At 46.3% G+C, this 70,480-nt stretch overlaps 2 protein-coding genes across 2 annotated transcripts in view; both read left to right on the top strand.

Moving 5' to 3' along the window:
• The window catches only part of LOC104031177 (DEP domain-containing mTOR-interacting protein), a 17,811-nt gene extending 8,585 nt beyond the window's left edge, over positions 1–9,226 (top strand). The window contains exons 3-9 of the mRNA XM_009483088.2: positions 2,921–3,044; positions 4,305–4,483; positions 5,109–5,294; positions 5,677–5,817; positions 6,148–6,218; positions 7,704–7,808; positions 8,975–9,226. Of these exons, the coding sequence (XP_009481363.2) occupies positions 2,921–3,044; positions 4,305–4,483; positions 5,109–5,294; positions 5,677–5,817; positions 6,148–6,218; positions 7,704–7,808; positions 8,975–9,100 (932 nt within the window). The 3' untranslated portion in view covers positions 9,101–9,226. The remainder of the gene's footprint in view (positions 1–2,920; positions 3,045–4,304; positions 4,484–5,108; positions 5,295–5,676; positions 5,818–6,147; positions 6,219–7,703; positions 7,809–8,974) is intronic.
• A 6,418-nt stretch (positions 9,227–15,644) lies between these two features.
• On the top strand, positions 15,645–66,143 carry COL20A1 (collagen type XX alpha 1 chain). The gene is made up of 39 exons (XM_075721352.1): positions 15,645–15,717; positions 18,217–18,327; positions 20,067–20,210; positions 20,437–20,595; positions 21,562–21,762; positions 23,031–23,186; positions 24,013–24,132; positions 24,308–24,472; positions 26,040–26,204; positions 27,567–27,739; positions 28,393–28,522; positions 29,027–29,172; positions 30,492–30,615; positions 31,090–31,229; positions 31,445–31,574; positions 32,102–32,244; positions 33,362–33,494; positions 37,915–38,057; positions 38,705–38,834; positions 39,137–39,193; positions 41,996–42,034; positions 43,991–44,129; positions 46,286–46,428; positions 46,821–46,930; positions 47,701–47,859; positions 49,859–49,936; positions 50,584–50,670; positions 52,862–52,915; positions 53,889–53,984; positions 54,457–54,510; positions 54,864–54,917; positions 55,258–55,311; positions 56,801–56,872; positions 57,534–57,569; positions 58,799–58,865; positions 59,446–59,634; positions 61,258–61,335; positions 62,145–62,300; positions 66,106–66,143. Exons 1-39 carry the CDS (start codon positions 15,645–15,647, stop codon positions 66,141–66,143), a joined length of 4,446 nt encoding a protein of 1,481 aa, XP_075577467.1.
• Positions 66,144–70,480: the final 4,337 nt, after the last annotated feature.

Below are 70,480 nucleotides of genomic sequence, written 5' to 3'. Positions count from 1 at the left end.
CTCTTGTTTGAAAGCAAGTTCAGTAATGCCTGACCTCTACTGCCCTTCAGCAATTGCATCGGCAGCCGGTGGTGGATATTTTTACAGAAGCTGGTCTAGCTCACGTTTGCATCATGCAGAAGTGGAAGCTGAATGATAACGCATGCTTCGCATCTGCAGAAAGTTCATTTTTTACTCTAAGAGCCCAGTGTTCCTCAGTTTCCCCACTGATGCTGGGGTGGGAGAAGCAGGGGTGCGGAGTCAACACCACTCAAAGCAAAAGGTCATCTGGTACCTGTAACCCCGGGGCTGGAGCTGTCCTGTAGGAACGCCTCCCTTGGGAATTAAGTGTGTGAGGCCTTTTCAAAGGCTTGTCTGTGGAAACTGTTAAAAGAAAGGGGGGTGGGGGGGAAAGAAGAAAAAAAAAAAAAAAGCAAGGAGGAAAAAAAAGCAGCTTGGTGCTCAAGCCCAGCTCTTAGTATTCAGGCTTTGTTCTTAGAAATTATTTGGAACTTTCAGCAGTTTTGGATTAACTCAGGTCATGTACTGTGGTCTGTGCCTGTCCCTGAGCTGCAGAGCAATCCCCAAGGTCCACCCTTGGTCCCGATACAACAACAGGAAACAAGTGCTTCATATTAACGATGTTTCTTGCCGCGTGATTTTTCAGGCCCAATCAGGAACAAAAGTCCTGGATTTTCAAACAGGCCTGGGAGACCCCTGCCCTTGGTGGGAAGGGCTGTGGCTGAGATCTCTTGCTTCCCAGGCTTTGGGACGCAAGCTATGGTAACCTGGAGTTGGGTGGTAGTTTGTCACACGAGGATGAAGCTGAGGAGACAGAAGCAGATGACAACCATGCCAAATTCAGCCCTCTCTTCCCCCTCTTCTCCAGGGTCCAGAAATAGCTGCCTTGGACCACTGCAATGCAAACACTCTCTCTTGCCATCTGCTACTTGCTGAGGTTAATGCCCTTTATTTTTATTCAAGGCAGCTTAATGTAAACCGCCGCTGTGCTTTATCACAGAAGCGTAAAGCTGAAGCAGTGAGTTCTCAGTAACCATGAATGCTTAAAAAGGATTATTTTTCCATCTCTCCAGCCGACAGTTTCATATAAATCCATTAGCTGATTAAACCCGCGCAGCACTGGGTACCAGTGCTGTTTTGATTGCTTATTGCGGATGTGTCCCTCCTGCTTCTGTGATAATTCCTGGCAGGACACCGAAGTCGACTTTCCAACTTGCCTTATGACCATTAATTTTTGTTAGTCCTACGGAAACAGGGCTGCCTGCTAACCGCAGCACTGTGCTAAGTGCTTTGCAATTAGCCGTCTAAACTGTTTGCCCTCTTCTCCGCTGGGATCCAGAAGACAATAATTATCTCATGAAGATCATTGTCTGTGCTGCCTCTTAACGGTCTGATGTGGTTTGAGCTGTGATTCTATTGCATGCGGGAAACACGTTGAAATTGGTCTTCAAATAGCAAAAATGCTTTGGTTTTCTATGGGCGCAGTCCTGTAAGGTTTTATGTCCAATTCCCGATTGCAATGACATCTGAATCGTTGCTCCTTGGAGTTGTTAAGATGCAAACTTTCACCTTTTAAAACAACCTTCTTGACTTGCCGTCTTGCTCGATGAGTCATGGGCTTTAGCGTCTTGATTTCGCACCAAGACAACTGCTCAGGAGGAATGATGAGCTCCAGATAATCTGGCAGTTTTTAGCATTGAGCTGCTCACCAAACGGGGACTGAAGTTTTGCCAGTCTGCTCAGAAGAATGAACAAGTGTTAAAATTTTTACAAGAAATATCTTATGTCTTGAATTTCACTCTAGTGGTTTACATTACTTTAGTGAGGAAACGGGGGGATTTTTTTTTCCTCCCTTTGACTAATTTTCTTTGTTTTCTGGGCATATTCTTTACTCTGTGGGTTTTGGGTTTGGTTTGTTGTTGTTTGGTGGTTTTTTTTTGGTTTTGTTTTTTTTTTACTGCTGAAGTTTCTCCTTCTTGCTTCAGATGGGTGGACCTGAAGAAAGGCAGGCTGACTGATTTAAGAGCTGGACTGGGATTTTGGGCCTCTTTTTTTTTTTTTTTTTTTTTTGACTTGTAGCCTAGGAATCTGTTGCAGGCAAGTTTATCTCAAAGCTGTATCCTGAATATTTACCTGCTAAATGTTGCATTCACTTAACAGCCATGCATTTACAGATTGTGTGCTCATCCCCAAGATGAAACTGAAGCTTTTCATATAGATTATTCCAGTTGTATGCACCTAGCTTCGAAGAAAAATTACACTCTTGAGATCAGTTTGCCATGGAAATGAATTGGGTGCAGTTGGCACAAAATGGTGTGGGCAAGTTGGTGTCATTATGCATTTTAGCTTACAGGTATTTTTGACAGGGACAGAGGTGATTTTATGGGGTTTTGGATGCAGTGTGGGGGATTTTTTTCCCTCCTGTCCTCCAAGTCTACTTACCTGTGGCAGTAGCTTTCTAAAAAAAAGCTGACTGAGACAATTCTGGTTGTTTTCTTTTAGTCTAAACCAAAACATCAACATTTAAATTATTTAAAAAAAAAAAAAGCCAACTACAACAAAAAAACCCGACAACAACAACAAAACCCCCCAAAAACTTCCCGGTTTGTTCTAATGAATGTTTTAGTATCTGGATCAAAAACGTAGCCTCAAACTCGAGCTTTCCCAAGGTCTGCTCGGTGGGACTGACCTCTCCCACCGGCGCGGGCTGCAGGCATTCGTCAGCACCTAATGTGGGGACTGAAGGCTCAGATGCTGGCTGCTGCATGCATGAGTGGCATAGAGGAGGACATGGCACGCAGCCCCCAGAGCTTTTAACCTGGAGATAACACCCTGCTGCGTCCGTGCTCTGTGCAGCTCTGTCCCTTACAGACCGACAGACGCCTGCAGCACTGACCTCCCCGCTCTGAACTCCTTTCAGTCTGCGATGAGCACTCGGACTACAAGGATGCCAAGCTGCTGTACCGCTTCCGCAAGGATGACGGGACCTTCCCTCTCAGCAAGGATGTGAAGGTGTTCATGAGAGGGCAGAGTCTTTATGAGAAGTACGTGAGTCCTTCCCCTGCAAAATAACTCTCGGCAAGGGGCATTGGGAGCGCGGTCTGCTGGCTGCGCTTGCTGTCGATGCTCTACAGCTGGGAGCCGCAGCTACAGCTGGCTTTTCCTTCCCTGCACCCTGTGCTGTAGCGTTGGGAAATGCTGTTTCCTGAGCCCTGTCGCAGCTGCAGGACAACCAGCCTCTTTGGGGCTGGGACAGGAGCTGTGCTCTGAACTTGTGGATGCTTTCAAGGGCTCCAACCCAAGTGCAGGTTCTGGGATCTGGTACAGGGAAGCGCTAGGGTCCAGTCTGAGCGCTCCCAGGATGGGCAGGTCCAGTGCCCGTTCCCAGCACTCCCCCAGCCTCCCTGGGTGAGCTGCTTCCACCAGCACTATTAGGACTTATGTCCCACCAGAATCAGCAGGGTATAGGATCTTCAGGGCTGTCATGGGCCTGGATCCCTGCAGCTTGCTTAACCCCTTTGCAAAATTTGTAATGGAAAAACTAATTCTCAGACAGTAAAGACAACTCCCTCTATCTCCAAGTGTTTAGTTTTCTTTGTGTTGATTGTTTCTGCTTCTAAATCCAAGCCATCTTCCCAGACACCTCATGAGCCATTTTGTTAGACTGGGTTTAACCACAGACCACCCTCTGGACCTGTTTCCTTTAACAGCCTTTTCACATCTTCTCCATCCTCAAACCCTGGCCATCAGATTCACAAACTGGCACTGAAGGGGAAGTCCTTCAGCCAAGTGGGCAGTGATTTCGGCTGTCTCTGTGACCCTCTGGCAGATGTGCATCCCTTGTACTTTGCTTTTGCTCTGCAGCGTGGCCATGGGACCAGGGAGAGCATCCAGTGCATCTCATGGCTGAACCTGTTGCACCCTCTCGTGGAGGCACTGGAGTTAGCTCTGTCATGCTGCAAACTGAATACGTGTTTACTGAAACGCACCTTCTGCATCAGTTTGGACTATGCCATTTGTTGTGTGCATTTGGTTGCTTGCTTGGCTTTCCCCTGCGGTCTTCAGCGGAGGTTGCAGCTGAACTGGTTCCGCTGAAGCTGCTTCCTCTGCTGTGATGAAGATTTACACAGCTGCCTGACTGCAGCTCTGCATTTCTCCCTCCCTTCCCACTGCTCCCAGACAGCAATGTTTTGGCTGCAATGCTTTGCCCGCTTCTCTTGGCCTTGCTTCGGCTGGCTGCAGCTCCCGTGTGGGATGGCAGGGCCATACAGCATCACGGGAGCCTTGTCCCACCTCTGTGCCAGGCTGGTGAGCGTGGAGGAGTCAATTCTGAAGGTGAGAGAGGAGAACTCTGTGAAGTACCAGAGGACTTTCCTGGGCTGCGAGATGATTGACTGGCTCGTTCAGGAGGGAGAAGCAGAGAACCGAAAGGAAGCGGTGGAGCTGGGACGGGCGCTGCTGGAGCACGGGATCATTCAGCATGGTGAGTGAGGGTCTGGCTGGAGCTGGGATGGGAAGAAAGAGATGAGCATAGTTTTCAAGGCTGTGCTAGGAACAAATCCCCATTCATGTCACGCAACAAGTGCTGGTCAAGTGCCCACTTGGAGATGGCAATGGGGCCTTTTAGTTCTATGTTTGGAGCTGGTGACCTTTGAAATTGGAGCAATCTTCCACAACCCATAAAGGCTTCGAGCTGAAATCTGAGCTATTGCCCTTCAGTTCTTCAAAGCCTCTGGCTGCAGGACTGGGATCCACCCCTGGGTTTGGAGGGCTGGGTTGTGAGGATGTAATGTTCAACTCTGCTTGGCTGGAGATCGTAACCATCTGCAGGAATTAAACTTTCAATTCAGAAGGGAGGGAGTCCTCTGAGTGTCTTGGGACGGAGCAGGTGGAGGGCTGTGACTCGGTGGTGCACCCCTGGGAGATGGCATCTCCTGGGGAGGTGGCCCTGCTGTTCCTCCTTCCCTGCAGGTAGCATTCTCAAACAGTCAGGAAAACTGCAGTAGAACACAGAGGCATTAAAAGCAATTCATCTGGGTCCCTCGGTATATTTGCTATGTATTTTTCACACCCCCTCAGCTTCTCCCTCCTCCCCTATTCTCTCCTAGTCTCCAATAGGCATCACTTCTTTGACAGTGACATCGTCTACCAATTCTGGATCAACTTTCGACGGAGGCGGCGTCTCACAGAGTTACTCAACGAGAATTCTTCTCGCACCCTTTCTGAGAGCCCAGATAGCCCCTTCTGTCTTCGCAAGCTCAACCCGGACCCAGGCAACACCAGCTTTCTCTCTGGTAACTGTGGATGTGTTTGTGGAGGGGTGTGAAAGCAAGGATTACGTTACCAGAGTATCCCAGAGCTGAGGGTGTTGCTCCAGGAGAGCGTAGGGTGTTCTTCAGGCATCCCATGAAGTGACTGCCCATCCCACTGGTTTGTGGTGGATGTCATGATGCAGTGGCAGTGCCTATCACAGCTCCCCATCCCAGGAAAATAACTCAGCTTACCATCAGCTCAGCTCTTGATAGTTCTTTGAAGCTAGTTTTATTCCTTCTAAGCTCAAATGCCATCTTCAGTGCATGCTTACCTTTCAGATGTGGGTCAGGCTGGTGGGGGAAGTTTGTTATTTTAAACTGGTCTGTTCTTTCCTTGGGTAATTGTTCTTTCTGTCTCTTTCAGTCCAGACCAACAAGGAGATCAAAATTGTCTCAGCAGTTCGAAGGAGCAGCATCACTTCCCTCGCTGGAAACTCCAGCCCCTACTTCAGCACTGCTCCTACGTTGGTATTCCCTCCTGTGGCTGAGTGCAACCCCAAATCAGGTCTGGGCTTCTGCATTGCCCTGTCATTGCACAGGAGATGTCTACTCCTTCGGGGCACGGGATAGCTCAAGCCTCAGGTCCAAACCCATCCACTGTCCGCTTGGTGACTTGCAAGAGGACAGAGGGTCAGCCTCACCTCTGAGTCTTGATTCGAAAAGCTGTGCAAGTGTTTTGAAAAACATTGAGATGAATGCAAATATTTCAGTGTGCAGTAGTTGTGCTGGTTCTAACATCTGTTCTCCAGCCCACAGTAATCCCCAGGCTGCCTTGTTATGTACTTCACTGTATGAATCCCTTGATTTTGATAGAATCTGTCGCCTTCTGCCCTAGTGTTAAAGAGACCCGTCACCAACGAAGAGCTCCTGTCCCCTGGGGCCCCTTACATCAAGAAAAGCCTGACTGTAAGTGACCATAGCGAACGGCATTGCTAACCCACCGGTACTGAGCTCTCTGACTGCTCTTCGATAGCTTTCTGTCTGCTGCTCTGACCTCTGTGTGTTGAAACTTTAATTGCGTGTCACATCATCATGGCTCTTTCCTGGTGAGTCTCAGTGGGCCAATGTCTGCAGACATTCTTGTGGGTGAAAATGCACACAGCCTCTGCTTTAGTTTAATTAAAGGGGTAGATCAGGAAAGAGAATGTTTCCTGGACGGAAAAACTCCCATTTATGTTTCATCCAGCTCCATGCAAACTATGGAATCAGTCAAGTCTTGTGACAGTTGAGACTGACACTCATCCTCTGTTACACAGACATCACCTTTATGCATGGCTTTATGCAACTTTCAGGTTCCTGCTGCAGATCCGATATGCTGATATCATCCACCAGCATCTGATGGAGCAGCACTGAACGGGGAGCATCCGAGGGCCACTCTTGCCTTTCTTATGATGGGCTTTTTTCATGCACAAAAAAACCACACTGCAGAATCTCCAGGATGCTGCAGACAACCTGAATTTTGGGCTTTTGCTTTTCTAATCATTTCTAAAGCAGTAGGACCAGTCAAGGCAGGGCTGGTGGGTGCTGGGTGTGAACATTGCAAGATAGTTCCTGCCCTGCAGATCCTATCGTGCTTGTTTATTTGTGTGTAAAACTTCAGCCCTTTCCTGCCCACCTTTCAAAGGGGGAATCTCACAGTGGCCAGTTTAGGAAGCGTGAGGGCTGTCTTGCCATACTGGTTTGACGCGAGTGGGGTTACAGAGGAGCTGTGGATCAGGTTCCCAAATTAACTGTGCTGTAGCAATTGGTGGGAAGGAGCAAGAAAACTACAGCTGGTGATTAGTGTGGCAAAACTAAAGCTGGTGATTAGTGTGGCATGTGTGAGGACATGCCGTTCGTTCTCCTTCTGAATGCTCTTGCCCTGCCCTTCAACTCTGCCAGCCTGGGCCTTTCATGGCTCATTTCTTTCTGCTTAGCTGTGCAGTTGCTGTTATTTATTTATATGGATAATGTGCAAAGTCCTTTGGAAATTCCTTTTCTCTTTTAGTCACATCAGATGGCCACAGTATTACAGCAAAATGCTCTGACAGACTGAGATCAGAGTGGGAAAAATTAAGAGTGGCTACTTCCACCCTGGAAACACTCTCCTGTGCCAAGGAAAAGGCACCGTGTGCGTGCTCTGGAAATGTTCTCAACATGCTCTTGGTGCATGCCTTGCACTTCAACTTCATGCTGCCTGTGCTTCACTCTTCCTCACTTCCTGGCAGGGAATACTGATCAGAAAGCAGCTTTGCAGAGAGCAATTAATCTGTAGTTTTGCATCTCACTTGGTGCATCCTACCCATGACAGATTAGGATCATGAACAGAGCTCTCCATCTTGCTAGGAACTGTTGCATCTCCTCTACCCAGCCCATTCCTTGGTTTTTAAAACCCTTTTCTTCTGCTTGTAGATTGTGGGGGATGCGGTGGGCTGGGGGTTTGTGGTTCGAGGAGGAAGACCTTGCCACATCCAGGCAGTGGACCCAGGAGGACCCGCTGCTGCTGCAGGGATGAAGGTACTTCTTACTCGTGGTGACTTAATAGGAGGCAGGACTCATGTCCTGTTTGAGCTTTTTGGGCTGAACACATCCTCTGTGATAATCCCACGTCCTGCAGTGGAGATCAGTCCGATCGAGTCAGCACGTGGAGCTCTGGCAGCGCTGAGAGGCGGAGGGAAGGATGCTCTCTGCAGGCAAATTGTGCTGTGCGTGGCTGCACGGCGGCGGGTTTGCCTTTTGCCAGGGCAGCACAGGGGCTGTGGGCAGCTAAAACTGAAAAAACTCTGTCAAAACTAAGCTGCCCCTGTAGTAGACTTTGGAGCTGTCAGAACTGTTTGAGCTGCTAAAAAAAAAGCAGAGAATTCCCACTTCAGCTCCAATAACTGTATATAACCCCAGTGAAGCAAGGAAGGAGCAGAGCTTTATCCTGAATCACCTGTTCTCACAGCTCCTGAGATATAACACATTTTGTGTTTCTCTGCTATTAATGACGTAGTTCTGCGTGGAACTATTTTCCATATACGTGAAAGACTAATGCCTTTATTTGATTCATCAAGTAACTTCCAGTATTTCCAGCTCAGGTGAAATGAACTGAGGTCTTGAAACTCATTTTAGACCCAGGCATGTATGGGGTTTGTGTGTAGAGTTTTAGGCATGAGTAAAAGAAATGTTGAGTTTCACAGTTCTCTATAAAAACCCCAGCAGCAAGGGAGTAATTTCTACAAGCTGCTATAAGTCTAAAGTCACATGGATATTTGAAATAATGGGATTCTTTGGAGGCGGAGTGTGTCTCCTCGTTTGCTTCAGGCGGGATTGGAAGGGGATGGATGAATTTGTTTCATTTACTCAAGAGCCCAGTTAACTTTTCCTTACCTAATCTCATTTGCTACCAAATTGCTAGATGTTAATATTGTGCCTCATTTCCATCTGAAATGAACCACTGCTCATAAATGAGTCGTCTTTTCTCTGGTAGCTCACAATCTAAATCCCTTCGGTCCCTTTTTTATGATATAGTGATCGTAGCACAGTGATTATTAGTGTAGTTTATGGAGTGGTAATGCCTTAGGGTTTGCAGGATTTTGTGGCAAGTTATTTGCGTTGCAGCCTCTGGCTCTAGTCAGTCATGGGCAGAGGTTGCCATGAAGACATCAGCTGAAGGTAACCTGCCCTTCCTGTCCTTGCAGGTGTGCCAGTTTGTTTTCTCAGTGAATGGTATGTACGTTTTGCATCTGGACTATCAGACCATCAGCAGCCTCATCATGACAGGACCACGCACTCTCGTGATGGAAGTCATGGAAGCCATTGAATGAGCGAAGGGGTCTCATCCCACCGCTGTTTGGAAAGGCAGGACACTCCACTAAGCAAGGATGGACTGTGGGCAGGGACCAAGCTTGACCATTCACTGTGAAATGTTAGCCAGGCATTTTAATATATTTTCAAATAAATACATTCTAATGGACAAGTGTCGGATTTTGATGTTGAAATATTTGGCTCTACCTGATCCTGAGAGGGTCTAAGCTCTTGCAGCTCCTTTTTAATGTCAGTGGGGGAGTTCAGCACATCATGAAACCAAGCCTTAGAAGAAGCCATTCACTCAGCCAAGCTGCAAGGCAGGTGGTACAAGCTGGTAAGCAGCAAGAAGTTGGATACCAAGCAAGTGAGTACATCTGAGCTCCCCTGAGTTGTCTGTGCAGTCTACTGAGAACACAGTGTGCTTTCCAGGTGGCTCAATAAGCCGTGCCATTGACTCTGTCAAGAAAATAAGGAAATGAATGCAATGATGTATGCTTCCTTGTAAGGAAAGTCTAAGGCTCCTGCTACTCTCCTGGCTTAGCCAGGCTCACAGCCAGGACTGGTTGCTCTTCCCAGCTGTTTCTTGAAAAGGTGAGACTACCATGACTGCACTTTTTGTGCCCCCACACCCTAATAATGCTTAAATTCATTAACCAGCTTCACCTCGGCATGGAGCCAGGTGGAGGTCCCAAACGTCATAGGCTGCTACCAACCTAGTGATGGGAGTCAGTGGGGGAAAGGAGAGACCCTAACCAGTGTCTGCCCAAAAGGAAACGTGTCATAGTCTGAGTTTGACTCTAGGATGGAACAGAAATGAGTGAAAGCCACCAAAATCCAGCCCCCCTAGGCCCTGCTGCTCCCAGGATGACTGCATTTGCAGACAATGCAGAATATTCATATGCAGACTATCCTGAAAGTGAACTAAATATAGAATAACAGGTGATCACAAGAAACTGGGGAGGTTTCTCACTTTGCAGTTCCCCGAGCACCCTGCTTGTGATCAGCCTGCAGTGCTGTGCATACAGCAGGATGATTTCCAGCACTCCGGCTTAGAGCAAGTCCCTCAGTGCAGCTCTTTTGGCCACCAACCAAGTCTTAAAAACGAACCAAACAAAACCCCCAAAACATAAACCAAAAAAATAGTCATTTTGATTTTTGTTAAAGTGGGAGCTGACTTTCTTGGAAAATCTGGTATCAGCGGTATATTGGGTATTGCATTACTGCTGGATGTCTTTTTTTTTTTTTCCCTCAGTATAAAGGGATATGTGCTCCCCCGGCACTGGTGCAGAGGTAATAGGACTACTTGGAGCACAGCGTTCCTGGAACACGGTCCAAGCAAGATGTTTGCACTGATAATCCACTGGGGTCCTTCCAGCCCCTAAGTGAAACCAGACAATCTTTCAAGCCATTTGTCAATATACTCACAGTTGTTATTTCTAGCCATCCAGTGCACAAGAAAAGCAGCATCTATCTGCTTTTTTTGCTTTTTAAATTCTGGTTTGTGTTGCTGTTCAGGGAGGGCTTGAGTGTTGGTGGTGGCCCCAAGTTTTTAATTCAGAGCGTTGGGCTTGAACTAAAGTCAAAGCCAGGAGACCACAGCATTTTGTGGGCACCTTGGGAAAGGTAGGCCAGAAAGAAACAACCTGAACATAAGCACTGGAAGCAGCTCCAGATTTTTCTGACGTAAACAGAGCACAAATTTTACCTCTGGATCTGAATTCCCTGGAAGTGCAGTCAGGACATCTGTGCTCTTTCCTTTCTCACCTCCTCCTAGTTTTAAAGTAAACTGTAGCAAATCAGAGCAACTACTGAAATCCAGTAGGAGTTACAGAAGAGGTAATTTGTGGTATTTACATGCAGGGCAGTGACAACTCTCTCTCCACAGCCTACCAAATGCTCCACATCTTGTCGTAACAAGATTTAAGTGATTCTTTTTGGTGTTACCCTTTGGCCTGTATATTGTGATGCTTTTAAATACTTACTAGATTATAAAGCAAAATGGCAATGAACTACCAAATGTTTCTTTAATGTGCACAAATATTTAAAAACTATGATTTTTCTTCCCCCCCCCCATCTGAGTTGACACTTTTGAAGGTGCCTGTGTTTCCTATAGAACAGCAACTGTGAGTTTCTTGCAGCTCGCTCTGTTGCAATGGGAGGCCGATGCTGACAGTCCCTGGAGATGCAGCTGAAAATCTGGCCTCCATTTGTAATGAGAAATGCCACTGTCAGTTGTTCCATTCCTGGCAACGAGGACAAAATCTTTCTGAAAAAGTTTTGGTGCGGAGCTGGGTGGCTCTCCCAGGCCTCCCGGGGCTAGGGACCGCATGCCGGTGGAGGTCGGGGCTGCGTCCTACAGCTGGGAAGGCTGCAGCACTGTCGAGCTCCAGTTCATGATTCAGCCTCTGGCCTTGCAAAACTGACAGATGTGCTTAATTTCCTTAAACAAATGCAAGGCAATTTGCCTTCAGTGCAAGCGTCGGGCTCTCAAAAATATTTAATGGGATGTGACTGGGATGTGAATGACTTCATCCCTGGGAGTCTGACAGTGGGCGGGAGCCACGACTTGTTGCTGTGCTCTAGGAAATCAGCGTGCAGCTTCTTAGACACATATTTAGTATTTAGTTAGCAAAACCACTAAAAGCTGTTGACTGGTTTCCATACTAGCAGTCTTTTGCTTTTCGTGCACGCTTTATTTAGCTGCACGTAGGGGCCAAGCAGTGCTCTCCGCTGCGTGGTGAGAGGGAGGTGGGGGAATTGCTGTCCCTCTCCCCCTGCTCTCCCTCCCCTTCCTTATCCCTCCTGACGTCTGGGAATTGAAATCTCTAATCACGCCGAGGAGCAGACGAGGCGCCAGGGCTGCTTCTCCCACAATTTAAGAATGTAGCTGGATTCGTCGCACCTTCCCGGCGGACTCCAGGGAAAGCCGCACCGCTCCACAGAGGTCTGTGGCTCATTCCCCTTTGGGGCTCGGTTCGCAGGGATGTCGAGGAGGGGCTGTGTTGTTTTGGGACATGCGTGGGTATCGGCGGAGCAGGGAACTTCTGCAGGGTTTTGCTCTCTGGGAAACTTGGAGCTGGTGCAGCTCGGCTCGGGGCAGCGCTGCCGATGCTGCGCAGGGCTGGCAGGTCTCACCCTCTGATGGTGAAGCAGCTTCAAGACTCACGGTCACTGCAGGTCTGCTCTAAATATTGCCAGGGCTGCTTTAGCAATTCTTTCGGAGTGGTGGCTGTGAGAAATGCACTTTGTTTGTTGGCTTGGACTTTTTTCCTTCTATTTCATGGTTAGTAGTATAAGACCTGCGGGAAATTGCTGCCAGAAGACAGTACGTGGAAGGGTTTGTTAGCAATAGCAGTTGTCCGGGTGGGTTTTTCCCACCCGGAGGTGTGGTGAGGGTCTGCATCAAGCCGATGTTACTAAGCCTGCCCGGGCTGTGGGGAGCTGCAAAGGCTCAGCCTAGAAATGAAAATTGCGCCTTACTTTTTTGAGACTGGTGCAGACTGATTCTCATTCTAATTGAGAATTTTTGTTCAATAGCGAACTGAAATACAGGAGATTTCCATGAGAAAACAGAAAGAGGTTGGTGAACGTTGTTTTTTTAATCTGTTTTAGGTCCTTTAACTAGCAAAGCACTCGGGGAGCGGGGGACAGATTTAGCCCCTGCAGCTGGCTACCTCGGGCGGGTCGCCGGTCCCTTCTGCCGGGCTGTCCCTGGCACCGCTGCTGTGGCCAGCAGCGAGCGGGCCATGAGGTGACGCCGCTTCTGCCAGTGCTTCTGTGCAGAGCCGGTGATGCCCTCTGGGATGAGGAATGATGGAAATGTCCCCAAACCACGGCTGTGGAGGGTGGAAATAATCCACAGTGCGCCCAGATCCCCACTTTTAGTTGTGCTGATTTAAACATGTGGCAGGGATTTTTTGCATAGAAGTTATTTTTCTTTAATTAAAGCAACTACTTTTAAAATTTCCTGTACAAATAAGGGGCTTTCCGACTGCCTTAACCTCCAGACCCCCTCTGAGCACATAGCTGGGACAAGTGGGAAGTAGTGTCCCCCCACACACACCCATTTCCCAGGCCCTGGAAATGCCACATGCTCCATGTGTTGTCGTCTCCAAATTCCTTCCCTGGGCGAGTAACAGGAGAGCGGCATCGGCGTGCCGGGGGCTGCCTGCCCGCCAGCAGGCTGGTGTCACCGTGGTCCCCTCGGTCCCAGTGTCCCCGGCTCAGCCTGGCTGGCTGGTGGCACCAGTGAGGGCAGAAATGGATGGGAAGGGACGTGGAGAGCCAGCGGGGGCTTGGGGGCCAGCAGGTAACCTGCGGAGAGGGAGCTCTGCAGGGTGGGCAAGAGCGAGCTCCTCCAGCCGCGTGTCTTCCACCATTTCCAACAGGTGCATTTGTAATTCCTGCTTTACAGGTAGGAAAACGAAAGTTGGCGAAGAGGCAAAGTAGCGATGGGTTTGCCTCCGAGCTAGGAAGAAGAGATGAAGTCCTTGCTCCTTGCTTTAGTCACAGTGAAGTTCCACACCCTGGGGACTTACTGGATCCAACCTGGGTTAAATCTGAACCCATCCTAACTGGCACATCAGGGAGGAGGCTCCTGGCTGGATTGTGCCCTGCACTAAGCCCGGGTCAGCGCGGGCTGGAGAAGCCCGTGTGTTTATTTCGCTGGACTTCGGATCCCGTATAACCCTGGTTAACATGAAAAGATCATACACAATCCAATGCTTTTGCCAGCGTTTGGCATCCCGTTTGCCAGGAGAGCCATGGAGAAGTTGCAAGGAAATGAAGAGCAGTTTGGTGGCATTGCAAAATGGCACAAACTTTTGATTCAGGGAATTTTTCAAAACTGTAGGCTTCTTGCTGTTGTTTGGCACATGTACCTCTGCAGCCAGGGCAAGCTTTGCTTTTCTTGAGGTGACAATCAGATTCTTGAAACCCACCTTTTAAATGTTTGCTGGTTTTTATAAGCAATGACTTCATTTTATTAGCTGGAAAAAAAAAAAAAGCAAGCGCTTCCCATGGCTAAGGGCTTCAATTACACTGCAGTTGTTCTGCATAACCTGATCTTCAATCAAAAAAAAAAAAAAAAAATCACAGACTGAATAGGGTGGTTAACATCTCCCTGTTATAACTTGCATATTTGTCCATTCATTCTTACAGCAATTTAGCACTGATTTAAACCCCAGGAGATCATGGCTGGGTCACTCACGTGCATATTTATTTTTCCTTGAAATCTCTAAAAAGCTGACGTACTTGAGGGGAGATAGGCATTTGCCAGGAGCCTTTAAATACCTGTCCATCAAAATGAACAGAAGTGAAATGTCACTGCAGACGGCGGTGGAGGAAACTTGTGTATGGTCTGGTTCTGCCAAAAGCAATAAGGCTGAAACGTGTAGCACAAAAATGACAGATGCCAACGGTGCGTTGCAAAAGGCCAACAGCATGTGTTTTAAACCTGGTGTATTGAGGCTGGGATGAGGGGGAGGCACTGTTTCCATCAGGGTGGGTTTATGCTGACCTGACATTTCTGACCCAAACTGAATAAAACTGAAATCCAGGCCTGCAAGGATAACTGAAGGTGCTCGAGGTCCGTGGGCTGTAGGCTGACTGTCCTTCGCCAGCCAGCTTTGTCAGCGCTGCAGAGGTTACTTCTAAGTCAAACTGATCCTCTGCCATGATTAGATCTGTAACTGATCTGTTTTCACCCTTGTTCAGGTGAACAAGTTAAAATGAGACTATCACAGCAAGTCCTGAATGTAACTGCTTGGGAACTGCGAAATAAGAAATAAACCCCTTGTTTCTAAACTGTTGACATATAAACTCAGCTAGTTCTGTGGTATCCCTCCTGCTGCATAATTGCTTTATCACAGCGACTGCAGGGTCATTAAATCTGTGGTGTGAGGAGCTTGTCTGCCAAAGAGTGCTCCTCTAAATGCTTTTCCCCTTGTGATCAGCGTGAGCATTTCAGGGACGTGAGAAAGATGCTGTGTGTTTATATACCTATATTGATTTTAGTCATGATAATTGGAAATAATTACTTCTGTATTGTTTAAACCAGAAGTTTTTCCAGAGTCTACATCTGTCCAGTGATCTGGCCAAAGTTGCTTATTTCTGTGACCAGAACAGAAGCCAGCACGCATTGTACCACTGTTGAGATTGTCCTACCAAGAGGGCAGTGCCCATCACCAGGGCCAAGCAGGCTGAGAGGAGGACTGGGTCAAAGCCTGCTCCCCATCAGGTGTATAAACTCCATGTAGTGCTGGTCTAAGGCATTGAACAGCTGTGTTGGAGAGACCAAGAATGTAAAATAATATATAGGAATTACAGGAAAACTCAGTATGTGCTTCTCCATCCATTCTTTCAGTGATGTATAGAGCTGTAGATCTCAGCTTGTGATCCCTTAACTGAGGGCTGCAAAAAACCTGGGTATTGTCATGGTGAAATCATAGAATCATAGAATTGTTTAGGTTGGAAATGACCTTTAAGATCATCCAGTCCAACCATTAATGTAAATTTTAATTCTGCTTCCTGATGTTTGCCTTCTCGTAGGTCCTGGTCACCATGCTGATTCGCACTTGTTTCTTTTTTGCCTGCCTGCCCGTGGCGAGCCATGTCTGGGGACGAGTGGGCCAAGGTAAGGAGCCCTCCTGGCCTTGCTCTGGGCGATTCCCTATGGTTTGGCTGTCACTTGGGTTAACTGCCCAGCCTCAGCCCTTCCCCTGGGCAGTGGCACCACATCCGAGGGAATTTCCCAATCACACGCAGGATTTCAGGGGGCTGCTGCACTCTGCTGTCTGTTGGTGAAGCTCCAACCAGCCCATTCCCACACATGAAGAGCACCAGGAGATCTGGGGGCCCATCTGGGGTGAGGATCTCGATCCCTCCCCACCCTGCAAAGCCCGTCCTCATCACTGGCAGCAGTTCAGCGTGCCGCTCCCTCGCACCAGGAATGCATTTCAGCTTATATAAGCAATGAAGGGTGCTTATGTGATCTGCAAAGGGAGCTTGAGAAATAGGAAGAAAAAGCAGTGTTGCTTCTGTTAGTAACTGCATCTGTCCTGCACTCTGAAACTATTGCTTCGGATGTACATGGTGATGATAACGTGGTGCAACGTCTGGATAAGAAAGCACATGAGGTGCATTCCTCCTGTAACATATAGGGCTCCCAGAGTACCATAAATGATCAGAAAATACCTCTAGCACCTCACTGTAGCCTTTCTGATGATGAAGATCCACCTTTATATTAGGTTTGAACCTTCGGTGGAAGTGGTCAGCACAAAGGCTTCTAGCGGGGTGATGGCACTTCAGAGTATCTTCCAGACCAGTCTCTGCAGTTAAGTCTGGGCTTAACTCCCTATCAGCTGGAGATCAAGGTTACAGCATCAAATAGCCCACGTCCAGCACAGGGCAGGGAAACAGTGGAGCTTTCATGGCACGGGGGTTCATTTGCATGCAGACATAATGGCGCTTTAGAGGACGCTGTCCTTTCTGATCCGTCTGGGGACATTCTTGCCTTTTTAGCTTCCCAGCTCCTAGAGTGATGGCCAAGGAGCTGGACCACACTTGGCCAAAAGAAGACAGCTCCATGTTTAACCTATGAATTCCCCTCATTGTTCCATGATCTTTTACCATTCCTCTTAGGCTTGATTCTGGGATTTTATTTTGCCCTTCACCCCTCTTCCCCATGTTTTCTTTCTTCCCCTTCAGATATGCCGGGGGTGAGATGTGAATCTGAGCTTTGTTTCCCCAAAATAGTTATCTGCTTGTTGGGCAGCCTGCAGGAAGTCTCTGCGAGGAAAGGTTAAGGCACAGATGTTGGGCTGAGACAAGCAAGTCCTCGCTGCCAGCTCTCACTGCTTTCCTGGGCTGTAACTTCATGGCAAAGATGTCAGGAGATGCCTGGACGTGATGCAAGACCAGATTAGGGACCTGAGGACTCCTGTGCAATGCACAGTTTTCCAGCACTGAGCAGGACACTCCAGGTCATCCTAAGCTTTTTTTAGGAGTAATGGTAAAGGGAAAGAGACTGGTAACAACTGCAAATGAGGGTGGGCATTAGGGTGCTTACAGGGCACAGGCAAAGGATGTGCTCACTGATTACAAATTAGGGCAGCCTGCTGGAAAGGCAGCTGTAGGTACGGTGTCAGGAAGGAGGGGAGATAAATCTGCAGACTTGCCATCCTATATTCAGTCAAGTGAAAAGGTTTCATATGGTGGCATTTGTACGACAGTACAGTTATGTTTTACCAAGGAATCGTTGGTTCAGAGAGTGACACGTGAGTTCAGACACCTAGCTAGGGTTTAAAAGATATCTGTGAAATCTCGACATGATAAGGCAATGTGCTCTTTCTTCTTCTTACCTCCTTGTCTGATACTATTTTTTTCCTTGGGATTTGTCATTTAGTGTGCTGCTCCCTGCAGCAAACTGATACAAGCTGGTGCCCATGAGTTACGGTCCTGCCAGGAACTGTTATTTACACTTTATCAGGTTTTCTTTCTTTTTTTCCTTCTGTGGTTTTTGGTTTTTTGTTTGTTTGTTTGTTTTGGTTTTTTTTCTTCCTTTCTAAACCCAGCTGGTCCTTGGAGCTGCCTCTGAAATTATCTTTCTGCAGAAGTATGGGATCCCTCATCTGGGGAATTTCTGTATTTTTCAGCAGCCCAAGCCTATCAAAGAGCCTCATTGAGCACTTTCATCTATTTCCCGCCCTCCTATTTCAGATGTTTGCATGGAACACGCTTGCTGAAACAAACCATCTTGCATGAAAGCTCCCGGGAAAGTCCTCCAAGATGTGACGGGTGCAGAGAAAGCCCTTGCTTCTGTGGGAGACTGTTTTCCCTGTTTGCAGCCGTATATACTGAGGTCTCGTTCTAGCGCATGAGAAACTCCTCTTTGCATAGGGTGGAGGCTACAGATTTGCAGTGACTTGTGGTAGGTTTCCTGGCAGGGGCACTGCAGGAGTTACTGTGTAGCGTCAGGGGACGCTGAAGACTTGCATGGGATGGTGAAGGTTTCCTCTGCAACGCAACTGTTCCCATGTCCATAGATGAGGTGGCATATGTGACATTTTGCGTGTGCGTGTGCAGAAGGAGGAATTGCATCCATAACAGCACGGACACATCTCCTCCTCCCCAGGGTCAGGCCGGCTGAAACTCACTGTCCTTTCGGAAGACAGGCTCCAAATGAAATGGAAAGAGACTGAAGGGAACATCAACGGCTACAAAGTTCGGGTAAAGCCCATGGCAGGTATGTGCTAATGCTTGGACATCAGACCCAGCAGAGATTTCTGTATGAGTGAGGGACTGAGCACTACCTTTTGACTGGTAGACTACAGGACTTAAGTAAAAGCATTATTTAGACCTTAAGGTGATAGAGGTAGGGCAGAGGGAATTATCTGCTGGTTCTTCTGGTTTCAAGTGTTGATTACCTAGATCAAAACTTTCCACTGGGCTGTACGCACATTACGGACAAGAAGCTTTTCTGGCCACCATGAGAGCAGTCCATAGTGCCATATGAGTGCAGGCACAGTTCCACTATCACTCATTCACAAGAGAGAGATGAAATTCAGCTCTCTTCATCTTAGGGGAAAGTCTTAGCCAGAAAGTGTTGCTCTTTGCGACTGTGAGGGAAAAAAAAAAAAAAAAAAAAGAGGAAAGGTTCATTGTCAGGTTCTTCTGTGGGAGCTCCCACCTGTCCCCCACCCCGCAAGGAGACTGGATGGGAAGTTGACCCCATGTGTGTGTGGGGGCTCAGCCCCTCAGTCCCTACCCCAGCCAGGCTCCAGCTCTCCCTGACTTCAGACGCTGAACCTGGTCGTGTTGGAAGGACACGACGTCCCTTGGCGGGGAGCAATGGTTGGAGGAAACCTTAGTCTTGCCTGGCATTTGGTTTTCCGTTGCTGCCACTCTCCCAGCAAGCTGGAGAAGGGAGCTGCCAGGCAGGAGTGCGTGCAGCAGAGCTCTTATGATCATCCATCCGCTTTTAGCTCAGCCCCCACCTGTTTCCCAAGCTGGAGCAGGAGGTTTCTCATTCCTTCCCTGCCCTGCTCCTCTCCGGGCCTCAGCTCAGCAGAAAGCCATGAGCATCCCAGGAATGCAGGGAATCCCCGCTGGCACTCCCTGCACATGCCTGAGGCTTTCCCTCTGCGTAGGCTGGGGACCTCCAGCCCTAGGCACGAGCACAGGGATGGCGGGGTCAGAAACACATCCATCTCCATAATTTAAAGCTTGTAGACCTTTCTTAATCAGAGGATTTTAGGGAGCTAGTTTGCCTCTCTCCCTTTGTTTTGTGTAGCACAGAGCTGCCTCACTCCATCTGCTCACTGCCGTGCCAGCGCAGAAATGCCCCAGTTCTCAGCTGGTCAAGGCATCACAGACCCAGGACAGGTCCCAACACTGTGGGGCATGGCTGGAGGGGTCTGGAGGCAGTCGAGGCCCCAGAAATGAGCTGGCTCCCCACAGAGAGCAGCTGCCCTTGGAGAGAGATGGGGCTTGCAGAGACAGCACAGGGAGAGGGGCTGGGATGAGTAGGGTGAGTCCCAAGTGCCAGTGATGGCCTCTGGAGATGCCAAGTCACTTCCTCATTTTGGTCACATATGACCTCAAGCACATCAGTTGGTGGGATATTTTCATAAGCAGTATTTACTAGCAATTGCCAAGCCTTTATCCTGCTTTTCACTAGCAGCTCCTTGAGAAGTTGGTGAGAGTTGCACTATGCTGGGTGGGAACTGGTTTTCCATTTCGGGCACATATCAGGGATTTAAAAAACCAAAAACCAAAAAACACCCACAAAAAAAACCCCTAAGCGTTCTCAACTCTGGATTGGGAAAAAGAATAAAAGTCAGAGATCCACAAAATTAAAAAAAGAAATAGGATTTGACTGAGGTCCCTAGGCAGACATTCCCTGCATTTCAGCGGTGTTTTTGCTACTGTCAGCTTAAATTTAAGCTCTAACAGGCTCTGAACTGTGGTCTCATCCCACCTCAGGGGACTCAGAGCAAGAAGTCATGCTGAAAACCAAGACTCCCAAAGCCACAGTGGGGGGGCTGAGCCCTACCAAGGAATACACGCTGCAGGTCTATGTGCTCAACGGCTCCCAGGAAGCACTGTTTGCCAAGAGGAAATTTGTGAGTAAGTAGAGTGCTACATTTTACCATCCAGAGAGCTCCTGAGGCTCTTGGAGATGTGGCTCCTCAGGCATATGTCCTGTAGGCTATGCAGCAATCACAGAGCCTGTTACTATTCTGGTTGGAAGGTTAGAAAGGGGGGATGGTGAAGACCCAGGGGGATGAGGGATGGACTGTGACTCACAGACCTGTCTAGACCGACTCTCTCTCTGGTTTTGGTCTTCCTACAGTAGAGGAACTCAAAAATGCATCCCAGACTAGAAATAACCGAAGAAACTCAGGAGCTGCATCAGGAAAGAATCTCACCTCTTTGGGGAACCCAGCAGCTGAGCACGGTGGGGTGGCAGAGGCCACCCCACCGCCCCTGAACACTGTCTTGACACAGCCAGGTGGGTGCACTGACCGTCCTGGAGTCATGTTGGAATGATTTTGAGCCACGGCCTCTGCCAAGCTACCATGGTTGGAGCATTAAGCACAGCTGTCCCTAAAATCACTCCCACCCTCTCCCTGTAACCCCAGCTTCATCAGGGACATTCATTCAGTGAGACACACTAGCCCAGTCCCATCCCTTGTGTGCAGTACTTAACTACAAAAACACAGTAAGCAACCTAAAAATATTTGCCCCTCATGCCAGCCAGCCTGAAAAAGCACATCTGTGCATTCCTGGGGCTGACAGCTATTCAAATTCAGCAGATACAGTCACATCCTTCAACTGAGAGTGGATTCTTTGAGAACAAGCTGCTCCCTAATCGCTGGGGCTAATGGTGCTTGATTTCCTAGGCTCTGTGTCCCAGGGTTGGCTGCAGATGTTCTACAAGAACGTCTTGTGTGAGCCCTCCCCTATGGCTGAGGGCCGTATATAACTGCATAGATTCTCATGTACCTGGCAACAAGGTTCGCATGAGTTCAAAAGGCAGTGTGTTGATGGAAGAAAGATCCGTCAGGGCCATTATACAAAAAGACTTGCACTAGCTCAGGTTATTTCCGAGTCACAGATTGCCGAGGTCTGGAGAGTACACTGGGTATCAGGTGCCATGGTATATTTTCCCTGATTTATATTTTATAAACATTCATTGTTTTTCATCATCAGAGATAATGGGAAGGACAAACTTTTGATGTGATCCACTACTAACATTATTATTACTCATAAACCCACGTGCAAGCCTCTCAGAAAGGCATGAATGAAGATGGTCTCCTTTATCTAGCTACCTCTTTGCGTAAAGCTTGTAGGGCTTTCATCCTTTCTGAGCCCCTACACCTCTGCCAAATGTGGCTTAAATCAGCTGATGAGTGGAGCAGGTTGCATGGGGATAACACAGCTAGGGACAATGGGATTTTTTCTCTTTGGAGCACAGCAAAGGACAGAGCTGAAAAGAAAAGGCAGAAGGGGATTCAGCTAAAGGGCTCAGGAGAAACGGCAAGAAACCAGCCCAGTGTGGAGGCCAGCATGACAGAAGCAACACCAACAACCACAAAATCATCCCAGCGCCCTCCTGCAAACCCGGAGCGAGGGTCTCTAGGAAAAGAAAAACCCACAAAGGATTCATTGAGGCGAGGTGAGAGGGCTTTCAAACATGTCTTGTTCCTTCTTCCCTACTGTTTTCCCTAACACCCGCTGAATATAAGCTTTCCATCCCACTCTGTCACCAGGATTTTCAAGAGTACAGTGCTGCTGATAGTGCTTTCAATTCCCAGGTCGTGCTTTGGGGAACTGTCAGGGATCACTGGAGAAATTTGGAGTTCTGTAGAACATCACAGATTTTAAGGCAAACTGGAGCTAGGCCAAAAATTCCTTTCAGATGATTTAATTTATTGATTTGCCACTATTCTCTCCCTTCGTGTTGCCACCTCCCTCTGCTTCTGACAGATCCATGTAAGAGTTTGTAGTCTTCAGCAGACACACACCCCCCCCCCACCCCGCCCCCAGCCATGGACCTTTCCAAGCCTTCAGAAGGGGAGGAGCTTATCAGTGATGTTCGCTACCCAACCTGCTCCACCTCCCCGACTTTTTCTTCATGTTTCACAGATAACTGATCCATGATGATCCTTCAGATTTGTCAGTTGAGGCTACGGCAGGGCAGATGGCTCACAGCACCGCTGAAGTGGTGGGAACGGCATTGGCCAGAGCATCCTCATTTGGTCTCTTGAGACCAGTAGGAATCCATGGCTGTGAAAAGAGATAGGAGAGTAACCTCTTTGCAGCCCACAGAATCTTGATGAGATCATCCGTTTCCCTCCACCAAAGATGGAAAATTCCCCATCTGAAAAATATTCGGGGAAGATGCATTCGATCAGCAACATGCCCTATCTTATCCTCTGTTAGGCTGCAGGCCTGGGGTGGGGAGAAAGGCAGGGCTTGAGTATCTTTGATGCCAGCACGTTTTTACCGGGGGATTGGATCTAATATAAAGTCACAAAATAATTATAGCCCACAGGGGATCTTGTGGTGGAATGGAATTAAGCAATCACCTGCAATTCTTGGAGACTTAGGCTAGATAAAAGGGAAGCACTGGGCTGGGGTTGAGACTTAATGGAGCTGAAAGCTTGCGGAGAGCAGTGCTTGGGTTAGGCACACACTTCCTGACAGCTTTAACCCATTCTTTGCAGAAATGCAGCTGTGCACCACCCAATTTCTTGGTACTGAGATGGGTTACCCTTAGCCACGTGGTTTTCCCAAGATGCTGGGATGTGTCGGGCTGGCGGATGGTCCAATCCACCATCCAGACAAGGCCTTATACTGCAGATTTGCTTTTTATCTTAAAACTGAAGCAGTTTTTCCTCCTTTACAATTGCTTCTCTCAACATCAAACCTTATCCCCCCCAGGTTCCCAGTTTCAGTGTGACACATCTGCAATGACTGATATCATCCTGCTTGTCGATGGATCCTGGAGCATCGGACGCAATAATTTCAAGCTCATTAAGGAGTTTCTGAGCAATTTGATTTCCCCATTCAATATTGCCCAAGACAAGATAAGAGTAGGTAGGACACTTTCCTGTTTCCTGACCTTGGGAAGTCTGTGTTCGAAGGGGCTTTGGTCTTTGTTCCTGTGGTTGTGCGCTCCTCTGAGGAGCTTTTATTGCTTTGGGGTGGGGTCCTGCTTGCTCCTCTTGACAGCTTTTCCCATCTGGTAGCAAGCTCTGGCCTCTAGTGGCTGTAAGAAATAGCGGCACAGTGAACAGAAGCCATGTCTTCTGGGCAGCACCAGCTTGGGCATTGATGCTGAGACACATGTGGGATTTGCTGCCTACCTCTGATGAGGTGCTCAGCCTCCACAGCGCTGCACAGACAGATACAGTGGCAATGCTGCATTGGAGATGCTTTGAGTTCAGCTAAGAATGATGCTGCTTCCAGTTCTGAGTGATGCTAACCCCAGCAGATGGCACTGGCCAGGCTGTGCGTGAAATAGGACAGCGTAAATCCTTCCCACTCCTTGCAGCCAACTAGTTTGACCCCAATTAACACTGAGACCTTATCAAATTTGGTAATGTTAGGTTAATGGTTGGACTGGATGATCTTAAAGGTCTTTTCCAACCTAAACGATTCTATGATTCTATGAAATACTTCGAAGCACCACCGCAGGGGTAAGTACCACTGTACCCAGCGGGGTCTGAGGCATCACCTTGCTGCCTGCATGGCGAGGACCATGCAGAGAAGAGGAGCTAGAAACCACATCTGCTCACCCGCAGTCCCATTCATTATTTTGTGTCATCCTCCCATGGCAAGCCTGATGCTGCCTCCCCAAAACGAATCTCCTCTTGCAGCTTACCTTGGCTTGCACGATGCTGATAGCTCTTGTCTTCCCCAGGGCTGTCCCAGTACAGCAGCGATCCCCGCACAGAGTGGGATCTGAGCGCTTACTCTACGAGGGACCAAGTGCTGGAGGCCATGAGGAATTTGCGGTACAAGGGCGGCAACACCTTCACAGGTAACTCCAGCTCTCAGGTCTCTGCTAAATGATCTGTGTGGCTGCAGTTGGGGAAGCTGTTCATGTGTGATGATCTCCATGGGGACCAAAGCCACTGGGGGCAGAGAAAAGAGTAAAGGTGATGGGGGGTTGTCTGCAAGGCTGTAGCATTCCACCTGTCTCTGCTCCTCCCCAGGTCTGGCGCTGACCCACGTCCTGGAGCAGAATCTGAAACCAGATGCTGGTGCCCGGCTAGAGGCTGAGAAGTTGGTAATACTCCTGACTGATGGAAAATCCCAGGATGATGCCAACCTGGCTGCTCAGACTTTGAAAAACCTGGGCATAGAGATATTTGCCATTGGTAAGATCACAGCTGTTGATAAGCTGTAGGACAAAGTCAACCTACTTTTGATCATCTTCAAACTGAAGGTTATGTTCCCTCAACTTTGATAGGAGTATCCTGATGCTTTAAAACTAAGGTAATGGGTAAGACCTCATTACATTGTGCCTAAGATGAAAATTAATTCATTTATTCAGCACACACAGTGTCTTCAAAAGGCATTTTGTTTGTTTAGAAAAAACACTCATTCACACAAGATATTTCACACCTGCCATCCTTAAAGACCTTTGCGATCCTCAAATACCTGTGCCATGAGATCAATATTCTCAGCTGTGAAATTAGGCAAGAGAACATTGTATTGGGGAGGGCGGGAGACCTCCTTTATAATTACTGCTGCTCACAACTTTTCATTTCTCTGAATAATAACATTATCTGCTCTTTGCTATCTGGCAGCAATGATGAGACATAAAATGGCCTTGTGCAGCTGTCCTTGATGACTAAACAAGTCTGCTAGACTAATACATGGGCAATAAAGTTACATAGAAAAATCACCTAAAATTGCAATCTCCAAAACCTTAAGTGCTAATTTATGTTGGGAAGACACAAGCAAGGGTTTCTTGCATAGGGTTATGTAGCTAAGTGCCTGGCACTGTGATATCTTTCACGGACTGAGTGAAGCTGCTGAGCCTCAGCTGTATGTTGTGCAGCGCAACAGACTGACAACTGTGTACCTGAAATCACTTGGAGATCTGTTCCTGGCTGGGGTCTTTGCCTTTCCTCTCTGGTTAGACAAGATCACATTGTTTGGTCCTTAGACATCAGGACCTGAGTATTAATCTCAATACTGCCTTGGTTCTCACTGCAAGAGCCAGGGGAAGGAGGCTAGCAAAGCTGTTAAGGTAATGGTCTTGGACTTGAGAAACCAGGTGGGACCCCGTCTGGCAATGGTACTGCTTGGGCAATGCTAGGATGACCTTGAGCCTAGTACTGGGAAGCAAAATAAGTTGTGTGCTGTGGGGCTTGGTCTGCAGAGGGTTAATGAGGATGCAGAGCAGAAGGATAGGGATGGAGGATGCTCTGTGATAATGAAGTTCTGCTAAACAGATGGTCTAACTTTTTGCTCATCGTTGACACTCTTGAAATGCAATGTGATGTTCTGATGAACAACAGATTCTCTGTGGGTAGTGCTGGCACCTCGTAAATATAAAATTGTTGTTTATTCATTCATTCACTCATTCCCCCATTTATGCCAACTGCCTCTTAGGGTGAAAAATATCTGCCTTCCTGGTAGCAAAGCCTGCAAGTGATGAGGAGACAGGAAAACAGAAGAATTCACTAGACTGTATCCAGGCCACAAAAGACTTTCTGAGCTCACAGAGTTGAAAGCCCTTCCCAGGCTGGACTGAGGCTGTGGCTGCAGAATGCCCAAGGCCATTCTCAGTTACCATCACCCCACTGGAATCACTGGGAGGCTCTGCAGGGAGAGCAGGATGATGGTGGACCCATCCTGCCCCTGAACAGAAGCAGGAGGCAGAAGCTGCTGCTCTCTGGGGATTTTTCTCAGTCTCGTTCTCTGCTCTGGTTGCAGGGGTGAAGAACGCAGATGAAGCAGAGCTGAAGCAGGTGGCCTCAGAGCCGCTGGAGCTCACGGTGTACAACGTGCTGGATTTCCCGCTGCTGAGCTCTCTGGTTGGCAGGCTCACCCGGGTCCTGTGCACCAGGATCAAAGAGAAGAACAACAAGGAAAATGCAGGTGAAGTGAAACCTCCTCAGTGAGGGCTGAGCTTCCTTCTGCTCACCATCCACCTTCCTTGCCATCGGGATTGACACTTTCTCATACTTTTTCCTCCATGAGCTCCATCACTCTGTCAGCACCACCTAACTTCTCCTCCAGTGCTGATCATCTTGCTCAGCCCTCTTGCTGCCTGACAATGGTCCTTGCCACGTCACTGTGTTGGCCAGTTTCTCCTGTGATCGTTGTCTTCTACAAGACCCTCTGGATGCAGTTCTTCCACTCTCACTCCACTGCAGACTCCTTGCTGTCTCTAACAAGTCACAGAGAGACGTTACCTGTAGATGTTTCCATTCTGATGTTCTTGGTTTAGTTATCTGCTTTTAGCCTGTGAGCCAATACAGGCAACAGCCATTCCTCCCAGGGGTTTGCATAACTCTTGGTGGATATAATCACCTAATGACAATAACTACCATTGTAGGGAAGAGGGCACTGCTCTTCCCTCTTCCATTATCATATGGTGTGATAAATGCGTTGTAACCATCTCCTTTTCTGAGTTTCTTCCAACCAAGAGGAGGCAGAAAAAGCAAAAAAGCTAATTTGAAAATATAGTAGGGAGAGCATAGGGAGGAAATGTGGAGGTAGGAAGAGGAGATGATAAAATATCTAAACATGTTTTTTTTTTTCCTCCACACTTTACTTTAAATGATGGATCTCCAAGGCATTTTCAAGTTAAAACCAAACATCCTATTTCTTTCCTTTGCTGGAGAGCAGCTTGTATGATGAACAAGAGAGTGACAAACCACTCCAGATGTTAGCTTAGATCCTCAGGAGAAATATCGTGTACATATTTCTCTCTCTCTCTGCTCTAAGATTGGGCTAAGGAGAATGGGAAAGTCTAACTTTCAAGCATACTTTTATTTTAATGCTCTGGAGAGTCATATAAATAAATTGATTGATCCTTATTAATTTGTACTTGTTTGATATAATTAGACATTTTTCAAAGGTGCAGATTAAGCTAAAGAAAGATGGGCTGCTCAAAAAAAGAAACCAAAATAACTTCTGCTTGTTCATTTTGACAACTTTTCATGATTGAGGAAAGCTGGGTCATCTTTTGGATACATGCAAAAATGCAGACTTGTGTTGAAAAAGTATTCCCAGCACCTAGCAAAATACACAGCCTGTTCTCTATGGAGTATTTATGTTCTCTGTACGCCCAGGTTTAAAATATTAGTTTTAGAGCAGTTTGGAACAGTTTCTATACTCTATAGGGAAGGAGACGGTAACTTGATTTGAAAAATGCCACTCATATTTATGAGCTGGAAAGTACATTTGGCATGAGAAGTCTGAATATAAGAAAGTAACTGTGTTTTTAATTCCTAGGCAGCACTGTGAAAGATATCCCTGTGAACATGGGTCCCCAGCTGAGCCCAACTGACCTTAAAATATCAGCTGTGACCTCTAAGAGCATGCACTTGACCTGGAGTCCTCCTCTGAGACCACCAAAGAAATATCGGATTGTATATTATCCATCTAAGGGTGGTATCCCCAAAGAGGTGAGACACCTTTCTCTGGACATCTGAGACTGCGGTATCTTCCAGATGGTGGCTGGGAATTTAAGTAGACTTGAGTAGACAAAGAGAAGAAGGTAGAGGTGCAGTTCTTGTGGGACATCCGCTAAAGCCAGAGATGAAATTGAATGCACACTAAGTGTAAATGTGATCAAGCTGATAGGATGACAAGATAGAAGAGGACATCAGATAAATATCATCTTGCTAGAAATACTGCAAGCCATGCTGACGCCAATTTTTCTCTTATGCAGTGTTATCCCCCCCCTAAAGCATCTGTTTTGACTCTAAGAGGACACGCAGGTACACGTATGTTCATCTGTGATGGATATGACTTAAAAAAGCAAATCCAAATTGTTGATGGGTTTCCACTGATTTCAGTGAGAGCATGATTAGAGTCTTGTGCTTGGTGTTTGCACAGATCCCAGCCTTAAAGGACAGGAATGCTTATTGCCTCTTACCTCTCTATTTTGGGGAGATGCTAGCTGGCACAAAATTCAGAGGGCAGCTGGACTTCATGTTTCTGGGCACAGATCTGCCACAAAAAAACCACACTTGCTAGGGAAGGCCAGTTCAGCCGTTCCTTTGCTAAAGAGGGGCTAACACCTCCCTGTCTTGACAGCCCTCCTTTGTGCTTTCAGGTGGTTTTAGATGGAGCAGTCTCCTCTTTGCGCCTTTCCAATTTGACTTCGCACACGGAGTATCTGGTGTCGGTGCTTCCTATTTATGACACAGTTGTTGGGGATGGGCTGAGAGGCGTCACCTCCACATGTAGGTCGTGAGTAGAGAGAATTATGCCAGTGCATGGTTATGATAGGTGAACAAAGCTCTTTCTTTGTGACCATCTCAGACTAGAGCCTGACATTGTATTTTTCCCCCTTCCTCAAGTTCAGTCTGTCTACAGCTATCTCCCATCTGTGGAGATGCCCAGAACTTGACCAGATAAGACCCTGAGCAACCTGCTCTTTGAGCAGCAGGTTGGACCAGAGACCTTCAGGGGTCCCCTTCCACCTATGTCATTCTACAAAGGAGACCACTGACGTGGCAGTAACACACCATGCTAGAAATATCTTGCAACCCCTTGCCGCTTTTTTATCCTCGGGCTCCAAGTGAATTAAACCTTTTCTCTGTAAAGTGGCTGCTCCGCTGTGTTAGATGTGAGGTAGATGTCCACCAGCTTGCAGTAGCTGTTGCAAAGCCAGGTCTCCTCTGGGGTTTGAGCTGTCGCAGACCTCATACACTGAAGATATCTTTCTGCCTTGTTTTTCCCTTCAGTGCCTTTGTCCTCCCCTCGCTCCCTGCGTGTCTCTGAGCTGAGCCACAACAGTATCAGGCTGAGCTGGAAGGCAGTCCAGGGAGCCACGCAGTACCTGGTGCTCTGCTCCGCAGCCCCCAACGGAGCAGAGGACTATACGATGGAGGTAGGGTTCATGAGAATAATGATAATATTGTTTTTTCTCTGTCTGGGCTGAGTTTAGTTCTAGCTCTAATTGTGAATTGGTATCATGTGTTTAAAAAAAAAAAAAGTGTCAGCATTATTGCCAGCAGCATGGAAGATTTTTTTTTTTTTTAATGGTGTATCTCAAAGCGATTTATAACTGTGAAGGTTTCACGTGGGAAATTAAGGCATAGGGAGAGAACTGAACTGACTGCATCATGGGGCCCTGGAAACTCAGGCACCGAACTCACATCTTTGCAGCTCCAAGTGTAATTGCTGTATCCTTGAGACTGTACATAAATGTCTTTACTGTATTTATCTTAATGTTAATTGAAAGTTTGTTAGGGTGGTTTTCACTGATCTCTAAAAACAGGCCTACGACACTGCATAAGAATAAAACAACACTCAATGAATGGAAAATCCTTAAAAACATCTAAGCACCCTTTGTCATGTGTGCAATTTAATGAGTTATTTGGAGTAAAAAAGAGAAGTGGGGGAACATGTATTGCTTCTTTGACTCAGATTCCCACTTGAACGCACAGCAATAGGAGCAGTTGCAGGATGATTTTCAAAACAGAGCAATTAATGCTTATACTCTGCTTTCAGTTCATAACTGTGGGTTTGGTTTTTTTTTTAAGATTCAGAACATTTGCAGAGAGACCAACATTTAAAATTGTATTTTAGCATATTAGAACATTTCTGCAGTAACCTGACCTACTCACTGTAAGAGTGCAATGCTCTAAGGCTACGGGGTGTCTGCAAAACCAGCATTAAAATGTTCCCAGCCTTTTATAAAACTGTGCTGCATTGTGTGCAGACTCCTAAAAGTCTCTGGGGTGCATTTCTGCAGCGAGCAGACGGTGGGAGGAGAGCTGTGGCCGTGCCGTGTTAGCGGCAGGTGGCAGCAGCCCAGCTGCTATGGGTCTGCTGGCAGCAGGCAGCTCTTCTGCAAGAGCTTTCCATGAGTCTGAGCAAAGTGGGATCACGTCTCCCACATGCCCCCGATCCAACCCAGAACAACAGCAGCAGCAGCATTTTTGTGTAAGAGACTTACGCCTCTGCAGACCAGGGTAGGAGAAGGTGATGTGTACCTCCAACGTGCTTGGTGTCCCTTGGGAAGAGAGGCAGAACACTGGCCGCTGTAGAGCACCTACCCAAGTGGTTGAAGTCCCAAAGTGGAGAAGGCCCCTTAGTGTAACCAAAGGAACCTTGATCTGTGTCTCTGTAAGATCTTGTTCTGTTGAGGGCATCGGTGGGTACCCCAGAACTGAAGGGTACCCCAAAGCATCTCTCTGTTGACAGGTGAAGGTGGCCCAGCCTGAGGTCCTGCTGGACGGGCTGTCGCCCAGCACGGAGTACTCTGTCGCGGTGTATGCCATGTATGGGGAAGACGCAAGTGATCCAGCCAGCATCCAGGAAACCACCTGTAAGTGCTGCTGCTTTTTGCTGAGTTGTTATTAAACACTTAAGGCAGGAAAGACATGTTAAATGAGGTGCTTCCCATATCGTGCATGTGGCTTGTGAACACGCTGCCTCTCCCCTGCCTGATCTTAAGCGAATATTAGTCCCCGAGGGGATCTCTAATTACTTGGTGAGCTGTGAAAAAGGAGTGATTTTCCCCTGTTAAAAAAGGACTCCTGAAAGAGCTGTTTGCTGAGCTCTTTGTTGTCTGGGGAGGAAAAGGGAATTTTTTGGCTGTTTCTTCACCTAAAGCCCAGGTAGCCTTTCATGACATCCTAGAGGCACGTATGGTAGTGACATAAAGAGAATATTTTTCCACATGGTGAATGAGTCTCTCAGTTCAAGGTGGAGTCATCTAAGAGCAGCAGGAGGCAACCGGTGGCATTGCCATTGTGTGGCCTGTGAAACCTTGGAGTGCTGTCACTAACTGTTGTTGCAGTGGCCTTGAGTCCTCCCAGATACCTGAGCTTCTCCGAGCTCAGCCACGCATCCGTTCGAGTCAGCTGGGAGGCTGCGTCTGCAGCCGTGAAAGCTCACCGCGTCACCTATGTTTCTAGCAGAGGGAGCAACACTGGGGAGGTGAGTCCTCAAAGAGCTGGTAGAAGGAAAAGGAATTTGGGAGGTTGGATACTGCCCTGTTCTCCTTCAGCTCCATGGTTCAGGGAGGGCTTATCTGCTGGCAGTGTTTTATCTCTGAAATGGGCACTTTGGATGCAGTTGCCACCCACATGCTAACCCCTCTGCCGCTGTCCCCATGCTCCTCTCCTAATACTCATACAACTCCTCCACTGCAGGTAGAGGTTCCTGGCGCTGCAACTTCCACTGTCCTGAGACCTTTGTCCTCCCTCACCCAATACTTCATCAGTGTCCAATCTATGTATGATGAAGGGGACTCCTTTCCAATTACTGGCAACGTTACCACCTGTAAGTAGGGAATGGAAATGCTTTTGGTCCTAGTCACAGGTGAAAAAATTGGCTTGTGTGTGTCTGAACTGGGATGCTGTGAAGATTGGTCCCAGCAGTTTACGGGCAAAACCCTTGCACAAACCCCAGATGACTGTTGTTCTTTCTGTGTGAATACGTCCAACTGTGTCATGTTTAAAATGAGGTGGAATGAATAAAAAAAGGAAGCAAATGAAGAGAAAGCGTGATGTATCACTAACCTCTGTGTCCTTGAGAGCCCTCCTAGCCTTCTCGCCTTTACAATACCAGCATGGTATGTGTCCTCTCCACAAATAAGATAATCCTCCTTAATTAGGGATTTAAAAATAATTTACCCTTTTCTGTCCTGATGGCTGTTGTCATATGGGTCTGAAGAAGTGAAAGACAGGCTGGTCTCAGACATCTGCCTGGTCGATGTTTTGCTCCCCGACCATCTGCTCCCCACCTTGGCTCTGACAAGGCGCTGTCAGCATCCGCGCTTCAGCTGGTTTTCCTTCTGCATCCCTCAGTAAAGGTCCCCCTGCCACGTGCACTGAAGGTTACCGAGCTCTCTGGGAGCAGCCTCCGACTGCAGTGGGAAGCTGTTGCTGCCTCTGATGTGGTTGTCTATCAGATCAAATGGAGCACAGTCGGTGGAGAGAAGCCTCAGGAGGTACTGACCCACACACAGCTCTGGGGAGGCTGGGTTGGCTTTGTGCCTGCTTGATGGCTCTGAACTCACCTCCAAGAGTGGCATAGGCAGGTGCAAAACTGTTCAGGTTAATGCACTCAAGAAATTAAACAGTTCAGCCCCCAGCTGAAAGAGCCTATGGAATAAGACAGGGTCTGTCCTGGGTCTCGCTCTGTTCAATGCAGCTGTCACCTTGAGTGCTGGAAGCAGGAGTGACAGCGGGATGGCAGGGTCCGAGTCCTACTGGCTCTGGGAAGATTGCAGAAGTGTTCTGGAAAATCTCAAGGATGAAATTCAATAGGGACAAGCAGAAAGTATTAAGCTTAGGCAGGAATAATTAACTACAGGAGTACAGGATGTAGAACAAATAGCTAAGAAGCAATTCAGTAGAAAAAAGATCTGGGGTTGCAGACAATCACCAGCCCACAATGTCAAGTTGTTGTGGAAAAAACAAAGGTAATACTCAAGGGAGGTATCGCCTCTAAGACAGGTGAAGCAACTTTTGCTTTCCTCAGTGCTAGTAAGCACCGACCACTTTTGGGGCTACTGCTCTTCACGAAGGATGAGGGCCAACGGAGGAGCACACAGAGGAGAATGACCAGAGACAGAGCTGGTGCAGGAGGGGCAGGGATGGACCAGGTGACCTCTTCTATCTCAAGGCCCTATTTTCAGTGTGAGTGCAAAGAGCAGTTGAAGTGGGTTAGATACACAAGTCTGTCACGCAGTGCTTCACATTCGGGCTGGAATAGGGGTGTGCTGGGGCTTCTGTCCCCAACATGTCTACAAGCTGGAAACTGAGCAAAGGGAATTCATGCTTAGGGCTGGCTGACTGCATCATGCCAGAGCACCGCATTGTGATACTGAAGTAGCTGCTGAATATAACTGGGCAGCAATACACGGGCATCTCCTCTGCATTAATCAGGGCTGGAATTTTGCCTTTGCTTAGATGTGTGCAACGCACAACAGTAGACTTTGTCCCCAAAGCCCAGTGCTAGCTCATTTGTGCCTACGGGCAAACTGTGAGACACACACTTGGATGGCATGAACTAGCTTGGGGATGCCTGGGAACTCGACTGACTCATTTCTTTCCCTGCTGCAGCTCTCCGTCGCTGGAAATGTGGCAACTGCTGTCCTGCCAGGCTTGCAGAAGAACACTGACTATAAAATATCCATCTGGGCCTATTACAAAGATGGTGCTCGAAGTGACACGGTTTCTGTTCAGCACAGGACCAGTAAGTGACCAGTGCTTGGTATTCACAGCCTAGGGACAATAAGGAGGGCGTGGGAGGCCTCAGAATCCAACACAGACCAGCAGCTCAGATCTGGTCATCTCCAGCTCTGAAAACCCAAACCTGAATGTTTGAAAGTAGCTAGAGATATTTAGCCTTCTGTCTTAAAGTGTTCTGCATTTGTCCTGAGAAGAATAGGCTGGGCAAACACAAGCAGGCTGGTGCATCTTATAAGCATCTGATACTCTCGCAATGTATTTCATGCAGAATACATTGCTTTCCCCCCTGCTTTTGTAGAGTGTATTGATGCAAATGAATTGGCTTTCCATAGGGCGTTCAGCTGAACATGTCACTGTGCTGCCTAATGGATGTTTCCTGTTAATAAAATATTGTCTAAGGAGGGTGAGGATTTCTTCAGCTACGTCACTGCTGAGCTGTGCTTCATCTGAGGGCACTTACAAAAATGTGAGAGAATCCTGCAGGCAGACACTGCCTGGAAGCATTATCTAAATCTCACTTTGTACACACAGGATGTGAGGTTAAAAAGTGGCACTCCCAGAGGTCCTCTTAATTAATATTGCTCGTATAATGGCTTTGTTGGCAGGGAAGGGAATACAGTTCATTCAACTGCAGCAGTCCTCTCCTCCATTTCTCAGCTCTCAACCTCCTTTGCAGAGTGAACTCATTTGGGCTGGTGTTGAGCTGGTGAAGCTCAGAGTGAATGGCAATCTTGGAATAAGAAGGTCAGGTTTTATTAATAATGAATAACAACAACATTTGTTTATATAAAGCTACCTCAGGCAAGAACCTAGAAGCTGCATACTGACAAGAAAAAAAGACATAAATGAAAGCATCCTACAGTTATAATGATAAAGGGACAATTAGAGCTGTTTAGAGGCTTTGGAAAATGAACGGCTATGTTTTAAGCCATGAATTACAAGATGTCGGAGGAGCTCCCTCAGCCCACTGCAAATGGCATGCAATGGTGCCCTTCTGGGCATGTTTGAACAAGCTGGTCCTTGCTGGTGTTGGCACCCTCGTGGGACTCGGAAGGTGATTTGACTTCTGCTTGTCAGCTGCTGTCCTTGATCAGGAACAAGGATGCCTTAGGGATGTCTGACTTTGCCTTGCTGCATGAAGAAAGCAAAGCCCTCAAAGAAATCAGGTATGCAGCTGGGCAGCCAAACCAGAGTCTCAGTGCCTGGCTGCTGCTGGTCAGTTTGCACGAGGAGTCAGGACAGTGCCACATGCTTCTCAGGGCCAATATTTACATGTGCAACCAATGTCTGTGATGGTGATTCTTTCTTTTTAATGTTTAAGGTAAGAAGTGCCCACAGGGGAGAAGTGGCACAGGAGAAGGGATGGATGGTGATTTCCAGGAGGCAGTGCTGATCTTGGGCAGTTCAGAGGAAACTTGTGGATGCCAACAAATTGAATGAAGCTTGTGCAATGGATGTATGGGAAGACATGGCATTACGGCAGAACTCTGGGAAATTTTGGGATATGATTATACTTCAAACATTTACGGTATCAAGCAAAAGCTACCATCTTGTACTGTGAAATTGCAAGTGGTTAGGATGTCTAACAGGGTCAATCTACATGTCAGAGCTGGTGAATGGTAACTCATTCAGCTAGAGCATGGCAATCTCTTATGTTATCTGGAAAACCCCAAACCCTTGGTTTGATTTTTACGAGCCCTCACCACCCTAATTTTCATCATAAAATGAAATTCTGGGGGCTGAAACACCAACAAAAGCTACCTAGTTCTCCTTGGGATGGCAGACTTTGGGTTGCAACCTGGTGAACAGCAGTGGTCAGGCTGTGCTGAACAAAAACAAAAGCGTGCATTAGAGGACTCTTCCTTTCATCATTGCTTTTCTCTTTTTCGCTCTTGGCAGCATCCCCTTTTATATAGATATAGGTCAAGTCAATTAAGTTTCTCTTAAAAATGCCTTGATAGAATTTGCAAGAAGCACTGAAGTTTAAGGGCAGTGGCTGAAGTGAAACTCAGCAGGAAGCACTGGTAACACAAGCTTTGCTCCCTGTCCTTCACCCTCCCCGCAATATTTTCTTCTTTGAAGATTAAGGGAAAAAAATGCCAGGTCAGAATGCTGGTTTGGTGAAATGGAACCACATTCCTCCCCTGGGGATGAGGTGAGAACACCAAGTTAATTTTATTCAGGACCACTAATCCCTCTTGGGGCCATGAAAGAAGTTCCTCAGCTTAGGCAAGATGAGACAAAAATTAGTAAATGTGGACTCGGGAAGATCTTCTTCACAAATTTTGCAATGCTACCCCTCCCCATCTGCTCAGAAAGTGTCTCTTGGATGTTCCTGCCACCAGGGCTGAGCATGGGAGCGTGTCCCATTCTCTTCTGTGTGAAGAACAAGACAGTGGTTCAGATGGGAACTGCTGCTGAAGCTGGGCTGAGCCACCCTGGCTGACTTCACACTGAAGTGGATTACAAAGCGCTTATGTTCCCCATACCTCTAGCTAAGCTGTGCCAGAAGCATCTCTAGCCTGCGGTTGATAAATGTCTTCAAGTTCTTTACCCAGCTCCTCAATAAGCTCTTCCTACCGGAGCATACATTGCAAATAAAAGGGATTGAAATGTGGGGAGGAAGCTTCAACCCATGGCAGCGAATGAAAAAGCATGACCTATGTAATAATTGCAGATGAGTATTTTGATGGAGTGGACTCCAGGGCTTTACTTTTATTTGAAAATGTGCCTGTGTTGGTGGTTAGACCCGAGAGCAAGCAGCCTGGGATTCCTACTGTGGAGAAGCAGAGGTTCAAGAGGTAACGAAAGGCACAGATGGTGTCCTCTGTGTCGGAGAAGCTTCTTTCCTCCTGGGCAGCTTCAGGAGGTGACCTTTCCCCTAGCTGTCAGATCCATGCCATCAAATTCTGCCAGGCCTGGGGGCTTTCCAGAATAAACCAACTCAGAAGACTTTCCCTACGTGTCCCTTTGTTCACTTAAACAGAGTCTCCACTTACCTCAGCTGAAGGAAATAGCCAACGCAGCCAGCGAAGATGCAGACGTATAGCACAGCACTAATGATAGCGCTGCTGAAGTGACTTTACATCCCACACTTGTTTCCTTCTCCGCTTTACCTTGTGGTGATGCACAGCAACAGCCTCCAGCCTGATTCAGCTGCCAGCAAGCTTGGTTCAGCTTCAGTAAAAGTAAGCTCATTTTATACAGAAAAGGGAAGGAGGATCAATGAAGGTGCAAATGATCTTCATTCAGCCTGTGCTCCAAGGTCACCCTAGACTTTGCTGGGTGGGCAGAAGAGCCTTACAGGTAAAACTGCAGAATAGGAATCTCATAGCCTGGGTGTGTGTCCTTGACTGTCTTTAGGGCTCACCCATCATTTTTAGTCTCTTCTGAATAAAATGCTTCCTTTTCTCTGTCCAAGACTTCTGTGTCTTCACACCACCATGGGTTCAAGCCCGGACACGTGCATTTATGCAGAGCAAGATGCTGGTTGGAAACAAGCTCCAGGAGCAGACGACCCCACGCCCTTTGAGCCACTTGTTTGAACAGCGGATGGATTTAGCCCCTTCTGCCTTTCTTTTGCTAAACTCTCAGCCCCTGCTCAGAGAAATCACTCCTGCATTAACAGCCTCTGTCGCCAGGTCCAGGTGCTACACAGCAGGACCCCAGGGAAAGAAGTGCATTTATATAATTAAAAATTGCTCAGCTTTGGTCTCTGGCAAACCCTTTTCTGGCTGACCGTGGCTCAGCCCATCACCTATTTGGGGTACATCTGTACATCGCAGTGCAGGGCCAGAAAAGGGGGGAGTAGCTCAGGCACTGTACGTGACCCCCTCCTCGAGGCTGTGGGTGTTATTGTGAGAAGCACTAGACAAAACTGTCATGTCCGGGCTGCTCTGGGGCTTTTTAGAATATTTTTAAAACAGAAAGAAAAAGCTGGAAAATACTAGAAATTATAATGGATTAACTTTGAAGTGTGATCTGGGCTTAACCAGCAAGCAAGGTGTTTGTCCAGTGTGTCTCCAGATCTTTGATGAAATTCAGTTGCAGTTTGGGCTTTATGAAGGATATCCTTTGGTGTGTAGGATGTCCTTTGGTGTTCGTCCGTGATGTACACAAAGGATCTCTTTACCTTGTGCTTCCAGGACTCTGCCCTCCTTCCAAGATTTTTTTTCAGCTCCTAGGATCTGAACTGTTGAATGCTTGAGCTGTACTGTGTTGTACTCGGGCAATCCTCGTCCCTCCAGGATCTCTTTTCTCTCTAGCCTGGTCCCCAAGGTGACTGCTTCTGCTCCGAGCGCTGGTTAACAGTGCAGCAGAGCACTGAAGCATTCAGAAACGGGCTTGGAAGCAAGTGCTGCTGGCCCTCTTTATAGGTGTTACTACCTGCCTTTTATGCCGTTCATCTTTAATCCCTGCTGCAGACTCCCGGAGCCCACCCACCAACCTCTTCATCGACTCCGAGACCCCCACCAGCCTCCAGGTCCACTGGACCCCACCTGATGGCCGTGTACAGCACTACAAAATCATCTACAACCCCGTTTCTGATGCCGGTGCTCAGCAAACAGTGAGTCTCCAGCTCCTTTGTAGGTGATGGGCACTGGACCAGCGGGATGTGGGGACGACTTCATGCCCACGGGAACTCTGCTCGCTCCAGTGAGGTTTACTATAAGGAAGGCTGGTTCTCAGGAGTACAAAACCGAATCTCTTCCTCTGATTTGCTGGTGTGTTGCTTTGTGAAGACGACCTCCAGGCTTCTTCGTGATTAAGATATTTGTGTCTGTCAAAGCTGTTAATAATGCAGCTTTCTCCCCTCCCTGAACTGGGGTGGGGAATTCTTGGAGGCAGAGGGTATGAGGATAAACCTACTGCCCCTCTGACTTAGGGAGGTTAAACTTTAACCTTTTAAACCCCAGATTTTCTACTTAAACCCAGACTGGTTACCAAGGCACTTCTGACCCATTTGCACGGGGAATATTGGGGTTTTTACATAAGGAAACACTCTTCCCTTGGACATGGCTGGTCTGATGGCAATCCACAGCCAGGCTTCCTCGGCTTGCTTTCGCCGTTGCCTGAACTAAGCAGGGATCCTGCCCTGAGCCCCGCTGTCCCAGGATTTGCCACTAGAATCCCTCCATGTAACTCTGGGCTGTGAGCAAGAGCTATAACAGGAAACCTGCCCAAATGTTGGGCTTTTTTTCCACCCTGCTGTAGATCATGGCTTCTGGCAAAAGCAGCAGTGTGACCCTGCAGTCGCTGCTGCCTGATCGAGCCTACAAGGTGATCGTTTCTGCCATCCACTACACGGGAGAGAGCGAGAGCACGTCCACAACGGGACGGACAGGCAAGTGTGTCAGTCAGCACGTGCATGTTCTTCATAACCCGCCATCCATCAGTCTTGAGGCAATCTCTATCGGGGCAGCGATACTCTCACTTGCACTGGGCTCTGGCCAAGGCCAGGGTTTTGCTCAGCAGGGCAGACTACTAGCCTTGGATAGGGAAAATCCTGCCTCAACTTCTGCACTCCTCCCATACATTATTTGCAATTCCAGGATGTCCGGGGAGGGCTGGTGACCATCTAGGTCTCGAGCCAGGCATTGCTGTCCTGAATAACAGAGCTCACACGTGCATTGCTTTCTCTTTCAGCTCCGGTGTTGTCCAAATTCCCTTCAATACGAGGATTCATTCCATCTAAAGCAGAGGGTAAATCACCTCCTATAAAGCCTTGCTTTATTTTCTTCCCCACAAATCGCTCAGTGTGGGCTCTGCAGGGCAGGCAGGGGTGGGTATGTCATTTCCTGACAGATGCTTCTGGGGACTGCCCAAGGACAGCCAGAAACCACATAACTTCTTAAAATCAGACTCACTTAGTAAAGAGACTGATAGTATTTTTAAAGGATTTCTGCAAAACTTGACCGAAATGGAGCAAAGGGAATGATGACATGTTTTAAATTAAAGTTCTCTGTAAAGTCCCTTATTAAATTTAATGAGCATATGTTCTCATATGCTGATATAAAGCAAACTATGAAATGGATTAGCGAGAAATGTTGAATTAATGGGGTTATAAGAAGTTGTTAGGAAGCAAATATTAGAATACAGATATTGTGCCAGTAATGCCTTTCCTTGTCTATTTGAAATGATTTTAAACAAACTTTCCATTTTAAAATGTATTGAGGGAAGCCGTGAAGGAAGAATGAAGCAGATTAGATGAGAAAATTTTAGTTTGTACCCAACAAAGAACATATCAGACTAAGTTTTCAAGCGACTTATTGAGGAAATCTGCAGATGTTCAGACCACAGTGGAGAAGTCCTGTGAACTTTCAAGTAGAAAACAATCCTCCCATAAGGTTAATGAGTCACCTTGCAGAATTTAATATGGTATTATTATTTATTATTATATATATTATATATAGAATTATTATATATTATTAATAATAATTTGGCTATGATAGCTGAAAAGACAATAGGAGAGATACTAAATTCTGTGTGTTTTATAAAGTAACTTTTTTTAAGAAGTGGAGATGATGTGTAATAATGCTGGGAAAACTTTGATGTGCAGCAAAAGTCTCAAATATTGATATGTAACCAAATTATTGTGAGAAATGGTCTGATGCTACAGGAGTGAGTGTTTATTTTATGGTGAATAACTGCACTTGGATGGGACTTGGGGAGAAAAACAAAAAACAAAGAGAACAAGATGACAGCAGGAATTCTAGGCTGGAAAGTCTAGGAAAAATCTTCAAAGCAGAAGTGCATACTGCCAGTGTCAGGGATTCTTGCCCTGACTCTGATATGCTCTGTCTAAGCTGAGCATTGCTCGATCAAAGAGCTGTGAGCAATCCCAGTGCCTTCAGCCTGGGAAGGAGGTGAGGATTGCCAGGGATGTCAGCAAGAGGGACCATGGGGTCTAGGCACGGGTCCAAAAGATCTCCCTGACTCCCAAGCAAGAAAGTCAGATACCTGGTAAACGGGCCAGTTTATAGCCTGCTTATATGACTTTAGGGGGATTTCTTTTTTTTTTCTTCATCATGCTTCAATTCTGAGCAATGCTTTGCTGTTGGAAAGCTGGTTGATTTCTGGAAGGGGGAGGGAAAGAGCAGTGTATAGCTTGTAGACATAAGTCAGATCATCCTGGATGTAGGGCATTGCTCCACACGCAGGGGCTGGTCAAGCTCAGATAGATGGTTTTGAGGCTCAAGTTTCAGTAACTGATTTCTTAACTGATTGCCATAGATCCCTTCAATAATTTTATACCGAATTCTACAAGAATTGTGGTACATATATATAAAACTATGCATCAGGTTGAATAATGGAGGTCGTGGCAACTTGTCTTTGTGGCCTAACACCTGGCTTCAGCAGTCCCATGACCATCAAAGTCATAGGTTTGGGTGCCCTTCTCTGATGTACATCTTGATCATGAAGAATGGCATTGAGACTCCTATAGATTTAGGAATATCAGGTGCCTTGGAGAGTGTTAGTCACCCCCTTTCCATTTTTTACACATTTTACAAAAGTTAGGTATGGGGAATTGGAAGCCCTGCTTTTCTGATGAGGTATGAAATGGCATTGATGCAAGAATAGCAATAGCAAGGCTATAATGAAAGCTCAATATAATGATCTGCTAGATTCTATTATACTGATAACCTAGAAAACCATTTATGAAATAGCCCATCCTGTCAAGTGTCCTTGACTTTCAGGGACATTTCTCATTTTGCGTCAAGCATTCCCTTTGTCCCAGCTCCATCTGGCATCCATGGCCTGGGATTTATATGGCAGCAGATAATTGAAAATAGCATTCGTGCACTGTTTTCTAAAACACTCCCTTACCTAAGCCTTTTAAATGGAGAGTGCTCATAACCATGGTGCCTCAAGTTCCAGCTTCACATCCCAGTATTTTCCCCTCTGGTTTTGTTTTCTGTCCTATGGCATCTTAGAGGATTCATCAAGGGAATTTCTGAAAGGCACTTTTTCCCTAAAGAGTTCAAAAGCCAAACTCTCAGGTTGAGATAAATATTTTTGCTGCGTGTATTTTGAGTTTCAGGTACAAAATTTGGAACTGCAGATATCTTTCTTTATTTTACAATGCCATTAAGGCACATGTTGCAGTAAAAGCACTGTTTCAAAAAAAAATTAGTGTTCTGATGTCTGTTTTTAAAGAGGAACTTGCAGAACATGATGCTCTGTTGTATTTCATACTGTAAGGAGTCAGATGAGTTAGTCAAAAGAAAGCGATCATCAAGATGCTTGATGATGAAAGACATTATTTTTATTTTTGTAATGGGCAAGCCAAGGAACAACCTTTATGTTTGCATAAACATAAATTCTCTCTCTCTCTCCATATATATAAACAAGGTTAAAGACCAGGCTCTGAATTAAGCTGTAGAATATTCTCAGTTTTGCTGTGTTTTTCCACTGCTCTGCCTAGAGGAACTGTGTTCATTTTGCTTCTGTAATCCCCTACTGTCTTTTTTCCCCCCTAATATTTTTTCCCTTTTATTTTCACAGCCTGTCCCACCATCAGCTCTACTGAAGGCTCCGTACGAGGTACAGTAGCATATCAAGCCCCAGTGGTGCTGGGCTGTGAATGTGACACCACCACCTGGTCTTCTCTTGTGAGAGATATGCAAGAGCTGAGCAGTGGGGAAATGGTTTCCCCATCCTGAGGGAAAGGGGAGAAGTCTGGGAACTGAAATAGGAAAATATTCTTTATCAGGTAGAAGAATATTCTGCACTAACTGAATTGGTAAGCCCCTGCTGTTCCACCAGCTCATGCTCTTGGCTGTTAGTGGTTAATGCTGGGATTTTCACTGTCCTTAAGGAAGCTAGGCTTCAAACGGCTGTTGAATTTCAAGAGGATTTCAATTCCTAACTCATATAGGCTCCTTAAGAAAAACACTCAGTCTGTCACTGAGATCACTTTTGTGTCCTCTAGAGGAGGTGTGGATACCCAAAAGCTCTCTGCAGTCAGGCTGTACGGACTTTGCTACGGTAGGAGGTTCCCATTTCTCCTGTCTATGCCGTAACCCCTGTTCATGCTGTTGGGGTTGCTGTATGTATTTGTTACTTAGAAAGCAATTAGTTCTGCTTATAAAGTGATATCACCTCCTTCCCAGAGAGCTTTGTGGCATGGGCGAGACTGAGAAACTGGCTTCAGTTCTCAGCTCCGCTGTTACTCCATGGCTGAATCACTTCATCTCTGCCCCGCTCCCACCCCTGACCCTCGCAGCTCACAGGGGTGTGCATCCCCGCCTGGGAGGCTCTCGGCACTGTTGCCCTGTCTATGAATGCAGAAGCCAAAGCAAACAAATCAAAAAGTCACAACAAATGTTGACCTTTCCTTCTCCTCCTTGACAAAGGTGGCAGGAGTAGCCCATTTCCTTAGCAGCTCACTGAAACTGTTACATGGCAGATTCACGATATGATAATAATATGATTACCTTACAATATCTTTATAATTGTGATTCAAGCCTTATTTTCAACCTTTACACTACAATATTTCCTGCACGTTTTAAAGGAAGTTGCAGTGCCAGAAGCTCCATATCAGAGATAAATGGCTCTCAAGTAGGTAATTTCTTCTGGCAAACTCCCTAGTACTGTTGCAAAATGAAAACCAAAAAGCACCCTGGACCAACCCCCAGGTGAAATAAAAACTCAAGTCAAGAAACTGCGGAAGATTGCAAATGGTGAAGGGGTGAGGGAATCCAGCCTGAAAGCGCTGTGTTGTAATGAAGTTGTAGCTTTTCCATTTGCTAAAGAACAAGTTATCTCCTTCATCCCAGCCTGCTGCAAACTCAGATAAACTAAAAAAAGAATCTAAATTGCAAGATCTTGTCTTATTGAACAGAAAACTGAAATGAGAAAATGACTTGGAGCTTTAATGATGAGCTGGGAGGGTGAGATGAAGCTGCACAAGCCATGGAGGCAATGTCAGAGGTGTCAGGGGAGAATCTCTGTAGACTGCATAAGGCAGTTCACCCCTGGGTGTCTCATGAAAATAGAGAGAAAGGGAAATGCTCGTATTTTAAAGTTCTTTCCTTATTTTTCTGACTCTTACATATAAGGCATTTCAGGGCAGAAATAATTCTGTCTCCCTACTGGCAATTACTGGACTGATTCCATGTCTTTTGAAGATAATATTTTTGCATCTAGTTGAAAAGGACAAATTGTTGGAGTAACTTCTTTCTCATTTGTTTTTCATTCTGGAGTTTTGAAACCACAATTGTGAAAGCATCCATCTTTAGTCTACTCTTCTCCGAGAGGAGAAGATTACAGCAAATGTGTGCAGAGGGTACAGACACAAACCATTTTCCTTGGCTGCCACTTGTGGAGTACACTCCAGGTTTCTAGTGAGTTTGCGCAGCCTTGCTGGTGTCCGTGTTGCTATCGTGTTTTCTCCTGTTGCCTTCTCCACACTAGCTAGAGGCTGCCCGCTCTGCAGTCACGCTTCTTTTGCACTCTTTTCTAACCATTTATTTTTCTGTTTTTCTTCGTCTGTTGCAGGGTTTGATATGATGGAAGCTTTTGGCTTAGTAGAGAAGGAATACGCCTCCATTAAAGGCGTATCTATGGAGCCATTCGTATTCAGCGGTTCCCGTACCTTCACCCTGTTCAAAGACACTCAGCTCACCCAGAGGACCAGGTGGGAGCGGAGCTGTGACCGGTGTCGTCCTTGTTGTCGGTCTCATGCAAACACATTAGTTGTGCTCACAGCAAAGGGAGATCACTGATTTGTGGATGAATGATGTGGCCCCGCTGGTGACTTCAAAATGAAATGATAAAGATGATGAGCTAAATCAAACCATAGGTAGACTGAAAAGAATGACAGAGTATTTTTCCTTAATATATTAAGAAATTCATCTCTGACTTTCTTCAAGATGAGTATGGAATATGTCACACAGAAGTTAAGGGGACACCATAGGGGCAATAATTATATTTTTTGTGCAGCCAAACATTTTCACAGTGAGGTTTTTCCTTTTTACAAAATCACTTATTCCAGCGGTGTTAGTTGCTGTGATGGACATAAAGATCATGTCATGTATGGAGACTGCACGGTTCTTTAGGCATTCTGTCCACAACCATGTACACTTTGGTGATGGCAGTTTGAGGTCACATTTTCATCTTCATTCCCTTCTGCTAGTACCTCTAGTTTGGAGACAGATCTTTGCTTTAGAAAATATTTGTCTCATAGCTGCTCTCTGCAGCTTAGTCCTTATTGATGAGAGGGAGTAACTACTGACTCTGGGTTGTGAGTTGACCCTGTTTCATTGCATACAAGGCTTCTCTGCAGGGTCCCAGGGGGGCCAGGCAGCTCCCTTGACCTCAGTCATTTTTTACGACTATAAATCAGGAATTATCTGACTCCTGACATTCAGTGCAATTTCATTTAAAGCCTAATTACTGAGGCACTGGCTCAGTTTAATCTTAGTTAAAGCAGCAAAGCTTCTTGGAGTAGACAGAGTGGGGGAGATTCAGAGAACTCTTTGGTTTAAATACTCAGAAAGTTATGGGCGAATCCTTTTGTTCAGCTGGTACATATGCCTTTCAAGGACATCGCTCCTTCGCAAACAGAGAGAGAAATAAGAACCTAACATTACTTATGAATCAGTCCCGAAAAGATGCTTGATGAGTTGTGTATATGCCCATGCAAATGTGTCCTGTTTCAGATTACAGATGCATTTCAGGCATAACCAATTTGACCTTCCTCATTGCCTTGTGTTCTCTCACTGCTGCTCCTGCCCAGTGTGCTCTGACGGGCTTGGCAGCGGCTGCAGAGGGAGCTGGTTGTGCCAGCTGCTGATGGGCACTGCTGCGTGGTCATGGGTTCCAGCTCTGAGCCCAAATTTTGCAGCTGGGACGTGGGGATCCAGAGGGGCATTTCTGTGGGCTCTATGCTTATCCCTGAAGAACACTTACACTGATTTCTGCCAAGGCTTAAAGATTGCTACATGATGACCATTCCTCCTTCTTGAGGAGGAGACCTGGGAGAGTGTTCTGGAGCCTGGCAGGGATGTTTTGTAAGCTACTGCTAGGTTCTATTTTGAAAAGCATTAAGGCTATGTCTTGGCATTCATAGAATCATAGAATAGTTTGGGTTGGAAGGGACCATTAAAGGTCATCTAGCCCAACCCCCTGCAGTGACAGGGACATCTTTAAAGATCAGGGTGCTCAGAGCCCCGTCCAACCTGACCTTGAATGTTTCCAGGGATGGGGCATCTATCACCTCTCTGGGCAACCTGTTCCAGTGCTTGACCACCCTCATTGTAAAAAATTTCTTCTTTATATCTAGTCTGAATCTACCCTCTTTTAGTTTAAAACCATCACCCCTTGTCCTGCTAAAAAGCTTGTCCCTATCTTTCTTATAAGCCCCCTTTAAGTACTGAAAGGCTGCAATAAGGTCTCCCCGGAACCTTCTCTTCTCCAGGCTGAACAACCCCAGTTCTCTCAGCCTTTCTTCAAAGGAGAGGTGCTCCAGCCCTCTGGGCAATCCCTGAGGCAGCTCTGGCATTGGTGGACTGACACCAGCTGCTCCACCTGCGTGTCCCCCACGGCACGAGGGGAAGACCCTTGAGGGCTCATCACTCAGCACAGGCTTCCACAGCCTGAGAGGGATGCACAAAATATAGGGACAAGGCTTTCTCCTGGCATATCATGTTCAGCTCCCGGGGATGAAGCTTTTCCAACCCACCCTGCCCAAGTAATGCGATGGGTGAGCCCTGTCTGTAGGGTGTTGCCTGCTGACTCTCACTGCTTTCTCTCAGCAAGCCACTGATGCTTGCTCGCCTTGTCTTGTTCCAGCGACGTCCACCTCTTCTCAATCCCCCCCGAGCACACCATCAGCATCCTCCTGCGCCTCCTGCCCGAGACCGCCAAGGAGCCCTTTGCTGTGTGGCAAGTAACAGATGAGGATTTCCAGCCTCTCCTTGGCGTTAACCTTGACCGTAAGGTTTCTTGTTGAATACGTTAAATTCAGGTATTTGCATACATTTCTGCGAGCAGCAGAACTCATTTTGGTATTCACTTGGAAAGTTTTAAAGTTTTAATGTTTTTCTTATACAGCAGCAGTTTTTGGGAAGCTTTGTTGTTGCTGCCAACATTGCGTTTTAAATACTGCCTAGTGCAATTAAAAGACATATTTTGATTTTTATTCTACTTGTAACATATTCTTTATTTTTATGTATTATTTTTATTTTGCATTGTTTAGAAGTATTCGGTTATAATGTATGAAGTCTTTCACCATGTTTAAGCCTATTTATTTACTGTTGTTCAGTATGTGGGTGAAATCAATTTCTCTTTTAATTCTAAGCTGTTCTTTGCCCTATTTTCCCTGTAGCCAGTAAGAAATCCTTGACCTATTTCAATCATGACTACAAGGCCGATTTACAGGAAGTCTCCTTTGACCAGCAGGAAGTGAAGAAGATATTCTATGGGAGCTTTCATAAGGTCCTTATCATGAGAGGGAGAAATGTGGCTCACAATCTCACCCCAGTCTGAGAGTATTATGCCATCAATGTGTATTGTTCAAAGTGAGGAGTGATTATACAAATGCTTTGCATCTGGATTGCTAGGGAGCTGGCAAACCTGTTTGATATGCTGAAGTTTATGATTGTAAAGGATTAAGGTTCATCCCATGTTCAAAACATGATTTCCACACATTGATTACTTTCCTTTCCCCCAAGAAACTCCAAAGCTGAGGGGTTTTTAGATCTTAATAGTCAGGAAAAATTGAAAAAATAAAACTTTTTTTTTTAATTTGGGATTTTGGTGACCATTTAGTGCTGGAAGGAAGGAGAAAAAATTCTAGCCTTGTGAGAAAGCCACCTTGTCACTCATAACAGGGGTTTTTTTTGGCCATCTATATCCTCAGAGCAAAGGTATTCCACCCAAATGAGAAACGAGCACTTTCTATCAGTATCTGTAGGTAGTTTCATTATTCAGCTAGTTCTGAAAACTGAATTATTTAATACTACAACTTCAGAAAGACTTCTCCCAAGGAGAGGTGAGGGGAACATCAGGGAAAAAAGTAGTGTTGCCCAGCAGACACAGCATATACTGCAACTTATTCCTGAGCCCCCTTGATCCATTTTGTCATTAAAAGCACACCACTAGTAACTGCAGCAGTCTGGGAATTGGGCAGAAGGCATTACTGTCTTTAAAAGACTCCTCCATCTCATCGCGGAGCTCCAACCCGCCTCTTTCCACCTGCTGCCCAGGTGCATGTGGCCGTGAGCCACTTCAAGATCAAACTCTATCTGGACTGTAAGAAAATAGCAGAGAAACCTATCAACACCGTTGGCAGCATCTCCACGGCTGGCTTCATCATGCTGGGAAAAGTGACACGGACCAGGGGACCCAGGAGCGGGTCTGCGTCGGTGAGTCGCCAGTGGCGCGTGCTGCTGGGGAGTGGGGAGGCTTAAATTTGGAGCTGGCTGGGGTGGGCAGATGGAGAGGAGTGCCATCTCGCATCATTCTTGCTCTGAATGCCTCCAAATGCTGCTGTGATGCATGACAGTGTCCCGATCCCGCTGATCTCTGTGATTTTAATGAGCTTTCCTAGCGCGGTGTTTCTCCCCCTCGCCTCCTACCTCTGTTTGAGGTCTGTGATCAGAGGCAGCGGCGTGAGCGTGTCCTGGAGGTGCTCTCAGCTGGCTGCATTGTCTGGGGACCAGGGAAGCACAGATCCTGCACTAAGACACTGAAGCAGACAGGAGGGTTTGGGAATTGCTTCTGCAAGGGAAGGTCGTGCACATCAGCCCCCACTGAGTGATATCAGGAAATGCCGGTGACTGAAGGCTACAGGGCTGGATTTGCCTCAGTCCCTAGTGTGTTTGGGCTTGCCTATCTGCATGTGAATGATAGGAAAATAATCTTTGGTATAGAGGCTCTTTCTCAGCTGCTACTTGAAAAAAAAACAACCCAAACACTTGGTGCCAGCCTGCAGGTACTTCCTTACTGCATCGCACGGTGCTGCAGATGAAAGAATAAGGGAAAGTGTGGGTTCGGTGTCATGCCCTGTGACAGCCCAGTGCACGGTCCTAAGGGCAAAAACACCCGTGGATGCCATTGTCTGGCAGTCTGTTGCCAGACATATTCCACAAAACAGGAACGTTAAATATGTGCAGAATAAGGGGCAAGTTCATCACTCACAATGTGGGACTGTAGAAAATCATTCATGACTTACGTGGAGCTTTCACTCCTTGGCTCTGCTTTTAGTTCTAGGAGTCCAGGGGAAAACAGTGCATCAGTTGATTTACAACTTCCCTTGCCTCAAAGCAGTGCAGTAAAACCAGTTTGTCCCATATGCCTCCCCAGCTGCAAAGAGAGAAGCAGGGGTCTGGGATATACCAGGGAAAAAGTGGATGCTGGAATTGCCTGTAAGGTGTGGGGTCAGCTGTGTAACAAACCAGGGGACAGTGGTATTCAAGCAGTGTTTACTTATTTCCTAAATAAATTCTGTGGCAATTTGATCACAACCCTGTGGCCAACGAAGCAGGAATCTGTGCTTTTCTTGTCTCTCCCAAATTCTCCCTGTTAGCAGCTTAGCTAGACGGATGCAGCTAAGTAATGAACAGCTTTGTGCTGTCCTTACTCCCAGTGCCTTTCAAGCCCAGCAAAGCTTCACGTCTTCCATGGCTCTGCTGCCCTTGAGAAGACAGAGTATCTCATTACTGGTTATCATGGAACCTTATTTAATAATCTTCAAATGCTGCTTGATCTACGGGCCTCACCTAGATCTGTATGCTGCATGTCACACTCCTTGGGCTGTACATCTTGCTCGTTGTTAAATGCATGGAGTGGAAAAAAAAGAAAAAAAATGGTGTCAAGGAAAGAAAAAAAATTTCTGCCTAGTTATTTTGGTTTGCCTTTGTGCGGTGTGTGCTCCTTTGTTAATCAGAACGGGAAGATGTGGCAGTTGTGAGGGATGTGGTGAGAGACAGGTTGGGGGTTCTTGGGAGGGGATCACATCTGTCCTGGGAAATGCTGCTGCCACATTTACTCTTATCTCCATGCCCCTAAGTGGGGGCAAAGCAAAATTTGCTTTCATATTTTGGTCATGCTAAAGCCCAATTACTTGAGAACCTGCCCGTTGTTGCAGGACTGTGAGTAAATTGGACACTTGGCTTTTGCTGGTGTGAAGCTGCTTGTTGATTTGCTTAGCCAGACACAGAGACCTGAGGGCTTGCAAAACGCTCAGTGGCCAGGGGTGCTTTTAATGCTGTGGCTTTTTTGAGCACAGTTATAGTTGGGACCATATGGAGGAGTCCTGTCAAATCATCCCTGAAGATTATTTTTAACCCTTGAACGTCATGAGATTTGGTGATGGACCGTGTGCCAATGCTACTTTCTTGTCAAACTCTCTTTTTTCCACAGTTCCAGCTGCAGTCTTTGCAGATCACATGCAGCAGCGTAGGGGCAGAGGAAGACAGATGCTGTGATCTCCCTGCACTGGTAAGACAAGAGGAACCGCTCTGCTAATTGACATGAAGCTGGGGATGATGGAACAAGTCCATGGCACTGAAGTGATGCCACAAATGACTGTGATAGACTCAAGAGGGAAACCTCCCCCCCCCCCCCCCCCCCCCCCCCGCGCCCTTGGAAATAACATCTGTGTGGTTTCTGGTGAAGTGAACAAAAGTATGTTTGCTTCAAAAGGAAAGAAAAACTCCAAATCCTGGTGCAGTGTATATCCCTCCTGTCATGAACTCATCTGTGACAGCAGCCCTGACAGTCCTATGGCTTTGCTGCCTCCTCAGCCCTGGGTCACAACATCCCCCTGCTCTTTCTTTCAAGTTTTCTTCTCAATACAGAAAGTTGCTTTGTGGGGTGTACAAATATTTAGCAAGGAGAAAAACATCTTCCAGTATGTGTTATGCAAATCTCAGGCAGGGCTGGTTCATATTTTTTTGCCTAAACTTGTTATCTGACAGAAAAATAGAGCACTGAGTTGTTCACAAAAATCTCAGTGGAGTAGAGAAAATTTCTGCTTTTCTCCAGCTGGATTTTGAAACACTGCAAATGTTACACTGCAAATCCATCCCCCGCTTGCTACGCAGCTGCTCCATGGGTCATGCCACTTTGGCTTGCTTTCGTTTCAGAGGGACGAGGAGACCTGCCCTACCTTAGCTCCTGCCTGCTCTTGTACTTCTGGCCACCCAGGCTTGCCAGGACCTCCAGGCCCCCCTGTAAGTTCATCTTTTCATGTGCTCCTTGAAAGCAGTATATTGCATGCACTGGTGTTGCTTCATGTTGTTTGGGCATGCCAGGCATGAGGATAACGCTCCTGGGGCTCCACGAGGTTTTAGAATCATAGAATCATTTAGGCTGGAAAAGACTTTTAAGATCATTGAGCCCAACCATTAACCTAACGCTACCAAGTCCACCACTAAGTCATGTCCCTAAGCGCCACATCCACACATCTTTTAAATGCCTCCAGGGATGGGGACTCCACCACTTCCCTGGGCAGCCTGTTCCAGTGCTTGACAACCCTTTTGGTGAAGAAATTTTTGCTAATATCCAATCTAAACCTCCCCTGGCACAACTTGAGGCCATTTCCTCTCATCCTATCTCAGGCAGCTTTGATGCCCTCCTTGTGCCAAGGCAAGGCTGAGAGGCGTCCTTCAGGTTTCAGATGCTGGTGAAATGGGGAGACGGGGAGCTGGCAGTGCAACAGCTGCAGCTGGGAACAGGCTGAGCAGCTCCTGGTGCCACGTTAATCCTCTTAGGAGAGGAGGACGGGTCACCCTTGGCGCCTGCAGAGATTTCATGGATCAGAGGCTCTGAAACTCTTTGTAAAAGAAAAAAAAACCCACCACAAACCCTTCCTATTTGTTTTTTTTGTGTTAAGTGGGAGACTTATAAGTGTCTGTGTGGTTGGGCAGTGTAAGGAGAAAGGGGAGACTGCAATTCTGTCTGTCCCCAGAGCTCGCTCTCTTTACAGTGAATGTGACCTGCAAGAAAGCCCTGAAGGAAATGGGGGGAAGTGATAAGAGTCATTAAGTACTTAACATGCTCAGGGATAAAGGGCAAATGCAGTATTTTGCAGCTATCCATTATGGACACAGGAGAGTCACCATGGGCTTAAATTGCAGGAGGAAATATTCCACTAGGAAGCAGCTGTCAAAGAGTTTACCTTTGGGAAGTTTGGGGAAAAACATTTTATTTGCACAAGGCAGCTGAAACGTGACAACCTGTCCAGAACACTCCAGTTCAACCACTCCAGGTGCTTTTCTGTTGAAAAATAACCATTAAAAAAAACCATTGGCCTCCTTGCTCAGGTGAAAAGGTTTTGGATCACCCCTTGCATTACTGTGGTTTAACTGTGAATTCAGTTCCACACTTTGCAAAGAACAGCGCCTAGTTGCAGACTAATTATGTGCTTATTCTGGTGGAAGTTTAATTACACAGCACACTCCACTATCACAGTTAGCTTCAATATCCTAAGTGCATAATTACCAGCTTACATTGCCCTGTGGTTTTAAACATCTCCACAGTACAACTCTTTAAAGACCAAGACTCTTCTAAGCATTAGAGAAAATACAGTTTTGACACATAACCTTATCCTGACACCACTAAACCCATGGTAATTTGCTGCAGTTACAAGAGCACTCGTTGCTATTTTTAAAACTCCAGTTAGCAAGACTGTGTCCCACCTTGTATTTATCACTGTCCTTAATGACTGTTTTTGACCAGGTCCAGCTGACTTCTGAAATGAGGTGCTGGGAGCTTCTGAAAGCACCTTTCCCAAAGCTCGCTGCCTGTACTTCTTAATACAAATCCATTGGGGGTTTTTTTGAGGAATAGAAACTTTCAGATTAAGATGTCAAAAATTCACATGATATTGGTTCCTGTCAGAAGATTGGTTTCTGCTGTCTGTCCAGCAGTTATGCAGAGCTAAGACAGGTCTCCCCAGAGCTGGTTGCTGTCCCTGCTCTTGGCATGTGTCTGTTCTCTTGGGATGATATTATAAAAACCAACATGGTCCCAAAGGGTTGTAAATGTGAGCACCTCTTTTTCTTCTCAAGTGTGTTCCCATGTTCATATGTGACGCCTTCTCCATCCGTTGTCTCAGCATGGATTTGCTGGGGGAGTTGGAGGGAGGAGGTAGAACAGGTTGGAAGTTGACCTCTCCTTGCTGGTGGTGAGTGCAGCAAACCCACCACCTCTCACGGAGGGGCTGTGCTGCCCTCTCCCCTTTTCTACATTTGCTGGATGACTTGATGCATTTTCTTCTTGTCTCCATTTGCTGCAAGCTCTTTGGGACAGAAAACATTTTTCACTGTACACAGAAGTGCACCAACTTCTGTCCCCTAGGCCCCTGGTTACACTGCAATAGGTTATGATATTCATAACAGCAGCTTTGTGTCCTACCGGCAGGGCAGTCCTGGGAGAAGAGGACCTCAAGGGGAGCAGGGGGAGCCAGGACCCAAGGTGAGTCCTGATACTCAGCACTACCTCTGGCTTTGTTTGCTTTAGGCTGTGTCGGAGGCATGATGCAGGAGTACGGACTCCTCAGTGCAGCTGGGTGTGTTCATTCCTGGTCTGAGCTGGACTCCTTAGGCTGCGGACTGTCTCACTGCACCAAGCAAAGCCCAAACAGACCCTTAAGGACTGACGCACTGAGGAGGATGCGATCACTTATTATTAATTAAATGCTTAGTTGGGCTTTGGAAATTGAGATGATGAGCCTGATTGCGCTGAATTAATGCAATGTATGTGGTCAGCAATGTTCTCTGAAAGCTGCCTTGCTGGAAAATGGTCAGTCTTTGTGCTGCGCTTGTTCTGGCTGCCAAGCCTCCAAACCAGACAGATTGGTACTGCTCTGGGGCAGAGCAGCGTGAGGAGTGAAGCAGAGCAAGAGCCACGCAAAGCCTTCAGGAGCAGCCCTGAGGTGAGCGTAAGGAACCGCTGGGTCTGAATCCCCAAACCCTGGGGACTGGGGCGAGCCCTGGTGTTCACTGCTCCACTGATCAGCACAGGGCAGAGCCAGACCAGCCTGTTGGTCCCCTTCTTTGGGATAACATCTGGGAAAGCAGCATGGTTACAGGGGAAGGATTTTGGGGAAGGAATAACAATGAATGCAGATCTCAGCCAAGGGTTGAGGAACATTTCCTTTTGCTCTCTAGCCACCTTGAATAACAGGAACGACCTGCTGCTTGGGAAGGTGAATCATACTTTGCAAAGCACCATCTGCAGCTTTGCTGTCTTCTGTAAAAGATGCACCAAAACCTTGGACCTAAAAAGCAAAGGCAGCTGAGGTTATTAGAGATCCCCTCACTGTCCTGACTTCATCTTGAATCCTGTAGACAGTCATGCTGACCCAGGTCATGCAGTGCAGCCCATGTGGAAAGCAGGCATTAATTGCTTTCTTTTGTTATGTTTGATTTCATGTCTTCGGCTTTAGGGTGAACCAGGCCCACCTGGACAAGTAGGGCCAGAGGGTCCTAGTGGCCAGCGAGGCTCTCCAGGTTCCCAAGGAATCACGGTTCAGGGTCCTGTGGTATGTGATCCCTTCCACTGCCTTTTTATCACTTGCTCTTTGCAGTTAGAACACGGGTGTCTCAATAAAGCCCCCAAAACATGATCTATGTATTTAAGTCATCATTACTAACAGCTGGACAGCTGCACTAGACAGATTATGATCTTTTTTTTTTCATGCTGATGAGGCCCTGCACTTAGTCATTCTGGCAAAAGACTGCTTTTGTCCAGACTCTCCCTAATGTGCCTTTAATAAAAACAGCCCAGTGGAGTATTCAGGCATTTTTCTTTGCAATGATCATCACTGCTTGGCAAGGAGTAGAAGCGGAGGCTGCTACGTGCATGTCTGGGATGCAGAATCCCCATACAGCGGTGGCTGTAAAGCACCACAGAAAGCAGGAGCAACCTGGGATGTGGATATGGAGCAGCAGGACACTGTTTGCCTTAAAGGATGCTGCAGTGTGCCTAACTATGTGCTTCTGTTTTAATCCAAGGGACCGCCAGGAATTAAAGGAGAGAAAGGAGACACTGGAAGTCCTGGCATGCAGGTAATGGTAGACACCATTCCTTCTAACTGTCTCCACGATTTGCTCATTTTTCCCAGTAACTACTTCAAGCAAGACTGAAAAGCCATAGAGCTGTTACTGTTGTTTGCTTGGAAACTGTCTTTCATTTTGGAGTGTCATCACTTTCCCAAGGGGAAACTGAGTCAGTTGGTGCAAGAAAGGTAGACCTATCTGGAAGCTAGACAGAATGGAATTAAAGGTGGGATAATAGTGATTGCTCTGTTAAATGAATAACTTTGTTTCTTCTTCCATCTTTTTCTTATGTCCCCTGTTACAAGATGAATTAGGGCAATGATAATCAGATGCCAACTTTACCCAGCAATTCTGATTTACAGGGCATTCCTGGTGTGCAGGGAGCTCCAGGCAGGGATGGTCTTCAAGGTGCAAAGGTAAAATACCTCACCTCTGAGTTTTCATGCATGGGTGCCTAAAATTCTGCTGTGAGCCTACCAGCAGAGACCTGAAACAGCCAGCTCCTCCTAATGCACTCAGTGCATAAGTGAATGGTCTTTTCACAAAGCCAGAGGGATTGGGGAAAAAAAAAAATGGGGTCATCTCAGGTTTGGCCAAATTTGACCAGGTGCCACCCTTGTCTGCTTGGCAGATGCATTTTTTTTAATCCATTCCTAGCAAGCTCCTGTTAAAAGCAGTACATGGAAAAACCACCTTACTCCTTACTAGGTCTCTTTGAATCCTCTCATTAATAAATGACTGGATTTGGCTTTGCAGGGGGTGAGGGGACTAGAAGGCACAGCTGGGCCTCCAGGACCTCCTGGACCAAGGGTGAGTCCCCACTATGATATATTGAAATCTCTTCCTCAGCAGGGGCTTGTGGTTTCTGCTGCCTGGCTGTCACCCAGAGGTGTCAGGGCAAAACCCCTTCTTGAGGTACCACAGGGAATACCTGGCCCGTTGTGCAGATGTCCACTTTCCCTGCCACTGTCAGTATAAGAAAAACCTTGGCTGCTTCTGACAAGTTCTGGGGAAACTTTGATCCAGCGAGAAGATGCTTGTTTTGCTATTTTTGCTTTCCTGGTGCTACTGTTTTTCAAATGTTAGTTGAGTTTGAGGTATATGGGCTTGTTAGACAGAAGTTAGCAGGAGATGGAGGAAGCAGGCAGGTGTGAAAGGTTTCGCCCCACACCATTTCCCATATCTGCTGCTAGGGCCATATGTAGATAGGTGTATTTGCACTCTGTTGTGCCCAGGATAGCCGAACCTTAAGATCTGTTCATTTACACCCATCTGCTAATTTGAAGGCACCACAGCCCTTCCAAGTTCTGTGAAACAGATATGCTTCACTTTACGTGGGAAACTGAACCAAATTTGGGTTTAGATGATGGGTCGTGGACCTGATAATTACTGATTCTCACTGATGAATTATAAGGAATTTGGCAGTCCTGAATAGTGCAAGTTGCAGGTTGCTCATTGCTGTCTTTGCATTAGACCCCACAGTGGTTGTGGTGAAGTCAAGTATTTATGGGAGGTAAGGTTGAATTCAGCTCATAACTTTGACTTGTTCATCCTGGGAAGATGTGGAGCTGGCAGGGTTGAACCTCTGCTTTCTAAGTACAAGGAAAGCACTGTAGCCTTCAGAGCAGGCTCTGAAAGCTGTTCTCGTGCTGCCTTGAAGACTGCTTTCATTTTCACTGATCAGAAGAGTTGCTAATCTCTATTGAGCTTAAACGTAATAGCTGGAAAATTATAAAAGAAAGTATATCTACTGGTTGGTTTTGGCGTATTTTTTGTCTTCCCTTTATGGCTCCATAGGGCACAGAAACTTCACAAAGAGGAGATGACCAAAGGCAGCAATTCCCATTCTCTAAGCTGTTGTTACTGTTGTAAAGTATTAGAGGCAAACACAAGTCTTAAAGGAAAAAGAAAACAGCAGCGTGGTATTAGGAGGCTGAAGAAAAGGGTTATGCTCTAGGCTACGTCTAACTGAATATATAATGAAAGATCAAAAGCCTGTAGGGTAAAAAACACTTTGCAGTTTGTTGGCAAAACTCAGCTTTGCTGGCTTGACCATAATTGAGACAGTAATAGGAAATGATGTGAACATGACTCATATACGATATACACTTACCATTGGGCTCATGGCTGGGTGAGGTACTGACATAAACCTTAAGGCTACAATGCCCTTGCTAGAGTCCTCTAAACTCAAACTGCTGGTGCCCCTGGAGCTGTAGGGAGATGTCAGCCTTGAACAGAAAAAGAAGAAAGTTAGGAAGTAACTGGACTTTTATTTGTGTCTTGTAATTGATGTCTGCAGGGTTTCCAAGGAGTGGCAGGCTCCCGAGGCAGCAGTGGAGAGAAGGGACCTCCAGGTGATGTTGGGCCAACAGTAAGTTTCTGCTTTTGGGTCTCACAGAAGACCAAGACATGAAATAATTGAGTGGAAACAAGCTGTTCCCACAGCAGCTCTCCCTCAGAGTCTAAAGAACAGTTTTAATTCACACTCATCCTTCTTAAGGAGATGTCTGGATATGCAAAGCTCAGGCTACTTAACTGTTGATAAAGCATTTAACAAATCCCACCTCCCTTTGCTCTTTGTAGATTCACAAGCTACACAAAATCCAACATCCAAACAAATTTCTGGTGTAAGATTCTAGAATAAAGCAAGAAAGTCAGTCCTGAGCTGGAGTAGCCAGTGCTGGGTTTGTAGGGGCAACCACTGGTCTAGATATCACAGTTATTTCTTCTCGGATGTTAAAAATGACCTGCTATGTTGGGAAATCTTTTCTAAGATTGTATCTGAGGAACTTCTGGATGTCTGTTGATGGTGCTTTATGCCACTTCTCCAGCTGCTGCTTTATTATTCTTTTACTTAAAAAAGAAATAAAAATATTCTTATGAGCTTGCAACTCTTCTAGTCACTGTCAAGGAAATGACAAGAATGTAGGAAACAAACTGTGCTCCATGTCCCACATCCCCATTGATTTCTTTTGTTTTCTTCTGCTCTTCCTTTCCCTAGATTTTTATTTTTTTCTTTTCTTTCCTTGCAGGGGCTGCCAGGTCCAAAAGGAGAAAGAGGCGAGAAAGTGAGTTTTTTTTGTGGTGCAGGGCAGCAACACTGCCACTGCATCCTACACTCAGAAGAGTGGATGTGGTAACGAGCTTTGCGAGCTGTGCTTGCACATACAAACATACAAAAGTGTTGAATAACTTCATGGACCTGTAGACTGTTGCCTTTGCATTCACCTGCACTGCCTATGCTGGTGGGATATAAATAATCCTGCAGCAGTCAGGAGCTCCCTGGTTTCAACTGTAGTAATGAAGAAGAAATGTCAACTGAAAATCCATTCTTTGCTGAGAAGTTAAAAACAAACCCACTTGACTTGACTGAGTTGCTCTTTTTTAATGTACTGCATAAGAGGGGATTCATTTGTAATAATCCGCTGGCATGCCCCAGCACAAAGCATTTGATGTCAGGAGATCTATGCTGCCTTTGAAGGTTTATTTTATTGTGAGAGGAAGTTTTTTCTCATCCTGACTTTTGGTTAAAAAGCAACCCTGTGTCTGTCTAGGAGTCTGAGTCTCATTGCCAAGATTGATTTATGTGAATTAGGCTTCAGTTAATGCTTCAGTATTAAAAATTTTAACACCATTCTCCTTCCATTCCCACTAGCTTTTTCTTTTCTATACTTTTTTTTTTCTTTTTTCTCTTTTTCCCCAGCAGAACTTTCCTTTTTCCCTCCCTTGGTTGTTGTGCCAAGCTTTTGTTTAAGTCTGGATAATCTGCACAGTGATCCTGCCAGAGATGTGTATTTTATAAATGCATTTTTAGCACTTTTCCCTACTGCACTAAAACTTTCTAAAGAATCCCTCAGATATGGTTTATTCAGAATACAGTAAGAATCAATATTCATAAAAGATTTAGACAAAGATAAGACATTGTAATATCTGATCATATTAAATGTTTTACATATCACAGAACATTGAGTTACAGCCTTAGCATCTTTTTTGATAAAATTTGAGGGTGAAATTTACTCTCCCTTTTTTGGTAGCTTTGGTAATTACTGAGATTCAGTATGGGCTTTTTGATGTGCAGGAGAAAAGCACTTATTGATGTTTCCCAGTTTCAATTTTACAGCCTCAGAGCTTTGTGATAAATAAATAAATCTGCATTTCACGGTAATTAATATCTCTGAGATGCAAGCTGTCAAAAAGAAGGGACAGAAAGCTATCATGCATTATGGTATTGATCCTTTTAAAGAGATATTAACACTGCTTTTTTTTTTTTTAATTAAAAAAACCTGTTTCACTTTAGGGGGAACCACAGTCCTTGGCCACAATTTACCAGCTTGTTAGCCAGGCTTGTGAGCGGATGATTCAGAGTGAGTATAACCAGCCCAGCTCCCAAGCGTGTTTGTGCCTCTCCAGCAGTGGTGAACAAAACCAGAGGGAGACAGCATGAAGCTGTGGTGACCCAGGGAGCTTCTCCGACCTGTGCCGTACTGAGCACCACGCACAGCAAGCGTCCTGTCACAGGCTCTCAGTCTTGCATTGGTTTTATTGGGTGGCATTAGCACAGAGACCTGTGAAATATTTCTTCGGAAAACCCTTTGGCACTTTGCAAAGGCTCCTTTATTTTTCAAATGGAAAAGCTTGAAACTAATTTGAAAGAAATCATTATTTTGGTGATTTGTGCTGATTCCTCTTGAGACAAGGCATTTTTGGTAAAGATCCTGTGCTGTGATGCATGAAGAGAAGCAGAGGTTTGCCAAAGGTCAGGCAGCAAAGTCATGACTCAGCTGCCCATTTTCCTCTTAGCTTCTGGCTTTCTCAGTTTGGACTGACAGCCTTTTAGCACTAGCTGATAGTTTTCAGTACCTTCTTAGACAACATCCTCTGGTTTTGTCTCTTTTCTGAATTTCTCAGCCAAGGAAACATTCATTTTCTGTCTTCCCTTCTTAGCTCATGTGTTGAAATTTGACTCATTCATTCATGAACATGCAAGAAAGCCAGTTCCTGTTTGGGAAGAAAGGTTAAAACCAGGAGAACCAGGACCACCAGGTCCTCCAGGTCCCCCTGGGAGCAACGGAGAAAGAGGAGAAAATGGCATCCCTGGACAGCCAGGCAAAGATGGGTATCCTGGAGAAAGAGGTATGAACAGAAGCGTTCGTAAGCATTTGACTATATCTTTAATACTTTAGCTAAACATTTTAGTGCCTCAAGCAGTATTTTAAAGATAACCCTGATATTATCTCATCTGATTACTATTTTCCTGTTGGACTTCTCTCTTCTAGGAAGAGTAACCCAAGTTAGATAGCTCAAAGAGTAGGGAGAAGACAGATGCAGCTCACTTTTATGCAAGCTCTGCTTTGAGAGGAAGGCCAGTTTGTAGGTTTTGAAGGATGGACAGTTTGATTTTAGTGGGCAGGAGGCTCTTCGTACAGAAAGGCAAAAGAAACAGCCATTTGGATGAACATGTGGTGGTGGAATGGATCACCTCTGGGCAGAAATGACAAGTCTTGCAAAACATTGAAGGAGGGCGTGAGGCAACTGAAGTAATACTGAAAGTGGAAGTAGGTTTCTGCAGCAGTAGTTCCAACAACAAAAGCCTCACACATGACTAAAGAAATAGATTAATGTAATCTTGGAGAGTGGCATATTGCACATGAATCAGTGAATGGTGGGAATATATTTTGCTTGGTTTTGCAGACAATGTTTGTCAGTAGCTCAAGTAATTGTCTGTCAAAATAAAATGAAAAATGTTGGTTTCAGCAGTGTCCCAACACCTCGAAGTAACTAGAGACTTTCTATTTAATTCCTTGCTCTGGCACTGTTCAGTCTTAGCTTGTATCTGCAGAGCTTATCAAAAAGCCACTTAAGAGAGAAGGGAAGTAATAACCTGCAGATGTTTCCAGCCTGTTGAGCACAGAGATGGGAGAAGACAGATCTCACTGAAAAACAATCTTAAGGACATGGCTGATAATAGTATTTTCATTTTAAAAATATGAAAAATGGTATTTTGTCAAAATGCACCTGTTTTGCTGAGATGTACTGGTTTCACAACCAATTTAATGTGAAAACAGCAAGCCTGACTTACCAGCACCTGGTCGAAGAGACGGTTCAGCTTTGTGATTTGTCCAATCCATGTGAAGAGCATGGGAGTGGACCCCACACTCAGGCCAGTGCACTAATGCCAGCGCTATGAATTTCTCTGTGAAAAATCTCCATTTTCATAGAATCATAGAATCATTTAGGTTGGAAAAGACCTTTAAGATCATCAAGTCCAACCATTAACCTAACACTACTAAGTCCACCACTAAACCAATTAAGGGTAGAGTAATAATTAATTTCATGTTTCCTGCCTTGGTGGCTGGATTATTTTTTAATGAAAGTAGAACTAGGAATCATTAGGGTTGGAAAGGACCCCTAAGATCACCAGTCCAACCATCAACCCAACACCCCCATGCCCACTAAACCATGTCCCAACGTGCCACGTCTACACATTTTTTTAACACCTCCAGGGATGGGGACTCTACCATTTTCACACACATCAGGCTGTAAATCAGTGCTGGTTGGAGCCCTGTTGGTCATGGGTAATTGGTGACTCTGGAAAAGAGAGTAGGTGCCCAGGCAGAATTAAAGGAAATTGATATTTCTCTGTGTTGCAAAGGGCTGTGACTCCACTTCCACATCTAAGAAGATGCCTGGTGGGGCATTAATTCAGGGTGAAATTCAAAATGCAGTGAGTGACACTTATCTCTTACTTGTGATTAGGTGCCCCAGGGCCCAAAGGAGAAAAAGGGATGCCTGGAGCCAGTGAGGAAGGGATCCAAGGACCCAGAGGCAGAACAGGTAAAGTGAATACAACCTCTTTGTACTGACCCAGTGGGGCCATCCAGAGCTCACCAGCTGCCAGATTCAAAGCACCATTCATTCAGCCTTAGGACCACTGTGGTGGGGCAGACTGACCTTCCCACCGCAGCACTCTTGGGCAGCGTCCTGGATGGTTCCTCTCTGCTAAGATGCAAGAGACTGCTCCAGGCAGTCCCTCTGGTACCCATTCCCAGGTAATGATGCATTTTAAGGACCTGAGACACACGCAGGGAATTCTAGTTTTGCTGCCTTTTTGCATGCAAGACCAGATGCTCAGGGGATGGAAACTCTGAAAATTCAGCTCGTGAAACACAAGGGGTTTTGGGTAATCTGTTAGGATTTGGTGTACTCCTCCATCCGGATCCCTGTTACTTGGAATCAGTGGGGGGTTTGCCACTGACGTAAAAAACCAGGCACTATCAAGAGAGCGTGGTCAAACATATTATTCAGTATTTAAATTTTTATAGTTGAGATGTAAAGACACAAAAAACAATGACTCTGGGATGGATCCTGGGGTTAAGGTGCTTTCCTGTATTGACACATAGGTGGACTTTGGATTCTCATAACCAGGCTCCATTTTTAGCCAAGCTGGGTACCCTTAAGGTGCTCTCTAGTTACTGGGATTCAGAAGAGGTTTTCCAACTGGCAGGTCCATTTTTTCCACCAAAATAAGGAAACACTAGTCAGAAAATTAACCACCATGTAGGATGGAGAAAATATAAAAGAGGTATTACACTGAAGCAGCTGAATTAGGTGTGCTACAGCTTCCAGTGCTTCTCCTTCTTCAGGCCCACCAGGAGAAGTTGTGCTGGGGAAACCAGGTCCGAAGGGTTACCCTGGAAATGCTGGTCCTCAAGGTTTTCCCGGTGTCAGAGGGCAGCCTGGGCAGTCTGGATATCCAGGGGGCTGTGAGATCTCTGGATGTTATGGGCCAGGTGGAAGAGGTAAGTCCTGACTATCTCAGTGCAAAAGTTATGATTTTAGAACTGGTCTCTCTGGTTACTTCTCTTAAGCTAGGCAGAGACCTCTGTTAACCCTTCAGGCACTGTCAGTCCTGCAAGAGCCTCCTTTGCAAAGCAATCAGGATGATTCACGTGCAATTCATATGGAAAAAAGCCGGTTCAATTGACTGCTGCTCAGCCATCCTTCATAGACTAGCACATAACTGCAGCAGTGGCCGAGCAGGTGGAGTGATCATGGGGGTATCTTCAGGTCTTAATGTCCCTGGCAATATTTCTATGGTGCATAGAGAGGGAACAATATCTCAGTTCCTACACAGACATTTCGTGGAGGCTCAATTGTACAAAATCCTTGGAAATGAAGAAAATCACGGGCACCGAACAAAAGATTTACAAGGGAAAAGAATTAATTCTGCACCATTCCTTCTCAGTACTTGACACTGATTTATTCATTTGCTCAGTGGCCTCATCTCCTTTCCACACACAGATTTCATCCCCTGACGGCTGGTGCGGAGGCAGCTGAAGACATTGCTTTGCCCTGGAAATCTCCGGGTGAAAGCTCCATGCACTCCAAGAGAAGCAGCAACCTGAACACCAAATGTGGTGTTTGTGGGGTTTTTTTAATGTCCCATCATTTCTATATGGAGAAGTCAATCAAACACTAAAGCCACCAAACCAGCCTGTGTCCAGATGAGTCGTCCGTCTGGTTTTCAGCACTGGACAACTGCAGCGTTCAAACTCACATTGCATGTCCCACAGCAAGAGAAAGACACAGACAGAGGTGGAGGCTGACAGACTTGTAAGAAAAAGAAACAATGTAGTGAAATGCTCAGAAATAACAGATAACTTTTGCCCATTTGTCTGCTTGTGGTTTATTTTAGTCACTTGTTATTCTGAGTCCCCAGCACAGAGAAAAACAGCACCTCATACCCAAAAATTCAAATCCACTGGAGCAAAACTGCGTTTTCTGTTGGTTGACAAGGTAACAAAGTCTAGCACCATTTTGAGTGTTTCTGCTTTTGGCAAAACGCTGATGGCTTTCTTGCAGGGGTGTTATGTGCACAAGCACCGCAGACAGTGCGATAATCTTCCCGTGAGGTGACAGATCTCACCATTTAGCCTCGTCCTCTGGGGCTTGGCAACTGTCAAGCAAAGCCTTAGGTCAGACAGAGCACAGCCTTGCGCCAAGAGGAGCTGGAGATTAACCTGGCCTTTTCCACCTCTGCCTCCTGCAGCCTGAGTAGCTACCTTACATTTTATCAGGTAGAATATTGAATAGCTCTGAGCCCGATTTTTATGTATACGACATGGAGGTAATTGTCATGTTACGCCCCTCTCCTTGCGTGAGCCATAGTCTAATATGTACCCACAACAAACCACAGAGATACTGATAAAAATGTACCTCCTCCTTCGCAATCGCTACTTTAGGCTGTGCTCGATTACACTCCTTATAAACTGCCCCGGCTTCAGAAACAATTGTGTCTGAACTGTGATTTAAACCTGGAGCAACAAAACACTTAATTTTTTGCAAAAGCGGAGCGAAGCAAAAAGTATCAGCATGGATTTGCCCAAAGATGCTAAAAGGCAAAAACTGGAGCATCATGCGTGTTCCTTTGACTTAGTTTGGCTGTGCAGTCTCTGCGGCTACATGCAGACCGGTAGCTGGGTATTCATACGGCTATAGCCAACCTTTGAAAACTTAAGAGCAAATACATCCACATTTAGAAACTAGATTGTCACATAAATACCAAAGAGAAAGAGGTCTACCTTAAGAAAATTAAGTTGTTTAGACAAGGAATCTGAATATTATTTCATCTTGTCATTATGGAAAAATCTTAGAGTTAAAAATTTTTGCTAAAGGAACATTTGAACGTATCAGACTTGTATGGGAGTCATCCTACAACAAAAGTCACATAAAAATATGATTACTGCATCCTGTAAGTATTTAAACTAGTCCTTAGCTTAATATACATTCATTCTCTTCCAAGAATGAATGTTTCCAGTATGACATACATTCCCTTTGGAAAATGTAGGAAAATGCATAGAAATACCACTCTGACAGAAATAACGTTTTTGTTCACTTTGGAGCTTTCCAGAGTTGCCTTGACAGATAAAATAGAAATCTTTCTAGCTTAGGTGAAGTGTTGCCGCAGACAAATCTCCAGCCAGAAGGAAAATGGATTGGTCAGAGGAGCTGAAGTATACAGCACGTGGGGAAGACGGTGTTTGGAAGAGATGCGTTTGTTGGGATAGACAACCTGCATATGTGTTGCGGAGTTGTAGATATTTTGTTTATACAGGTCAAAGAACTTTTGATCTCTGTTTTCCCTATTCTCTGAAAAATGAAGGCATTCTGAAAATAAACCTACCAAACCTGCATTAAGTTGCATTCAGAATGGTTCTGCATTCAGCAGTGGATATAAAACCCAGTAGCTGAGATAACTGGCAGATGCAAAGCAGTGGGCAGGAAAGGCAAGGAGGTAAAAGGGGTACGCTGTACAGCAGAACCAAAATTGTTCCCTTGAAATGCTCACAGACTGGGGAAGGTAAGCAGTTCAATGTGGAATATTTGCATTTTGCTGGTAATTCTGCTTCCTGTCCAATTTAAATCAGTGCAGCCAAATTCCCAGTTCTGAACTTGCTGCTCTGCCTGTTCAAATCTTGTAACTGCAGGTGATTTGAGATGGAGCTCTCTTATTTTTCTTTATCAACTGTTTTTGAAAGTTACTAACATCATCTCACTGCCTGCCTTGGGATTTAATCTATTTGGTAGAATTTCAAGTGACATTTGCTTTTGTCTGATTATTTCAGATAAAACATGAAGGGTCAGACATTAACAAAATTGGGTCCCAGAAGGGCTATTGATTAGGAGCCAGGCAACCTACACAAACAACTTGTCCATTTGTGTTCTTAAACTTTGTCCCATGAGGGGTTTTATTTACTTGAAATCATGGATATTTAGTTCACCTAGTATCACAGAGCGTATGTGCAAGTGCTCTGTAACCCAATTCCTTGAAGCCAAGGAGCATTTCTGCTGAGAGATTTCAGGCGCTGCGAGCGTCCTAATCCAGCAGCGAACATTGCATGCTGTTAAACCGCAAAAAGAAAAGATTTCAGCGGTTGGAGAAACACAGCATCCCTAAAGGTGGAGGTGCAGGGAGGCTCAGGAGACCCTGCCCAGCCCAAACTGCAGTTCCCTCCTCTGTCAGTGAGTACAGAAACCAGGCATTTGTGAGTATTAATATCCCACGCTCTTTGCTGAACACAACCTGTTGTTTTCCCTCTTGCGCTGCTCTTTAGCACGCTGTGTACTTTTCTGGCCCCGTTTATCACTTTTAATGCAACCTGTAGTTAAGAACAGTGTCGTTCATTAGCAATGTGGTTTAAAAAATGCCCTTGCAGATCTTTCCTTAGGAAGGCCTTTGTTCTCAAAGCTTTAATTGCTACAAATAAAAGGTTGGATATTAGTTTTTCTGCATTTAAACCTGTTTTCTGGATAAACCTGAATTAACCTCTGTGCATAAATTTAACATGTCCTCGTGAAATCCCACAAGTTCCTACCATTTCTTCACCTTTGCAGACTAATGTCTGGTTACCGCCCCTTCTGTTCAGTACTTACTGAAATGCTTTGTCCCGATTTGCTCATTCTTATTACTGCCCTTAAGTAGTATGTGTCATAGAGACTTTCTTTTCCACACGGCGTGCTATGTGATATCATATCTTCAGTTTCTTTAAAACTTCTCTCCTCCAGTCCTTAAATTGCGATAAATTTGGATTTTTATCCCTGCAGCAGAGTTTGACCCACCTGGTGCAGCTGGATTCGGGTAGAGGCTGAGGACCTTTCAGAGACAGATTTTTTTTTACCACAAGCATCATTTTAAGGTGTTAAATTGGTCTCAGGAGTAAGATACAATAAGCACAGAGGACTAACCAGCAACACTGCTAACAAGCAGCTCTGAAAAGGCTTTCTTTGGGGCTCAACAGCTTGGTTTGACCAGATTTCAAGGGCTGGAAACAAAGAAGTTATCCTGGGTGGGGATGCAAGGTTTCATAAAAGGGCATCACTGCAGTGGGGGAGGGCCCACAGGGGCTATCAAGGCAGGTGGGGCTGTCATAGGGGGATTTTCCTTAGTACCGTAGATGAATCTTACATCTCACACGCGTGTCTTTCTGCCTGTCTGTATCTACACGAGTGGATGTCCTCGAGTCCAACTTCTTGATAAATGTCTAGAGACAAACTTATCCAAAAGGGAGGTGACACGAGCTATGTGGATTAGCTCACTGGAGAATCAGATAATATAGTAAAAAACAGTCCTGAAAATGCTGGGAAATGGGGATTGCCTAGGTCATCCTGCCAGCCAGCTGCAGGTAAAATACCCTGCGTGCCCTATGGCTGGGAAGATGACCCAGACAAAGTGAGCATTAGGGAACCAGAGGAAAGAGGATGTAGGGAAAAACGGAAAAATGGTGGTAACTGAGGTTATTACAGTCAGGTTTCTATGCTTTTGGACTTCTTCCATTCATGGCCAATGGAGCTGTACTGGTGGGAAAGCATGAAACACTATGGTGAGGATATCATCTCTCCTCCACAAGCAAAACAGAAAAGATCAGCGTCTGTGTCTGCTTTCTGTGATGCCTTTAGGTTCTCTGAACTTAGTTTTGCACTCCCAGATCCTGAAAACCAGTTACTTTGCTCTGGGTCTCTTCCAAGGCAGTTTTAGAGCTCCTGCTGTATCCCAGCCTTGCTTCCTCACTCTTCTTCTGATGTCAGCTTGTTCAGGCAAGTCCCGGGAATCAGTTCTGAGCTGGGAACATTGCAAATGTTAACAGCCCAGCTGCATACATTTTCCTGGATTCTTTCATATGCTAAAAACCTCTCCCTTTGTGTTTCATGGGTTTGGAACAGCAGAATTATTCATTATTCTACAGTTATAGTCTGGTTCATGTCCCAGTTTTCCTCCAGTTTCTGATCATTGAATTCTATGGAGGGATAGCATCCTCCTTAACAACCTCCAAGTTGGAATAATGCGTCTAAGAAAGAGCGGTAGGTGTTGATTCCTATTTTCTCCCCTCAGATTTTACAAGGAGGCACAGCAGAAGGCAAGACTTTATTTGAACTTTGAACTGGGGAACTATTAATGCCACGTGAGAAGAAATGGAGTTGCCACTGTATGAAAAATGTTATGGTGTTAGCAAAACAGGATGCCAGTGACCTGCATTACCGAGCTTCTCCCCAAACACCCGTAAGAGCTTTGTAACTGGTTTCAGGTGTCACTTCTCATCTTGCCCTGCCAAACCCTGTGATCCTGCAGTGGTGCTGACTCTTCAGGGACACAACCACATCCTTAGCACTCCTAATCACACCTGATATTTTTGATGTGCTAATGGAGCAGATGCGTGTGGCTCTTTCCTCCTCCTCCTGCGTGGCAGGGCAGTTCTGCCAGGGGTTGCATTGCAGTTTCATGTCCTTGCCAGGCGGTCCTGCTCCGTTGCTGTCACCACGCAATGCTCCTCTTGAGACGCTGCCGTGCATGCTGTGTGCACTGGCAATAACTTTTTGTAGAAAAAGTGAAGATTTGAGATGGGCCCTTTGCTGTGAGCAAAGTACAGCCTGTGCCTGCCCCTGCTGAATTTCCCAGTCACCTTAAACCTTTGGGTCTTAAACCTGTACTTAAACCTCTCCTCTGTGGGTCCCCACCCCTGGTCTGCTTTGGCCATTGCTCCGCTGCTGCCTGAGCCCATGTTTACTGGGAGACGGGAGCAGAGACTCGAGCTGCTGCCAACTCTCCAGACTAGCTTGGAAAGGGCATGTGGTTTTCCTGCTAAAAATGTGCATGCACAGCCAAGCCTCCCACCCTCTCTCTTGCTATCGGTGCCCATGGGCCCGGGAGGAGGAGGAGGAGGAGGTTGCAGTGGGAGCTCTGAACCGCTATCATGGGCACGGCTGCAGGCTGGTGATATGATGCCCCTGACTCAGCAATGCCCAGGCTCACAAATCATCCCACCTTCACGATGATTTTATCGGTGCACTCAAAATGCAAAAAGGTGCTGGAGAGGGTTCAGGCCACCTCCGTAAGCCCAGCCTGTCTGCAACCCAATCCATAACCCGTCCCGCTCTGTGGCGTGCAGCCGCCGTGATGCAGACTGCAGCTGTGTTCGTACATTTATGCACTAGACCTTGAAGATGTTTGACTGTGTGTTTTCCTTTCGTTGCCATAAGCAAACTCACGGACTGTGAAAAGGGATAAATTAGCATCTCCAAAGACTGAGCGTCTCTTTATTCTGAAAACAAGCAAAGCGGCGGCAGCAGCTCAGGCTCCCTCATCCTCCCTCCCTGTGCTGTGCCAGCAGAGCTCCTCGTGGAACTGGCCCAAGCCACAGCTACTCTATGTTTCTGTGAACTGTACAGATTTTAAGCACTTGGCTGACTCTGTGAACATGGAGGTCAGTTGTAGCTTCTTAGATGAGGCCAAACAGGCTGATCACTGCATTGATTTTTAGCCTGTATTGCTTGGACTGAGTGCAGTAACTTCTATTTCAAAGATGACTCTTTAAACCATATTGTTTCAGTTCCAGCATTACTGTCACACGCCTATGTAGCTCTTAGTGAGCCAGCAAGCCTCATGTGCCAGGCTGCTGTGTAGGGGTGCTGCACTTCTTACCTGGGGTCTCACCTACCCCAGGCTCTCGCTTCTGCTGGGACCTTCTGTGCTGGCCTCCAGGCAGCTGCCTGCCTCTCCTGGTGTGTGTTCTCCAAAGCTCTGGGCTAGCCAGAGCTGCCTAGCAGTCAACTTCACAGTGGCCAGACAGTCTCGTGCATGCTGATCCCAGCTGCGTGGTGCGGAGGAGGTGCTGGGGGAAGCCCAGAGCTCCTCAGCTGCCTGCCTGGGCTCTGAGCCATGCAGTCACGGCACGTCCCGCGGGAAGCCTGTCTTTTTAGATTAGGTCTGTCTTTCCTTGCACACTGTGGTAAACTGTTTATAAGCCCTTCTGCCTATGAGGCCTCAGAAGTAAGCAGGGAGACACTGGGCTGGGTGCTGCCGTGCTGATCCCACCTGGCACCCAAGATCAGCAATGAGGATGGGAACGGTGGGTTTGTAAGTACCAAACAGAGAGGGTGCTGAGCTGGATGGACTTACGGTCTGTCCAAATGTGGTCACTCCTGCAGCTGCAAATGCATGCAGAGAAAAGGCAGAAGATTGATGAAGCCCATTCTTACCCTCTGTATTCCTGCCTTTCACCCACACATCTGGCTCAGCTGTGCCATCATGCACCGATGTCTCCCTGCAGTAGGACAGGGCTCCAGCATCCCCCTCTCTCTGGCTGGTGGTGCCTGTCCCCTACTTCTCGCTGCAGGTCCCAAAGCAAGGACAAGACATGCAAAAAAAAGGTTGGTTTAGTCCGGATAGAGCTGGGAAGAGCACGGTTGCCGAAACAACTGGCCAAATTTAATTAATTTAATTAATACCTGCAATTTCTGCAAAATGCTATTCTCAGTTCCCAAGTGTGGCTGTGTGACCTGTTCAGGTTTCCCCGTGTACTGGCACATTTCCTTATTACACTAATGCACCATCCTGGATTTCTGCTGTGGCTTCTCCATCTCTGAGTACCTCCCCTACCTACAGCAAGGCTTTTTGGGCTCAGGGTGACCCTCTGTTATTTTGCAGCAGCCATAACTTGTTCTTTCCAGGAAATTTCCCTGGGAAGAACACTAAAGTGTAAGTAGTAAAGCAATACAGTCTGCATCTTAACCCCAAATCCTCCCTTCATTTGCATGATCCTCACTCAGCTGTGATCCCCATGGTTTCTGAAGGGCATTGGCCAAAGTAACCTCGGTCATCATAAAGACCGTAGCTGTTGTGTTCTGGTGAGCCGATGATCACTGTTGGTCCCAAAGGAGCTGAGCTGCCTTGAGGAGTTCCTTCAGCCTTTCCAGTCTGTCCATCTTTACCAGCTGACCACAGACCACATCCTACACAGGTAGCCCAAATCTGGAACTTTATTTATAAAATGACTTATACAGAGACACACAGTCCTGAACCGCTTCAGCTTGACAGGGCAAAATTACTAGGCAGGGCACACTGAGACCTCTGAAGATGACTGGAGCTACCTTGCCAGGGGCTGGTTTGTAGGTGCGAAGCCTCTTTATGTGCTGCTTTAGGGAA

This window comes from Pelecanus crispus, chromosome 14 (assembly GCF_030463565.1).
Source record: "Pelecanus crispus isolate bPelCri1 chromosome 14, bPelCri1.pri, whole genome shotgun sequence".
In the NCBI taxonomy this organism is placed as follows: Eukaryota; Metazoa; Chordata; class Aves; order Pelecaniformes; family Pelecanidae; genus Pelecanus; species Pelecanus crispus.
Note: the sequence above shows the minus strand (reverse complement) of the source record. Positions and strands in the feature narration are given on the sequence as shown.

Bases quoted from the DNA above. Each gene is read 5' to 3' on its own strand.
- COL20A1 (XM_075721352.1), top strand. From the start codon at position 15,645: ATGCTGATTCGCACTTGTTTCTTTTTTGCCTGCCTGCCCGTGGCGAGC. The intron at 33,495-37,914 runs GTAAGTGACCAG...TCCCTGCTGCAG, and splicing joins TTCTGTTCAGCACAGGACCA to ACTCCCGGAGCCCACCCACC. The intron at 62,301-66,105 runs GTAAGTCCTGAC...TTATCCCTGCAG, and splicing joins TTATGGGCCAGGTGGAAGAG to CAGAGTTTGACCCACCTGGT.